The following is a 72089-nucleotide window of genomic DNA, read 5'->3' on the forward strand; positions in this document are numbered from 1 at the left end:
ATATAATAGTTAATTGTATACAATAAATTGATATCATATATAAATATATTTAATTAGTTACAAAGAGTTGATTGATGCATGAATATAATCAATGAAATATATATTAATTCATTTATTTTCAATACATATATACTAAATTTGTTGAATTTAAAAAGTCTCTCTTTTAATTAATAAAATATTAATTTATCGATAAATTAATATCTCTCTATATTAATAAAATTTCATAGTCCCAAGGTTATTAATTTATAGAGGTTTTACTTGTATATGTATGAAATCCATCAAAAAAATCTAGTCAAAAAGTACATTCCACAGTTATTTTGTTTAAAATCCGAACTGTTAATATTTAATAAATATTGTTAAGATTCAACTTTCTTAAATTTATCTTTAATTCATTAGATTAAAAATTACTGACTTAGATTTTTTTTATTATATTTCAGATTAAGTTTTATAAAATTTAGTCATAAATTTTGATGTTTTTGGTAACTTTTGGGAACAAAAAAAAGAGACTATTTATTTTAAGTTAAATAATATTAATTATAAGAGTTCAAAATTTCTATTTATTCATATAAGATAGTCACACATATTAAGCATACAAAAATACAAAAAAGTTATTTTGCCGCCTAAAAAGAATTAATTTGATAATTTTATAAATTTAAGGAACTAAAGTGAAAAAATTAAATTTAAATTACTCTCCGTAAAGTCAACATCTTGCTAGATTTTCTCCAAAAAATTGCGCAAGGGACTAAATTGTGATAAAAATTAAAGTTTAAAATGCTAAGTCAAGAAATTAACTTAAGGAATTAAAACTGATTCTAAAGACAATTTTTTTTTTTTTTTTGAGAAGATTCTAAATACAAATTTTAGGATCCAATTATACTATTTACTTTTTAATAAATTATGTCAAATCGCAGGTACCGTGACTTTAATCTACCCTTATATATTTGCTAGTCAAGTTCATGAATATATATATATATATATATATATATAAATAATTATATATACATATAGAGAAGAACAATGATTGACAAAATTATGTAATTTTGATCGAATACTAATTTCTGGTGATTTTAAATTTTTTTATTGATAAGAAAAAATTTTATGGTTAGAAACATCATCTACTTAAATATATTAAATAGTTACTTTGTATTTATCCAAAACCTTATTTCCAGGATTATAATTGAATTTTTAATTAATTAAGAAAAAAATTTATTAGTTAGAAATATTATCTATTTTAAATATCTTAAATATTTATTTTGTATTTACCCAAAACCTTATCTTCAACATCATAATAAAATTTAAATTCTAAACATCAGCTAGAAAACGTCAACTATTTTAAATATTTTGATATTTGTTCTGTATTTATCTGAAACTTTATCTTCAATATTATAATTGAATTTTTTAATTCACAAAAAAATTCTTATTTGTTAGAAATATTATATGTTTTAAATATATTAAATATTTATTTCACATTTATCCGAAATATTATCTTCAAAATAAAAATACTAATTGAATTGTAGTTTATCTTAAATAACATTAAGTTTTATTTGATATTAATTCACTGTGTATTTACGTGAGTTTGTTTTATGATTAAGTTTTATTCATTAACACTAAAAATATCTAAACCAAATAAAAGATATTAAAATATATTATTTGTGTATATCCAAATTAAAATTTTCAATTACCTAACCACAGTAATTTTCAACATATTTGTATTTTTCAAATTAAAATGCTCATATATTTACATTCATATATTTATGTCCCTTAAATTTTTATTTTTGTCTTTTGTTTTATATTTAGTGGTAATGGATACATATTTTATTCAATATTTATTTATAGAATTAGTTTTTATTTTTGTTTAAATATTTACCCTTTTGTATTTTTTATAAACCTTTATATATATATTATAATTTCATCCATTAAATTTTTATTTCATAAATAAATTTTTTTGTTCTTTTTTATATTTTTCATTTATTTTGTTTTTGTTGCAACAAAAAGGAATAAAATTATTTAGTGCTAATAGGTACATATATCATTTAATATTATTTTGTATACTCAAACTACCATTTTTTTTTTTTACTTCTGTTTAAATATTTCTTTCTTTATATGTTTTCTACACCATTTTTTTTTATATATTATAGTTTCATCCATAAACTTTTATTTCTATAGTTTAATTCTTTTGTTTTTTCCAGATTTCTTTTCTTTTTTGTTTCTGTTTTCCAAATAAAAGGAGCAAAATCATTTAGTACTTATAGGTACATATTTTATTTAATATTTATTTGATCTGGTATTTAATTTTATTTTCATTTAAAATTTTACATTTTTTTTATATCTTTTTATACACCTTTTTTTTTCTTACAAATTATAGTTTCATCCATTAAGTTTTTATTTTATGGTTTAATTGTGTTGTTCCTTTTCAAATTTATTTATTATTAGTATTTATTTATCTTCAGATGACGTTTTCAAGATGGAAGTAATCATCAAATATTATTTTATATATAATTTATTTCTCCAACTATCGAAATATGATTCAATTAAATTTATGATCATATATGCTTCTTAATTCTTGTATTTACATGTAAATATATGAATTTTCATGTATGTGTAATTTGAGTTACTTTTTGAAAGAAATATTTTATACCGATGACAGCCCTTTTATTCTTTCATGGCCAGTAATAGTATTGTTATATTTATGATTTAATTGAACTTAACAATTTTATTTTTCTCATTTCATGATAATTTACCCTTTATTTATTCAAACCGATGAATTATATTGAGATTTTAAAATTATTTTCTTAATCGTCCATCCTTCTTTATTTTTATTTTTTTTCTTTTCGCTGTCTTTCTTATAACTTACTAAAAGTATGTCTCTATACATTATTTTATTTTATTTTATATTTTACAAAGTAAGATCATTTTATTTATGTATTTTAGTATAGATTTTGATGGAATATAAATTATAGCAAACAATGCATTCAGCTAATTTTTTATTTTTTATATATTTTTTAATAGAGTTGGGCTTTTATAAAATAAGTATGTACATATTTAATAGAAGGGTAAATTACATTTTTGGTCCCATAAGTGGATCTATTTTCAATTTTAATATAAAAATCAGAAAAAAATCTATATTTATCCCAATTAACTTATTATTGATTTATTGTAGGTCAAATAATTTTTTTCATGATCAAATTACCCTTATACGTCTTAACGCTTTAATGTATATGAGGAGGTACATTTTCACTGTTATAAGGGTAATTTAGTTTGAAAAAAATTATTTGACCTGCAGTAAGTCAGTAATAAGTCAATCGAGAGTAAATATCATTTTTCATTCAATTTTTTTTTTATTAATATCAATAATTTCAGTGAATTTTGACTAACGAAGGGGCTTATTTGTTAGATGGGAACACCTCATGAGTGCTAGGTGTAATTTTTCAAATTATAGAGGGGTTACGTATAATTCCATGAGAGAAGTACAATTATCCAAAAAAAAAATATAATATATAGGGTATTTATAATAGTGTTTTGAGTATTATAATATCATAAGGTATATGTATTTTTTATGTGGCTTTTATATAAAAATTATTTTTATACACTTGTAAGTAAATAACTATACCTATATATTCATCACAGAGTTTCACAAAAATAATATTTTTGGTCCCATGCGCTTAACGGCCATTTGATCTTTTTTGTTAAACATTCATTGAAAAGATGCTATTGGCAAAATTGCTACTTTTTTAAAGTTATGCGACCAAAAATATAATTCCATAACCAATGAAATCAACAGTGGAAAAATCCTAAGTTACAGGAAGAACAATGCTATCTCCCATGTGTTAGTAATGATAATTTTATAATTAATTTAAAAAAAATTATTAAGATCTTATAAATAAGTTGAGAACTCCTTATTTTCTTTTTCTTTAAACCTCCTAACATCTAATTTTTCTAAAAATACTAAACAATTTGTAACATAATATATACCAAGAAGTCAGTGGTGATCTCCAAGAAGTTTGAATTGGTGTAGGATATTACTATTTATGGTACTACTTTTTCTAGTCAAAGGCAAACTACATGCATTTCTAATGAGACAGACAGACTGCAATATTTGTACAAGTCGGCAAATTTGTATCCAACAAGAATTTCAAGAAAGCCAAGCTCCTAGTCCTCGCATCAGTCTAATATACCAACGTGGGATTGTGAAACGACAAAATAATAAAACTAATAGTTGATTATATTTTTTTTATATGCACTTTTTTTAATTTTTAATTGTTATTAAATATTAAATAAAAAATTATGCACTTTTTTTAATTTTTAATTGTTATTAAATATTAAATAAAAAATAATATATTACTAAATTATAATTATAATTATAAAATATTAAAATTATAATTAGGGTAAATTACACTCACCTCCGCTAAGGTTTGAAATAATTATAAATACCTTCTCGTTGTTTGAAAAAATTACACATACCCTCATGATTTTAACATCGGTCTAACAACAAGCTCATTCTATTAGGTTTCCATCCAATTTTTATATTGATCTGACTAAAATGTCCTTTTGCATTATAAATTAAATTTTTTAAAATTTTCTAATTTTTTTTATGGACTAAGATTCCCTATGAAACATTTATTTTAACCATGCTATATATATTTTTTTATTACCTTTTTTAAGTACTTTTTAATTTTTTAAGAAATATCAACAAGGGTAAAAAAAGTAAAATGATAATGTTTTCACCGTGGAATACCTTGTACCTATGACTTTGGTCGTGCGTTCGAGTCGCTTGGAGGGTAGTTGGGAACCAGCACTAATCCTCCTTAGATTAGGAGGAAAAAGTTTTCACTTCACAGTCTAAGGGCTGCATAATTATTTTTTATTTTAGAGGGCTTTTTATAATTTTTTAAATAATAAGGGTATTCGTAATTATACTAAATATTAAGTAGAAATAATTAGAATTTAAATTATAAAATTAAAAGCAACAATTGGGCTAAGTTGTTGCTTGGAAGTGTTTCCTTAAAAAAAAATAAAAAATAAAAAATAAAAAATACAGGAGTTATCATGTCTGATGTATTTTATTAAAAGCAAATAAAAAAATATTGCAAGTCTCCATTTTTGGACTAGACTTGCAATTTTTTTAATAATATAATTATATAATAAGACCATGTTTCTCACTTGATATATACTCCAGCTGGTAAATGCTGGGCTTGAATTGAGTTTGGATTGGATTTATGATAAATCAGGTTCAAAATAGATTTAAATGTATATATTAAATACATATCAGATTGAAAATATATTGTATGTGTAGGAAAATTCGATAATAATTAAAATAAATTAAAAATTCAAAACTACTATATTTTACCTATTAAAAATGAAAATTTTTATTTTATTAAAAAATTTCTTTGTTAAGCAACATATCATAAAAAATTTATTTAATATATTAAAAAAGTAATATAACCTTAAATTTTACGTTTATTATATATATTGTTGAAATTATCGTATCTATTAAAATCAAACTTTGATGCGCTCCTCAGCTTTGCATTTACTCAACTCGTATTGGGATCTACAATGTAATAAAAATATATATTGGGTTTCGATTGGCTCACGTGGATCGCGACTTGGGCTTTTATTTCTTAAAAAAATAGTTTTTAATGACGAGTCGTGATTTTAAATCACGACTCATCATATTATTATTAATATATTAAAATAATTATATTAATATAATTTTTTTTATTAATAAAAAGTTAAATAACTCAGTTTTGTTCTCTTTATTTAGTCAAAAGGAGAAAAATATAACATGAAGTTGAAGACTTATAGTGCCTTTGAGGAGAATTTTGTGCTCAAATACCAAATGTTTAGCATGTAAATAAATGGGTAATGGGAAAGCACAACAAGAATTTATTACATTAAATATTGATCTATAATGCATCAACAATGTATAATTAATCTATATATATATATATATTATATGAAAGTATGATTTTCTCATGTTTTTTTTCTTATTGTGAAAAGATATTTATATTTTTAAGTAATATTTTGAATAATAATAAATTAGAATTAGTTTTAGGACATAAATTTCTGAAATTAATAATGAATGACATGCATCAATTAAAAATTCGGACTAAACAAAACAGCAACTTAGTAAGTATAGTGACTATATTTATGAATATGGAATACTATCGGATTACCTATCAAAATTTTCAACAGTGTGGATGGTGAGAAAATCACCGCAAGAGGCAATGTCCTCGAAAAAGAAAAAAAAAATACGCCGCTTCACTTTCTTCAAAGCTTGGGGGGCTCCATCACCACATGTAAGAATTATTTACAGGGAGTCTCTCTTGAAGATGACGTCGAAATCCTGAAAACAAATGAAAGAATTCAACGTAAAGAATGAATAAGCCCAGAATAACCTTTACTAGTAGAGAATGGAACAAATATTGATAAAAAGTACTTGATGGTGTACTTGTTGGAGTTCTCAATTTTCACTCTTTTGACACGGGTTCAAAACCCGTCGGACGCAATAAGATACGCCTCATTCCAACACTTGAAGATTCAAGCCGAGCTTGAGGTGGGCTCGAGTTGCACCACCAGCTGCGCCTACCAGCGCCCTAGCTCGAGGCACTGCCTGGGGGTGGTGCCCCCAGCTCAAGGCAGTGCCTTGAGCCCGACGTCCACGTGAACCAGAGGTCGTTTCACAGCGCACCAGCTCGAAGCAATGCTCGAGCTTGAGGTCAAAGGTGCACAGCACAAACGAGGTGCACACCTAGGTGCCCCGGCTTGAGGCAGAAGTCGCTCAAGGCGGTGCGCCTTGAGCTGGGCTCGCGGTGCACCACCTGGGCACCCCCAGCTCAAGCCCGGGTGCGCCTCCCAGCGCACCAGCTCGAGGCACTGTTTCGAGCCTGGGTATGGTGCATCAGCTCGAGGCAATGCCTCGAGCCCGAAGTCCACCCCCAGCTCGAGGCGGTGCCCCATGTATTAAACTCAATTTCGAAAAGTGTTTACTCTCGGACAAAATATCACACCGGCTAGTGCATATTCCATCCGAGAGTGGGGCGCTGTATGATGTATATTGGTAGAAAATGTTAACATATAAGGGTAAAAGAGTAATTTAACATATATGAGGCACACATTAAACAAATACAACCCACCACACCATATAACTTCCAACACTAATATAAATACCAAAATATTAATTTTTTAAGACAAGTACTATTCATTGATTTGACTATTTCTCTTGCTCCTTCGAAAATCACACTTCACTTGGTATGTATTTGTGTGGTTGGTCGAATTCTCAATTTTTATCCTTTAATAAAAAACCTCGACTACATCATCATCTAATAGCTAGAACGATGATACAAAGTAATTAAAAACAAAATCGAACTATATATATTTATTGTATAATATCTATACCTATACCTAGATATTGATTAATTAATGTTTGATGGGACAGACTGGTTAGCTAGGTTGATGCTATTAATAAAGAACAATTACTCAAAAAGTTCGTTACTACAAGATGTGGCTGAGAATTGTGCAAGGTTACAAAAATCTGGCAAATTCTGATTTTCATTCTATGCCTTCACCTATAGGAGGTGGCATTTTAACTCATTTTAAAATAAAAATTGAAAATTAAATATAATAATTGAAAAATACAAATTCAAGATAAATTTTTAAAAAATATTATATAATTTATAGAAAATTGACTAATTAGGATAAAATTGTATGGTTTTTTTTTGTTAATAGCTCCATCTTTTCAAAGATATGATACTTGTTCGTGGCCACATTTTTGGCATTATAGGTGCTTCCATCAAAGAAGAAGAATTGCTGAAAGAGCTAACTGAGAAAAAGTGGAGAAATTAAGAGGATTGCATTCAAGATAACTTGTGCCCACAGGTTATCAGAGATTAGCCAGCAGAAGTGCATCCAAGATAACTCGTGCCACGGGTTATCAGAAATTTGATTGACAGAAACGCATTAAATCTGATCCGTAACAATGGTTTACCAGACATGCACTGTTGTGAAAATTAGCAAGGTCCCAATTAGGATAATAATAGTGATGGTTGAATAATTTTAATTATTATTTTATTATATATATAATGAGATCAAAAAATTTAATCAATAATTACGATATCTTAAAATCTGGTTAATCGATTCACACCAAATTTAAATATATATAAGAGCGTGTCCATTAATTTGATGGTGTAATGACTAGGATATTAATTTGGGTACAGAAATTAAAAAATATGCCAAAAAAAATAAAAAAAATTAGAGACGGAAAATTTTGAAAGTTTAGAGGCTGATCAGAGACGAAAATTTGTAAGGTTTTAGATACGGAATAGAGACGAAACATTTTCTGCGTTTCAGAGACGGAAATTAACAAACAAATACTTTACCTTTAGAGATGGATTAGAGACAATTTTTTTTTATCGACGGAATCAGAGACGGATTGTCCACGGAAATCAGAGACGGATTACACTTAAATTTTCTTTTTGTTTGTCGACAGAATTAGCGACGGAATTCTCGGTCTCAGAATTAGAGATGGAATATTTCCGTCGCTAATAATTTAGCCACGGGGCTTTCAGCCACGGACTTCAGCGACGGAAATTTCCGTCTCTGATACCCTGTTTTTTTGTAGTGTATATAAGCATACATTGGCATGATTCATCTAGTCAAATAGATTTTTACTAATTATTAATCCATTATTATTACGAGTTTTAGAAATGAAGAATCCACTAATTTTTTTATAATAATAGATTTAATATAACTTGAAAGAGTATATCAGATTACTGTAATTTACCGTAATTTTTTTCACAGAAAGATTTTTTGTTCTCTTCTGATATTAGAAAAAAGTAAATTACATTTAACCCATTTAATTTATGTCAAAAATTAGTTCCTTTGATCAGTTTTTGCCAAAAATGTGAGCCCCAAATTTCTTTTTAGAGGGTAAAAGAATCATTTTTTTTCTCATTTTAGTATCTTAAATTTGTAAAGTTATCAAATTAGTCATATTCTTTGGGCAACAAAAGTATTGTAACTTCCTACTTAAAATTAATGCTAATTGTTGCACCCTTATTTATTAAGGGTTGCTTCTTAGTGGCGAAGAACACATTGAAATGAACTTAAAAATTAAGTTTGAGAATTGAGAGAAATGAACACATTGCGATTTTTTAGTGTTTTAGTTGCCGGAGTTTGTAAATATTATCGGAAGAAAGCATGTGCCTTCGACGTGCTCTTTTTATTTTGCGGAGTTTGTTCCCATTGAATAATTTCTGTCAGTATGGAAGTAAATTTTTGTGTTGTATTTTTTGCATATGATATTTTAATCCTTTGTCTTTATGGAGTAGTAAATAGGTTCTGTAATGTTTAAATTATTGCGATTTTGGTTCATTTAATTAACCAATGGGAATAAAAACTCCAAATTAGAAAAAGCAGTTGTTGGGTACATGTTTTTTTTCGGTAACATTTGCAAACTTCAATATCTGAAGGGCCCAAAATCGTGAAAAATTGCAGGACCTATTTGCTCTTCTAGAAAACTAAGAATTAAAATGCCAAAATGAAAAAGATATGGCCGGAAAGTTGCATTTAATCCTATATAAAATATGCATACATCTAATTGATATTCATTTGATTAATTAGTTATATTTTAATAACTATTGCAATTTCCTTTTTTATTAATACTTAAATAAAAATTCAATAAAACATACGAGTCAATTATATGAAAATATATCATTATTTTTCTTCAATAACTATGTCATTTAATTGGTAAATAAAGCTCAAATGTTGTTTTGATAGATTCAAATTTGGGACAACTTTTGAAACTAAATTTTCTACGTTATTTATTACTTTCATATTTTCATAAATGGTCTGGCTTTTGATTTGCAAATGTCAACGTTAGGTCTGGCTGGAAAATTTTAAATCCCCACCAAACATCTCTTAACGAAGTACTTAAACTTGAAATTCTATAAATAAATTCGAGCCGTCCATACTTATGAGTAATCCCATTTAATGTGGTTTATTGCAATATATCAATCTATTTTAGTTTAATTTTATTAATTGAATCGATATATTTTTAATTGTGTAACCGTCATTTTTATTTAAAAAAAAAAGAAAAAAAATTCTAAATCCCCAAATCAAGTTATTTTACCGGGTAATGATATAATTTTCACCAAATTTGTCCTAAATGTGTAAGTTTTTTTCTCTTTAATTATTGTCCATATTATCAATGTCAATTTTAAAAGGACTGGAAATACCATCCCTATAAGTATAGGACAAAAGTTGCAATTTTCCCCGTACAAGACCTTATAAAATTGCCTACGTTTTTAAATATTTCCTGCGGAAACATTGGGAGCTTATTTTTTCAGACAGAGTAACGTCTTCCCTTCCTCTTTGCAACCTCTTAATTAAAATGGAGGCCCTGTCTTCCTCCTTCCTTCCCAGATTTCCTGATTGCAACATTTCATCAGCTGTCGGGATTGAGAAGAAGCCTCAAACGAAAATCATTGCCATTTATTCCTTCACCAAATTTCACGAGTCTTTAATGAAGCTTATATCAAATTCTGCTGAAAGAATTAAGTTCAAGACTATGCACATGCACCCAATTTCGAAGAACAAGACGGAAAAGCAATCGTTACTTGCGAATATGTTCAAGTCAGTCGATGATTTTATATGCAACCACCTTGACTTACCCCTTCGTCCATCCATTGATCCCGAACATGTACTTTTCGGCAACTTTGCTCCGGTGGATGAACTTCCTCCGACTCCCTGTGAGGTGGTGGAAGGCTCCCTTCCGAGTTGCCTGGACGGAGTATACCTGCGCAACGGCCCCAATCCTCAGTTCATCCCCCGCGGCCCATACCACCTCTTCGACGGTGATGGGATGCTTCACATGATCAAGATCTCTAGAGGGAAAGCCACGTTTTGTAGTCGCTATGTCAAGACTTACAAATACATGGTTGAGTGTGATCTCGGCTATGCCGTCTTCCCAAGTGGCTTCTCCTCCTTCAATGGCCTCATGGCCTCGATGGCACGGGTTGGTCTAAGTGTTGCACGTGTACTTACTGGACAGTTCAATCCTGTAGTTAATGGCTTTGGCATGGCAAACACTAGTGTGGCCCTAATCAGTGGAAAATTATATGCTCTATGTGAATCTGATCTCCCCTATGAGATTGAAGTGACCTCAGATGGAGATATCAGAACTATTGGCCGCCATGATTTTGACAGCAGCGAGCCCTTTATAAGCATGACTGCGCACCCAAAAGTTGATCCAGACACAGGCGAAACCTTTGCTTTCAGATTCCACGTAGTTCCTCCATTCTTGACATTTTTCAGAATCGGTTCTGATGGAAGAAAAGGACCAGACGTTCCCATCTTCTCCATGAAGAGTACAGCTTTGATCCATGACTTTGCTGTAACAAAAAATTACGCCATATTTAATGATGGGCAGATGGTGATAAGCCCCCTGGAGCTTTTGAGAGGACGACCCCCAATGAGAATTGATCCTGTTAAAGTGCCGAGGCTGGGCATTATCCGGAGATGCGCTAAAGACGAGAGTGGAATGTGGTGGATTGATGTGCCTGGATTCAACATGTCACATTCAGTTAACGCATGGGAAGAAGACGACGGTGAGACCATAGTAGTGGTGGCCTCTAATCTTTCATCTGTTGAACTGGCCTTGGAGCGTCTGGATTTGGCGCAGCTGACGTTGGAGGAAATCAGGATAAGTGTCAAGGACAAGAAGGTGATCACGAGGCATCCCCTGTCTTCCAAAGTTCTTGACATGCCAATCATTAATCCAGCTTACGCAGGAAAGAAGAACAGGTATGACAATTCCATCTAATCTTTTAGCTAATCAATCACATGGTGCAAAATATTTATAATGTGACTGGTGTATAGTTTAGGGTGATTGATCTGACCAAACTTGGTCCAGACTAAAATTTCTTTAATTTTAGTCCTTTTTGGCCAACTTAGCAGGAAAATTACAGGTGACTTGCACATGATTTAATTAAGTCGTAGTTTTAGTCATGTAAATCAATTCATGCAATACCAAAGATGTCAATCCAACAATCTATATATAACAAAAAATGACAACCCTCCCAGAGTTACATGACTAATATTGCAATTTAATTGGGTTGTATACAAGTCGTATGCAATTTCCAGTCAAGTTTGGTCAGAAAAGGACTAAAATTGCCAAAATTTTTAAATTATGACTATAAATTGTAAAATCAATTCATGTAAGACGAAAAATGCCTACTCTCAAATTACTGGACAAAATTCCAATTTTCTCCTAATTCATGCATCAACTTAATCTTAACAAAAATATTCACTTGAGAAAATTTTCACTCAATGACTTTTTGTTCTTGAAAAAGTATATATATTTCGATATTACCAATCTAGTTTTACATGTATATATGAGGAAATTATTTTACTGATCAAATAAATTAGAAGAGTCTTAAGACATACTATAGACAAACCTTTTAAGCTTTAAGTCAAGAACGAGACATATTGAAGCATTGTCGTATAATTAATTTGATTCATAGGTATGCTTATGCCGCAGTAGTTGGCACGCCCATGCTGATGGTAGGGGTGGTGAAGTTAGATTTATCCCTATCGTCAGACGATTGCTTAGACTGCATAGTCGCTAGCCGCATGTACGAGCCAGGCTGCACCGGAAACGAACCCTTTTTCGTGCCAAATAATGCGGCTGCAGATGAGGACGATGGCTTCCTAGTTACATATGTACATGATGAGATCGCCAAAGAATCGAAGTTCTTGATCATGGACGCCAAGTCCCCCACCCTAGAGATCGTTGCCGCGGTTAAGTTACCCAGAAGAGTGCCCACTGGCTTCCATGGACTCTTTGTGAGTCAAAGTCACCTCGAGAAACTTTGCAGGGACGATTGATCTGCATAATTTTATATGCCTAGCATGAATTTTGGAGGAGTTCCATTGTACATTTACATATTCGTGTAATACTTGCATGTACATGGTTGTATGCAAGACAGCTCGGGGTGGCATTTTAAAGAATCTAAGGAGCATGTTCGTAATATTAACTATAATTCATAATTCAATAACTTTTAATGATTAGAGGATTTCGATCACCAAAATTTTAACTCGACGGAAATTGTATTTATATATACCCTACAGGCTCAGAGTTGGAATTTTAGTATTGTATTTATAAAGATTTAACAATTAAATACTCATAATTCATTAATTTTGTGAAATTATTTTTTCCCCATGTCATTAGCTTGAACTGCAAAAGAAAAAAAATCGCAAATTGTAAAATTACTGTGCATATACCACAAAGAAGTAGCAAGACAACACAAAATGTGGTTCCTTTTTTGTAGTTTAAGTTGATATTGAACTTGTTGCCCAGTTAATCAACAATATTTTGGTATCTTTTTGGTAAAGTCAGAATGTGAAAAACTTCAACCAAAATTGCACTTTTTATCCCATGCACTAGATAGAGTCTTTTCATTTTTGGTCCCCTACTTTACAAGATCGATAATTTAGTACCAAAATCTTAAAAATTTGACATTATTAATCCTGCACTATTAAATGTTAACGAAACCGTTAGTCAACAGTTGTTCTTGACCAATAAATGTTCAAATTCTGCTACAAAGCCCCCATATTTTAAAAATAGGATAAAAACTTTGAAAACAAATCTCTTTTTGGATTCAATTTGACTAAAATACCTTTTTTGATCTTAAAAAGTTACCCTTCTTAATTTCTTTTAGTTTGAGATTGTTCTTTGTGGTCTTTTGTTTGTTTTTCTCCCTTCTAAAACAATAAATAATTGCTTTTCTCAGTATATTTATTTAAATATTAAAATATCAAAAAAGTATATCAAATTTTTTATCTTTACAATTTAAAAAGTTAAATTAACATCACATAAAAAAAATTAATATTCTAAAGTTCATTTTCTAAATTTAGACATCTATCTGAATATTCTTTTAGTTACCATTATATTTATAATGTTAATTTAATTTTAAATTTTGTTTATAATAAATAATATAATATATTCAAAGTAAATAGTAAGTTAATTAGTTAAAAAATATATAATTTTTATAATTGATTAATATTTATACTCAGATAGATATTTAAATTTAGAAAATAAAACTTTAGTATATTAATTTTTTAGTTGATTAATTTAATTTTTTAATTTAAAATTTAAAACTTAAAAATTTGATATACATTTTTGGTATTTAAAATTTACATAAATATATTGAAGAAGACAATTATTCATTTTTTTTGGAGGAAGAAAATACAGAAAAAAAAAAGACCCCAAAAGACAATCTCAAAATAAAAGAAATAAAAATGAATAATTTTATAAGATCAAGAAAGGTATTTTAGTCGAATTGTGTACAAAAAGAGAGATTTTTTTTCAAAACATGGTGGTTTTTAGCTTTTTCTTTTTGGAAAATGTAAGGATAAAATAGAATTTTAACATTTATTGATAAAGTCAGCAACTGTTGACTAACGATTTCCGTGAATATTTAACGGGACAGTACAATAGTGTTAAAATTTTAGAATATTGAAACTAGAATGCCGATCCCGTAAAGCAGGGGACCCTATCTAGTGGAATCAAAAGTGCAATTTTACCTAAACTTTACATTTTTTTGTATATCCACGTTATTCCAAACTTTATTCTCAGATTACCATATTAATATATATATATCTTGACACTTAATTCCCATTGTTTATATGATGTTGTTAGCTTATACTGTTACAAATCAATCAAAATGGAATTATACTTATAAGTCGTTTACCAAGTGATGAACGTACTTATAAGTCTATTATGGATATTTAATATATATGTTAGTCCTTATGTAACTACAGTCTTGAAAATTGCCCCCACCCACCACCCGAAACATATATGGAATAAAATGCAATTTATTCATCATTTACTACGGGATGGTTGGATGCTTTGTGAACAGTAATTCTTGATTAAAAAATACTAATTTAGTCAATGTCCATAATTTTCGGCCAAATATTAAATTTTGGTGACCAAAGTTTTCTAATTGCTAAAATTGATGAAATTATCAATTATAATTTACCATCCCCATAGTTAGAAATTATTTAGCAGTAAATGCAACTTAATCTGAAATATAAAGTCTTGCTAGCTATTTCATTGACCAATGAACTATCAGCATTATTTACTTTGGCTTATGGTAATAAATATCATCAATTTTATTTTGGTTTATGGTAATAAAAAGCATCAATAGTTTCTAACAAGTGTAAGAGTTATGACCTTACGAATGATTCTCTGTGTTGTTAACATAAGGTTGAACGAAATTTTTTTTCCCCTAAGTTTGCATTAGAAAAAACAAATTACAATTAACTATAATATTAATAGCCCGTTAACTAAAAATAATGAAAAGTATCAACCTTTTATTATGAAAAAATTATTTATCATAGCTAAAAGTTATAGTAAAAATATTTATCATATTTTTTAGTGAACAAATGTTTTGGCGTCGAAAAGGTACTCTTACTGAATGATAGGATTGTAGACAAGATTTTTTGGAGTTCATCTAGTACTGTCAAAAGGATGCATTGGTCATTTTGGTTAAGCATTTGTCATCCAGTTGAGGAAGGAGGTCTAAAAGTGCCAAGTCTGGTGGACACTGTATCTACTTTTGCAGTCAAACTCGAGTGGTGGTTTTGCACAAGTCATTCTTTATGGGCGGATTTCTTCAGAAAGAAATATTGCAAGTCGTGCCCGGCTTCCACAAAAATTTACTCGATAGGGTCCCCTCAATGGCACCGATTGCAGAAGGCTAAAATTGTAGTAGAGAAAGGTATCTTTTACCCTTTTGACCATGGCGAATTATGCTTTTGGAACGATTTTGGTATGGGGAGGCTTCACTAGCAGAAATCGTTGCCATCCCTTTTCGCTTCACGAGCGAGTTTTTCATTATTATTGGAAGAACAGAGTGTGGGATATGGACAAGCTTCCACGAGTTTTGTTAGATGACATTTCTTAAAAAATGGATGTGATTCCCTTCAAATCTGACTAGCTAGATAGGGCATGGTGGAAGACGAATTCCACGGGCACTTTTACGATTAAGGTGGCATGGGAGCTAGTTCGAATTGGGGGAGTGAAACGACAACTTCTCAGGGATTTGTGGCACCGTAATATCACCCCTCAATGTCCATATTTTTGTGGAGGTTGTCGTACAATTCTGTTTCTGTGGATGAGTGGCTCCAAAAAAGGGGCTTCCAATAGTTTCAAAATGTATGTGTTGCAATTCCTGTGAAACGATTCAGCATGTATTTTTGAAAGGGGTTGGGGTGCGGGAGGTGTATCAGCACTTTGGGAACTATTTTTTAGTTTCACGACTCCAGAAGCTTGTCATGTCCGTATTATGCTCTAAGCATGGCAACTATCATCTTCTTCTGTACAAAGCGGCCATATCGAAAAACTGCTACCAATCCTTATTTTGTGGTTCACTTGGCATATGCGTAATGAAACCAAGTTTAAAAATGATCATTAGAAGTATTTCAGCACATCTTGCACTATTACATAATGCTAACAGAATGATGACAAATAACTGAAAGGGGATTTGGTAGTATTAGTGATTTAGGTTTCAACTTTCCAAAGCCCAAGCAAAAGCATCCTTGCTTGTTTGATGGAAGCAACCAAAAGAGAGGTGGTGGAAGCTTAATTGTGACGGCGCCCAAAGGGAAACCGGGCATTTTCAGGGCAGGCGAACTAATCAAGGACAATTGCGGCCATATGATTGTGCTTTAGGCTAACTATCTTGATGTGCAAATGAATACTTTTGCAGAGTTGTATGATGTTAAGCAAGCTCTTTAGTTGGCTCAGGAAGCAAAGTGCAATCAACTTTGGGTTACGATGGATGCGAAAGTGGTGCTCCAATGAAGAATGAGGGAGCTGGAGGCTTTAGCAGCTCCTTACCCACATTAGGATCTTGCGTTGTGGTATGAATGTTGTGTTTACCCATGATTTTAGGGAGGGAAATCGTCCAGCATGTAGTTTTTCAGAATGTGAAGTGTGGCCATTCTCAGAATTGGGAGAATTCTGTGGCCACTCTACATTTCTTCATTGCTCTGTAACCTGTAACACACACCATAACACACCCCCTCAAGATGGAGCTTGGGGGGCCAAGCCTAACTTGACAAAGAGACGAGCAAAGTCAGAAACAGAGGGAAACTTGGTGATTAAATCCGCAAGCTGATCACAGCCAGAAATATGCAACGGCAAGATGAAACCCAGCTCGAATTGCTCACGGATGAGATGGCAGTCGATGTCGTGGTATTTGGTACGCTCGTCGAACATCGAGTTCTCAGTGATGTGAATGGTAGCCTGATTGTCACACAAAAAAGAGACAGGGGTGCGAAAGGAGACTTGAAAGGCGCGAAGAAGATACAATAGCCAGAGAAGCTCACAAACGGCAGACCCCATGCTTCGATACTCAACCACGACAGAGGAGCGGGATACCATGGCTTGTTTTTTCATCTTGCAAAAGATGAGGGAGAAGCCCAAAAAAATGCAAAAGCAAGTGACAGAGCGACGAGAATCGGAGCAAGAGGCCCAAGAGGCATCAGTAAAAACGAAAGGCTGAAGCGAGTTGCTGGAGGAGAAAAACAGCCCCAGAGAGGAAGTCCACTTGAGATAACGCAGGATATACAAGGTTGCATCCCAATGAGAAGACCGCGGGTGTTGAAGGATTGAGACAGCTATTGTACGACGAAGGAGACATCCGGTTGAGTAAAACTGAGGTAAAGAAGACGACCGACCAAATGTCGATAAGCAGCAGGATTAACCAACAAGGAACCAACATCAACAGAGAGTTTGTGGCCCGGGGTAAAAGGTGTGGAGGTAGCTTTGGCATCCATCATGCGAATATCAACAAGAATATCAGACAATTATTTCTGTTGAGTGACAAGAAGACTATGCGTGGCGCGAGCCAAGTCGAGTCCCAAAAAATATTTAGCGAAGCCGAGGTCCTTAATAGTAAAAAGAGTGTGGAGATAATTTTTAGGAGCAGCTACCTCCTCTAAGAATTTCCTGTTAACAAAATATTGTCAACATAAACTAGGAACCCGAGAAAACAAGTAAAAGTAATTTTCAGAAATAGGCAATGATCATGTGGGCATTGAGAGTAGCCAAACGCCTACAATTTTTCAGTGAGCTCAATGTTCCATTACCGAGATGCCTATTTCAAATCGTAAGGGGAACGAGTTAGGGGACAAACTTGGCTTGGGGCAGCCAAGGTGTAACCATCCGGAGGAGTCATGTACACTTCCTCATCTAGGCGGCCATGGAGGAAGGCGTTATTCACTTCGAGCTGCCACAAAGGCAAGCCACGAGCCACAACAATGGCCAAGAAAACCCGCACCGTGACTAACTTAGCAACCGGCGAAAAACTGTCGAAATAATCTATACCTTCGACCTGGTTGTACCCCTTGGCAACGAGGCGGGCTTTATGGCGTTGGACACGTCCGTCGGGGTTGAGTTTCAATTTAAAAACCCAGTGGCATCCAATAGCCTTTTTTCCGGAGGGCAGCGAGCACAAAGTCCAAGTGTGGTTACGATCAAGCGCAGCAAGCTCATCATTCATAGTAGCTACCCACTTGGGATCCAAGTAAGCATCATGATAGCACCTGGGTTCCTGTACAAAAGACAAAGAAGCAACAAACGACATGTGTGCAGTACAATAATAAGAGGACAAACAAGTAGAAACAGAAGCGACATCACAACAACATACATAGTCATTAAGCCACATCGATTTCTGAGTAACTCGAAGGGAACGACGTGGGGAAGGGACTGAGGGAAGAAGAGGAGTAGACGGGGCAGTAGGCGGAGAAATGTCCAGAGGAAGTGTGGCTGAAGGAGGAATGGAGGGCGGAGAAAACTGGAAAGAGTTATCATACTCATCGACGGGAAGAGGTGTGGGATTGTTGACAGAAGTCTCAGAATCAGGGGTGGAATTAGGCAAGGCAAAGGGAAAAGTACTCTCATGGAAGACAACATCGCAGGAGCAAAACAAATGGTCAGTGCCTAAGTCGAGGACTTTGTAAGCTTTGTGAGGCTGACTGTAACCGAGGAAGACGCATTTGTGAACACGAACATCAAATTTCAGCTTGGAAGGTGAGGTGTTGGAAGCGAAGCAAAGGCACCCGAAGACTTTAAGGCTAGAGTAAGAAGGTTGCTTATGGAACAATACTTGGTAAGGAGTCTTCCATTGCAAAATGCGGGTAGGGAGTCTATTGATCAAGTAGGTCGCAGCTAAAAACAGATTCTCCCCAAAATCTGGAGGGAAGGTTGGTTTGGAAAGACAAAGCTCTAGCCACATTAAGTATGTGTCTATGTTTACGTTCCACCACGCCGTTTTGTTGAGGCGTGTATGGACAAGAACATTGGTGGATAATACCAAGAGATTGAAAGAGGGATTGATAAGAATGGTTGGTAAATTCCACCCCATTATTCGACCGAATCATCTTAACATTGGACCCAAACTGTGCATGAACCATTTTAAAAAATACTTCTAGTGTATGGCACACTTGAGCTTCGTAACGAAGAAGGAAAGTCCAAGTATCCCGGCAAAAATCGTCTACAGCTGTCAAGAAATAATTACAATCATCAAATGTGTGAGTTTGATAGGGACCCCAAAGATCGATATGTAGTAACTCAAAGGTTTGTGTGGATTTTATTTCTGAAGAAGGAAATGGTAAGCGACTCTGTTTTGCAAGAGGACATATGTCACATAGATCAACTGTATCACTAATATTAACAACAATAGGTAAATGCTTTAGAGCAACCAAAGAGGGTGTCCCAGCCGCCTATGCCATAATGTAGTATTACAAGTAGCTGCAATGTTACAAGAAGTATCAGTGATGGAGTTTAAGGATGTTATGACAGAAGGATCAAAAGATGATTTATCCAGTACATATAGGTTGTTGCAGAGCTTCCCTATGGCTATCACTTTCTTAGTCACCTGGTCTTGTAACACACAATAAGATGAGTGAAACTTCATTTCAAGGTTTGAGTGTGAGCAGAGTTTGGAGACAGATAACAGATTATGATGGAATTGAGGAACCAAAAACACGTCTGTGAGAGAAAGATTGGAATGTAAAGTCACAATGTATTTGTGTGTGACCGGTTGTGAAGTACCATCGGGAAGATACACAAACGTGGGTTAGGTGAAGGTAGACAAGACTGAAATATGTTTATGTGCACACATGTGGTTAGTTGCTCCTGTGTCGACTATCCAAAACCCGAAGTATTATCATGAATGCTAGAAAAGACACAACTCTTACCAGCAAAATTATCAAGTTGTGTGTGGCTGATTTGCATCGGATCATCAAGTGACCGTGTGTAAATCCCTTCTTCATAAGCCGTATCAGTTCTTGTAGCAAGGTGTCTTGGTTGTGTTCTTTAGATTGACTGCAGCCTTTTTCATCTGACTGTGCATTATAAGCCTCCACAGCACTTGTTTCTCTCTTCCTTTTCTCCATTAGTTCCTTATACCATTCGAGCGGTTCCATGGAGCTTAAAGCACATGTCCCTCGTGTGTTCCGGACGATCACGGTTGCTGCAGTGTAAGCTTCTTTTGTCTGTGTAGTTTCTTTGTTGCCTCGGTACGAACTCCTTCCTACCTCCTGCCCTCACCTGCATAGCCAAGTTGTCAACGTGTTCTGTCCCTTCCATGCTAACTTCCCGCTATTTCTCCACCCTTAAAATCATAGAGTACGCCTTTTTCACCATGGGGATTGATCCATGACGAGCAATTGATCACACAAGTGATCGAAGGTCTCACTTAACCCCATAAGGAATTGTATTAGTCGAGTAAAAACTGCTTGATCAACAGTTGCCTTGTAAGCTCCACAAGTGCAGCCACACATGCACTAAGGAACCGACATCAACACGTCCAATTCATCCCATATCATACGTAGCCGTGAGAAGTATTCCACCACTGACTTGTTTCCCTGCGTCAAGGACACAATCTCTTGCTGCAGCTGGTACAAGAGAGGTCCGTTGCACTCTCCATATCGCTCCTCTAAATCCAACCACAGAGTACGAGCTGATTTCGCATATATAAAACTTCCTACAATTTCTTTTGAGATGCAATTAAGTATCCAGGTCGTTACCATACTATCTACCCCTATCCATTGCTCAAAATGAGGATCTGTCACACACGGTTTTGTAGATGTACCACCTATAAATCCTAACTTCATCTTAGCTCGTAGAGCTCTTTTCACCACGTAACTCCAAGTCAGATAATTGCTCTTTGTGAGCATCGTGCTCACGAGAATCATACTTAGATGTTCTGAGCCGTGTAGTTGCAGTGTCTTCGGAATTGAATGTCTGCCATTCTCTCCTGTATCCATCTCCAATGGGGTTGAATGTCTGCTACCTCTAATCGCCTCTGTCATGTTGACTCAAGGTTGTAAAATCAAGGTTCATATCTAGAGACCTTCAAAAGAAGGCTCTGATACCAAGTAGTTTTTCAGAATGTGAAGTGTGTGTCGTGGCCATTCTTAGAATTGGGAGAGTTCTCTGGTTTGTTCTCATTAATTCAGAAAAGAAATTAGTTATAGAGGCTATATGTACAGAGGCTGTATAACAGAATGTAAACTAACACTAACAGGTTAACTGCTGCAAGAAGCGTAAATCTAACTAATGAGATAAAACATGCTTTACAAACCAAAACAAAACTGAACATAAAATTAGGTGACGAGGTAGCCAACACAGCTCCAGGTCAGCGCTAAGTTGGCAGTAGAGTCAGCATCATCTTCAAGCTGCATCTCTGTTCTGCTTTGCGTTTCTGCATTGCTCTGTAACCTGTAACACACACCATAACACAATAGACTATTTAGCTAACCATGCTTGCCAACAGGGCGCAGTAAGTGCTCGTGCGTGCGGAGGGAGAAATGGCACCTCATCCGTCTGGATGTTTTATTTCCTTGTTTTCATTTTAAAGCTAATTGATTTTAGAGTTTTGTACTTTCTGGCACCGCATATGGACTTGGGTATTTTAATAATAAGTTATGGGTAGGGGTCTTGTTGAAACCCCCACCACCGTATCAACAATTTTATTTATAAAAAGAAAAAGAAAAAAGAAAGCATTGGTTGCATATCATTTACTTTTATGTCCAAAAGTAAAATGAAACGGGTTCGTGGATGGGACGTGACATATACCAAATACGAAAAGTCAATAAATATTTATCAAGTATGAATTATTACAGAGGTACATATATATAGGCTCAAAATATCAAGTATGATATTTTTGTTTTTTATTATTTTTTAAGATAGTATTTTAGTTTTGTATTTTTTTTTAATTATTGCAATTTAAATCCTTTATTCGCTGGAGTTCATCGTCTCGCTGGAAAAATATATGTATATCTCACGTGACTTTTAATTCATAGTTTCATTTTTTTCTACCAGTTTTGTGCTTTAACTTTTTAGAGTGTATTTTAGTCCCGCATCTTCATAATTATTTTTTTTAATCTTTTTTTTCATTGAAGTTCATCTTTTTTGTCGGTGGATGTGAACTCTGTTGAAAAAAAAAAGTGAATTTAAAAAATTATAAAAATATAGGACCTAAATACTATATATCCTAAACAATTAAAAAATAAAATCGTCAAATAACTTAAATTATGGGATAAAAAATAAAGGTAATAAAAATATATATCAAGCTATCATATGTTCGGAACCCTCACCTGCTTGTTGTATAATTAAATAATTAGTCATTATGGATGACGACACCCAATTTTTCTTGTATAAATTGATCCAAACCAAAGAGAAAAACAGAGTGAGAGAAAGAGGAGTGGCGAAAATGGATTTGATAGCATCCTTCCTTCTACTCCTACTAACTCTCATTTGGGCATATTTCCATCTCCTGAACTCCAACTCCAGGAACAAGAGATCAGGCAAGCTTCCTCCGGGCCCTTACCCCTTTCCCATCATCGGAAGCATTCTCCAACTTGGCCAAAACCCCCACCAAAAGTTTACCGAACTCTCCAAAACTTATGGCCCTTTAATGTATCTCAAGCTGGGCAGCGTAGACACAATCGTTGTGTCATCGCCAGAAATCACCAAGGAAATACTACAAACGCATGATCAAGCTTTTCCCCTCAGGATGATCACAGCGGCAACCCGAGCACTTGACCACCACACGGAGTCCGTGGCCTTGCTGCCCATGGGCAGCCAGTGGAGAAAGCTGCGTAAAATATGCAAAGAACAGATGTTTTCGACCCAACCACTGTACGCCAGCCAGGGACTACGCCAAGAGAAGCTGCAGAAACTGCTCCAATACGTCCAAGAATGCTGTGTTAATGGCCGAGCTGTGGATATTGGACACGCTGCTTTTGTTACATCCCTTAACTTCATATCAAACACTCTTTTCTCACTTGATTTTGCTGATTATAACACGGGTTCGACTCAAGAACTCGAGGAAATAATCCACAGATTGATGACAGTGTTTGCCTGTCCTAATCTTGGAGATTATTTTGGGTTTCTGGGGTTGTTGGATCCGCAAGGAATCAAGCGAGAGGCGGAGTTTTGTATGGGGAAACTGCTTGCAAATTTTGATAGTATCATTGATCAAAGAGCGGAAGCTTCACGTAATTCTCAGGCAAGGAAAACTGATTTGCTGGAAGTGCTGTTGGAGATCAGCCAAGGAAATCAGGCGGAATTGACCCGCAACACCATGAAGCATTTACTGCTGGTTAGTACATTCTTTAAATTTTTTATTGCCCCAGACTATGGCAAGTGCTTGAGAAATACACTATAATCAAATAGCAGCATATGTGCAGCTTACCCTACAAAAAAGTGAACTTTTTCAATGTTATAAATGGCTACAATTAAAAGATTTTGATAAATCGAAATTATCTAATACGACTAAAGAAATTAGCATGAAAATTTAAATTTTAATTACAATTAATCAATATTTAACACAATTAGTTATATTTAAAATATTTGTCATGATTTTTAATTACGTATAATATTTTAATTTCACTTACAGAAAGAACGGCCAATAACTATTGCACACCACCGATAAATTTATACGCCCCTAGAATTTTTCATTTTGATAATAGTAATTAGTCATGATAAAAGGTACTCGTACTTGTTTTACTGATAACTTTGTTTGAGATAGGATTTTAAGACAAATACATGTTTGTCGGAACCGGACGCATTAGTTATACCGATATGTTATATTATACGTTATTCCGGTGGAAATGACCTCACATGAGACTGTTTTAGATCAATCAACAATTGTTGAGGGAGATTTTCCATAATAATTTAGGAATAATGTCGTGTCCAATCACACATCTTAATTAAGAACATATTTGTCTAACAATGCAATAAATATTTTTGTTAGAACGACGGAAACTTTGACCATGTTGGTTCTGTTATCCCACTTGTCCCCTAGCTAACATTATCACTAGCTAATTGAAAGCAAAGAATGATAAAAGTGATTTGGAAAATTTGGAAACAATTAGGGTTTGGCAATACTAGATAGGGTTGAATGCATTTTTCGTCACATATATCATAGGGTGTTTTCGTCTTTAATTTTTTTAAGACAGCATTATGGTTTTATATCTTTTTAGTTTTTACGATCTCAATTTTTTTTCTTTGCTGAATTTCATCTCCAATAACAAGAAGGGTGAACTTCGACCAAAAATTAAAATGCTACTCTAATAAATTAAAAGACAAAATTACTGACAAAAAATGAGCTAATAGAAATAATAGCTCTTATATTAAAAAGTTATTTGGGATGCATATATATTTTTCTGGCGAGAAGAGTGAACTCTAACAAAATAAAGGATGGAATAGCTAAAATTAAAAGATGTAGGACGAAAATACTAACCTAAAAAATTAAAGGACAAAACCGCTAAACGACCGGACTAGAAATTTGTATAACCATACTAAATATGTATTTTGAGTTTAAAAATAAAATTATAAAAGTTTATTATATATTATATATTTTTATTCGTAATTAAGACTTTCTTTATTGAATTTACTATCCTGAACGAATAAAAGAATAATTTTATAAGAAAACAATTAAGTTGGAAAATAGAAAGAAATAGAAGTGAAAAAAGATAGAGTGAGAAAGAGAGAGAACCAAACAAAAAAAAAATTGAAAACTTACTCGACAGCGATCATCTTTTTGGGTAAAATTTATGTAATAATTTTATTAAAATACATCAAAATAACTATTTAGAGTGCTAATATTTTATTAAATATCAGCATAAAGTATTTCAATGAGGATTTTGTTTAGGTTACTAATTTTGGATAAATAGTGAATTTGAAATTATGTCTAATAATAAATCATTTGAATTTGATCGAATAATTCTAGATTCAAAAAATTTTAAATTATTCGGTTCTAATTTTAAATAATGTTTTATTAAATATTGATGTCTTTCAAATGATTTTGATATGTAGTATTTAACATATTTTGTTCTAAATTTTTCTTTGATTAAATTTAAATTCATAAATAAAAATGTACAGTAACTTGTTCTAAGTAAATTTGTTGTTAGGATTTATTTGTTGCAGGAGCGGACACAACATCGGTCACAGTGGAGTGGGCAATGACAGAACTTCTGCGAAATCCCCAGGTAATGTCAAAACTCAAAATGGAGGTTCGAACTGTTGTTGGAGCAAACAAGCAGGTTGAAGAATCAGACATTTCAAAGCTCCCATATCTACAAGCCGTGATCAAAGAATCCACAAGATATCATCCTCCAGGCCCATTTCTGATGCGTCGCAAGGATGGAGATGATCTAGAAATCAAGAACTACGTCATACCCAAAAATTCCGTAATTCTCATTAATATATGGGCGATTGGTAGAGATCCAAGGATATGGCCGAACCCTGATTCATTTGAGCCTGAAAGATTTTTGAACAGAGAAGTTGATTTCAAAAGCCACGACTTTGAACTAACCCCGTTTGGGGCCGGCAGGAGAATTTGTCCAGGGCAGCCACTAGCATATAGGATGGTTCACCTAACCGTGGCCTCCTTGATTCAGAACTTTGATTGGGAATTTGAACCAGGAATTACACCACAAGATGTGGACTTAAATGAGAAGTTTGGCGTTTCACTGAAAAAGGCCATACCTCTCAAGGCTGTGCCGACCAAGCCATGATTATTGTTGTTGATTGTTGATTCATAGAACATGCAGGGATACCTATGATTAAAACTATTTATTTAAGTACTTTCTATAAAGTGTGGCAATGTCCAGCTTTATTGCGTTGATAAGTGATCCATATCACATGGATAGTCTACGATTGAAACTATTTATACAAGTATTTCAATAAAATGTGATAATGTATATCTAGCATTATGGATGGGGCCTTTACTTCTCAAAAGAAAGGAAAAATTATATTTTAGGTTTTGTAATTTTAGGTTATTAGTATTCTTCATTCTGTAATTTACTCTATTTATATATTTAGTTTTCTTTTCTTTTTTACGAATTTAGTCCTGAATATTTCACTCGGTCCGGCTGCATAAAAAATATCCTCCGCGTCCAATCCATATGTTGTTCATCACCCCAATATGAATCATTACTCTCGATATGGGCAGCTGGGGTTTGCTCCTCTGGCACTACAGGGACAGTCACAGCCTCAAAATACTCCTACACCCTCTCCTCGCCATGAGAAGTCCAATTCTAATATTTTGTCATAAATTATCGCATACACAAGTGATAACTGACATCGCCAGGTGTTCAGAACTTTGTGTTTTGCATTTTCGGCAAGGCTTTTAAAAAATGGCCTTTATTTTTACTTGCTAAAAAATTTACTTTAAAGGTTGATAATACTAATGTTAAGGCTTTCTTAAAATAAATTAGAACAAAGATAGAGAAAGCTCGTATTATCATACAGCAAGCTGAATGCCAACATTATTGTCATAATATTGTCGTTATAAAATCTCATGAAAATATTCTTGTAAATTACTTTTCTTGGACCACTAGAGGATGGACCATTGACGTATTGATTGCTGCACAAAGATGGAGGGGAAAACATGTTATCAATGTTGTTTATCGTAATCTTTTGGCATCCCTTGTGTACCACATTTGGCAAGAACAGAATCAACGGAAATATCAATAGCTGGATCGTGATGCATTATCCCTTGCTCGAATTATTCTTGATGAGATTAGACTCCGTATACTTAGTGTGAACTTTCTCATAGCATTAGTACTATTACTTTGTACAGAGTATGGTGGATACCATGGCATACTTAGCCTGCCATTTGATTTGTACACTCTGTACTTGACTTAATGAAATTTACCATTACCGACAAAAAAAACTATTCTTGTAGATTTTCTGACGAGGGATGAAGGCATCTGAAGCAAACTCTATCATGCTGAGGCTTAGGGACCTCCTAGAAAACCTTGAGGAGCTTGACAGAAAGTTCGGGCAGCTAGGGATAAATGCCCAAGTTGCAGAACAAATTCAAAGAGCTGATCTAGACACAATCCAGGTCACCATAAGGAGTTCCTTATTAGCATCCACAACGCTATGGAACGATTTAAGAGAATTAATTCGAAAGGCATCACTTTCGGCGATGACTCACGAGTTGAGGAAGAATGACCCTAGACATGCCTTTAGAGCACAAAGCTCTAGACCTGTAGTGTCGAATTCAAGTACTGATTGCACAAGGCCATCACCGGACTCTGGTGAAATGGCAACAATTGTGTCACAAGAAGTGCAAACTCCTGAATTCGCAAAGAGCTTATTTGAAAAGAAGAGGATGTTAATCTGGGAGAATAAACTGCAAGCAACTGAAGCAACAAGAATAAAGACGTGCAATATATTGCATGTTGGGCAATGGCATGACCATTTATGCCATTGCTGTAAAAAATAAGAGAAACCCCTATACGAGACAAAATTTTAGGTCATGCAAAAGCTAGAAAGGACGAGGCAATGACGAATACAGTGATATCATTTGAAAGAGATAAGAGGATGACAAATGCAATGACGTCATCAGAAAATAAGTTTGGAGTCCGAATTTGAAGTCCACGGACGCCTATGAATAGATGCAATGAAGTAGAGGGGGATCATCAGAAAACTTCTCCTACTCTTCAAAATATTAAAATTCTGAATCCTTTCAATCTTTTGTAGTGTTTTAATTTCTTAGTTTATGGGGGTTTTCCCAACAAGTCAAGACCTCTATCATATCAGAGGCTAAATAGTTGTCTCCTCCAACGGAGGAATAATATCTATGTAATATTCTATATATTTTTTCAATAAAACTAAGGCTTCTGTTCAACTTGTTTTCCAAAATTTTATTAAGTCCCTATATTGGAATCCCTTTTACGTCCTAAGGTAGGAAATGAAATGGGGTTGTGCTATTTGTTGCTGAAGGAGCCAAGTATCTACGAACCATCTGCAGCGGTAGTGTGGTTGAAGGAAGTCCGTAAAATCGAGAACTTAAAATACCCGAGAACAATACGGACGAAAAATGTACGAATTTATGAGGGCTTAATTTATTTCGGAAGCATGTTAGGCCAAAATTGGAGCATGTAGTGGACTAGGAGGGTTAACTCTTCGCTAGAAGGGCAAAATGGTCCTAAAATGGGCTGAACACGAACATTTGAAAGATACAGGACCAAAATTGCCACCGCAAAAGCTAGAGGACCAAATTTTCCAACCCCCTATACATACAGGACGAAAATTGCAATATTGCCTATTAATATAATTAATTACATTACTTTTGAATAGATAAATTATATTAAACTAAACATCCAAGATTCCATCAAGCTTCTTTGTTTGAGCCTATTGAATCAGGTCTATTCAATTTTGATATTTACTGTATTTAGTAAATTGGAGAATCAATGCACTAGTCAAGCATATTAGTAAAGTTGGAGAATCACAACATCAATCAAGTATGCAAGTTCATATATCTTGCAATCACAACTAAATAAGAGAGAAAAAGAAAAGAAATGGCACACAATAAAGAAAGCGTCAATCAAGAGGGAAAGTGTTCTTGGCTTTATACATCTATTACAGAAGTAATTTTTTACTGCTTCTATATTAGCAAAAGAGGCAGCAATTTGCTGCCGCTATCATCAGCAAAAGTGGCAGTCATTGCTGTCTCTTTTATCAGTAAATAGAGGTTAAAATCTAACAAGGAGGCGAACTTGTTTAGCAATAGATTTTCATTGACAAAATCATTTCAATTAATTAAAACAGTATAGACTCATCACTCACCTCAACATGACTAGTATGCAAAAAGCACCATACACATCTTATGAAAATGCATTAAGACATCTCATCCACTACCAATTACAAATAGGGCAAGCTCTAACCAACTAGCATTATACAAATCTGAATCTAGACAAACTTACCCTTATCCAGTTTTATAACTCCATCAGTTTCAATCAAGAGAAAAATCCCTTCACACATTCTCTAGTGTGCTAGAAATTTGTAAAATATAGACATAAAAGTTCAAAAATTATCACTTATGTAAGTTCGAATTAAAACTTTTGACAAGCAATGTTAACTTTGAAAATTTGAACAAGATACATAATAACAAAACTGAACCAAGCTAGGTCAACCATTTTTCCCTTGTATAGCATCAGTTATTCAAAGATTAAAGCATTAGAACTATGAACTATAAAGAAATTTGCATCGTTGTGAGAATCGACAGTTCGTCATTCAGCAAATGTAGAGCATACAAGTATAAATCTATGCTTGCAATTTCCACAATAGCAACCCCTTTTTTTCAGACATCAAACTATCGTATACTTATCATAAGCTAAGTTATGCTTACACAGATACTACGGTAAAGAATAGTTAGAATCAAAGATGCATGGTACATGTACCACAATTACTAAAACATGCTTGCTAATAACATTAGAATGAGCCTCCCTATGTAGCACAAATGTAGAACGGCTAACATGATTCCTGACATTTCAGCTCCTCAATGAACCGAAATTGTCCAATTGTGATAAAAATGAAGCATCATTATCATCAAATGAGATAAGAACCTTTGCTAGGTATTTAGTCCTCCAAGATGTTCTCTACCTGCTCAAACTAAAGCAAAGCTCTTAGTCACACAAGACCACATCCATGTAGTGACAATCAATATGTACATATGTCATTTCCAATAAGTTCATTTAAAAGAGAGTGCTGAAAACAACTTAAATATGCCAAGTGCATTCAAGGAAAATTAGAAAAAAACATGTAATACTACTTAAAAAATGGGATAGGAAATAAATGTTGTGCTGATACGTTATTAAAAGAAAAATCTCAAATAATCAGAAAATAAAGGCAAATCCACGTTTGTTTTCCTTCTGCAATACTTCTTTTGATTGAATGAAAAAATTACCTTGTAACGATAGATGAAGGTGAACAACAATACCCTCTACACCAGTAAAAATTAATTAATAAGAAAATTACAAATCAGGATTTTTCTCTTTTAGTCATGAATTCTAACTGAATCTAGTGAACAAACGTGAATAAGGAAAATCAAATAACTAAAATTCAAATGGTTTCGTATTTGTTCTAGAATAGAATCGACATAAATATACATAATAGATGCATCCACATATCTAAAGTTTGAGAGTTCCCCTCTTAGTCACATTGTATATACTTCAAGACACAAAGCAATGATGCAAAGAGTAAACAAGTTCTCGACCTGGCACATAGATTATGAACTATACTACAACAATCACATCGAGATCGAAAGTCCAACATCAAGAAATGACTCATTATGCATTTTCTTTTACCTACACAGATGAGAATGCAGATTCATTTTTCACCTTCTTTTTTAGAAAGTTAATTGCTTCTTGCTCTTTCCCACCAGCGCTTGTTACCTTTTAGAAAACAAAATAGAAAGAAATGTTTGTTTCTGATGGAATACAATCACTTGCAGCAGCTCAGTTGCAGCGGTCTGAAGCAGAGTTGCAGCAGTTTGAAGAAAATGAAGTTGAAGATGTTGCAGTTGAACTAATTGACACAAGGTGAAAAGCACATTTTGGTAGAAACGTTTTTTTTGTAGTTGTTAGCAGATGCTTACGTGTATATGTGACTCATTTATTCTTCTTGAAATTGGGCCATGTCATCTCCTGGTCAGTTAGTTAGTTAAGAAGCAGTTGTGTTAGTTCAATTGTTGTATTTACATACTGTTCATCGTCCTCATTCTTTGAACATACAGATTACAGAGAAATGAAAACTGACTCCATGGATCCCACTAATTTCTTCTCGTATTTCTTCCTCCGCTTCATTTTTAACATGGTATCAAAGCCTTCGCTATGAAGGACTCTGCATATTGAGATAGTTACATTGATTGATTGGAATAATGACACCGGAATATGGCGGATTCCTCCATGAATCTGAATAACAGAGCAGCTGCAGAGGGAAGCCTTATACATACACCCTTCAGAAAACTCGAGCCTAGTGCTCTCTTCTTCTCCGTTGGATGGTAAGAATTTCTTACCATGGAGCCGCTCAGTTTACGTAGCGCTCGGCACAAAAATGAAGCTCGGCTTCATTGACAGAACTTTTTACAGACCAACAATTGACTCAGCCACATTCGAACAATGGAGGCGTGTGGATTTGATGGTAATGTCAAGGATTTGGAATTTGATCTCGAAGGATATTGTTAAATCATTCATGTATGTATCGTCTTCGCATGAACTATGCCTTGAAATCTAAGGTAGATATGGGCGCAACAATGGCCCTATGATATATCAGATTCAGCGTGAGTTAGGCACGATTTCACAACGAGATTCGCCATTAACGACTTATTTGACTAAACTGAAGAAAATCTGGAATGAGCTAATGTGTTTGGCACCGGCACCGAAATGTACTTGTGGAGGTTGCAGTTGTGGTGTCAACAAAGGCATAGCAGAAAGGGACGAGAACACTCAGCTAATGCAATTTCTAATGGGATTACATGAGAGCTTCAACAATGAAAGGAGTCAGATCCTTATGGAGGATCCATTACCAGACCTTGAACGAGCTTTCTCTATGATTTTTGCAGTGGAGAAACAACGAGCAGTACGCACAGATTTGGGAGACAGTTCACGGTACATGGCTCATCAGTTAATGCTGAAAGATGGAAGAAAGGAACAGAGTGATAAATCTATCAGCAGAAAGAAGCTTTTTGTAGACAGAAAACGCTTAGTTTGTTCGCATTGTCGTAAGCCTGGGCACACACTTGACAGCTGTTTCAAATCCATGGGATACCGGAGTGGTATAAGACCATGCATGATGCAAAAAAGAAAGGAAATGGGAATTGCAATTTTGCAGCTACAGCAGTAGAAGAGAAAAGAAATAGCAGAGATGGCTCACCCACAAAGAACATGACAGAACTCATGAGTGATTTGATTAAGTTGCTGAAAGGGAATAATTTGCTTGCTGATCCTATTACCACTTATGTGAATTTTACGTGTCATGATGAAGAAAATTTCGCTGGTAATGTCCCTAACTCTCATGGAATTGATTTGGATTATTGGATTATTGACACCGGGGCTACCAACCACATATGTGGAAGCCTTGACCTCTTTCACTCTTATTCCAAACCTTTACAACCAAAAGCAATTCTTTTACCTGACAGAACAAAAAAAACTGGCCACATACATTGGCATTGTGCATTTGAATAAACATATCACTCTCACACAAGTTCTCTTCATTTCTTTGTTCTCTGTCAACTTACTATCTGTCAGTCATTTGTACCGTAACAATAATTACAGATTTCAATTCTCTAAAGATGCTTGTTCTCTGCAGGACCAGGCAACTGAACGAATCCTAGTTGAAGGAATATTGATCAAGAATCTTTATGTTGTCAAACAACTCATTTTTCTCTTTATTGTCTTGTTCTATTCGTTGTAATTCAGCTGCGAATTCTAAGTCTCGATGTAATGGTTTAGCGTGGCATTTTAGACTAGGTCATGCTCCTTTGAACATAATAAAATATATTCCTACCTTGCATTCAATTGATCTTGATTGTGATTCTCCTTGCGACGTATGCCACAAAGCTAAGCAAACTAGACTTCCTTTTCATCCTAGTTCATCCATTTCTGCAGCACCTTTCGACCTTGTCCATTTGGACGTGTGGGGGCCTTATAAAACATACACCATATCCAACTGTGCCTATGTGCTAACCATTCTTGATGACCATAGCCATTCCCTATGGACCTATCTCATTAACCACAAGTCACAGGTGTTTTCTACCCTCAAATCCTTCCTTGCCATGGTACAAAATCAATTCCACAAATCTGTCAAAGTTCTTCGATCCGATAATGGGTCTGAATTCCTCAATAAAAATTGCTAGAGTCTTTGTCATGAATTAGGCATTATCCACCAAACATCTTGCACATATACGCCGCAACAAAATGGGTGTGTTGAACGCAAACATAGACATATTTTGAATGTTGCTAGGGCCCTCCTTTTCCAAGCCTCTTTACCTTTGAAGTTTTGGGGTGATTCTATTCTCACCGCCACATATCTAATCAATCGAACACCTTCTCCAATTCTCCACTGGAAGTCTCCTTTCGAACGTCTACATAACTATCCTCCCACCTATGATCACCTTCGCACTTTCGGTTGTCTCTGCTACGTTACTGATGTCAGTCCCTCTAAATCAAAGTTTCATCCTAGAGCTATCAAATGCATCCTCTTAGGCTATGCCATGTCACAGAAAGCTTACAAATTATTTGATCTTGATAATGAAAATATCATGTTTTCAAGGGATGTTAAATTCTTTGAACACATCTTTCCTTTTTCAACCTCTGTTCCTACTCATGAAATGTGTCCACTACCTCTAGTTCCATCACATTCTGATATAATGCAACCTGCATCTTCCCATTCTTTTGATTTCTCACTTGTACCACCTAACATTCCTTCTGTTTCTGCATCTTCACCATCTTCTGTAGGTTCACCTGCTTCCAAACCTGTTGCTACATTACCTTTAAGACGATCTTCTAGAGTTAGCCAGCGACCTTCGTGGCTGAATGATTTCATCTGTTCTACACATAATCCTCATTCATTGCATTCTCCTGCACCCGCATATTTGTCGTTTGTAGCCTCGTTGTCAATTTTGCAGGAACCCAAGTCTTTTTCAGATGCAGTTCAACATCAGGAATGGCGTGAGGCTATGGATGCCGAGATATGAGCTTTGGAACAGAACCACACCTGGACAGTCACATCTTTGACATTTGGTAAACGTGCGATTAGATGTAAATGGGTGTTCAAAACTAAACTTCGGGCTGATGGTTCCGTGGAGAGATATAAAGCACGCTTGGTGGCAAAAGGTTTTAACCAAATCGAGGGCGTGGATTACACCGACAGTTTTTCTCCCGTTGCTAAGAATGTCATAGTTCGACTTTTTCTTGCGGTTGCCGCTGCTCATGGTTGGCCCATTCAACAACTGGACATTAACAATGCTTTTCTTCACGGCTATTTGGAAGAGGACATTTATATGATTCCGCCCGAAGGGTATTCTATTGCTCCTGGTCTTGTGTGTAAATTGGAGTGATCTTTGTATGGCCTCAAGCAGGCCTCCCGTCAATGGAACGTCGAATTCACTCACAAGCTTAAGGTCTACGGCTTCCTTCAATCGGCTCACGATCATTCTTTGTTCATCAAGCAGACAGTCTCAGGTCCCATGGCACTGTTAGTTTATGTTGACGACATTCTCATTTCTGGCCCTTCTATGTCTGATATTCAGCAGGTCAAGCAACATCTTCATGAGCTCTTCACGATTAAAGATATTGGTACAGCTCGTTATTTCCTTGGTTTGGAGATTGCCCGTAGTTCCGACGGTCTTTTTGTGGCGCAGAACAAATATGTCTTGGATATCATACAAGATACAGGGCTATGTCACGCCAAGTCTACTTCCACCCCTCTTCCTCATGGTTTGAAACTTGTGGCTTCTTCTGGTGCTCTGCTTTCCAATCCTGATGCTTACCGACGTCTTGTTGGATGCCTTCTTTACTTGGGATTTACTCGTCCCGACATTTCTCACTTAGTGCAGCAACTTAGTCAGTTCCTTAATCATCCTTGCGAGTCCCATTGGAAAGCTACCTTGCACGTCGTCCGTTATCTCAAGGGTTGTCCCTCCAAAGGTCTGTTTTTTCCTTCTCAAAATTCATTTGCTCTGAAGGCTTATTGTGATGCTGATTGGGCGTCTTGCCCGGACTCTCGCCGCTCCCTTACTGGCTTCTGCATTTTTTCGGGTGATGCTTTGGTCTCTTGGAAGACCAAGAAACAGTCCAGGGTCTCTCGTTCTACGGCTGAAGCGGAGTATCGCAATTTGGCTGCGACTGTGTGTGAACTACATTGCTTGTCCTTCATTCTAGCTGATCTCTATGTGCCTGTCGTTCTTCCCATTGATCTTTTTTGCGACAACAAAGCCGCCGTACACATTCTTGCGAACCCTGTTTTCCACGAGCGCACGAAGCATATTGAGTTGGTTGCCATTTGGTTCGTGATGCCTACAATGAGGGGTTTATTTCGCCTTCCTTTGTTCCTAGCTCCCTTCAATTGGCTGATGTCTTTACTAAAGTTTTGCCTTTGAAGTCGTTCTCTAACCAGATATCTAAGTTGGGCCTTGCTGTTTTCTCCCACAGTCCCACTTGTTGGGGGGCTGATGGAATACAATCACTTGCAGCAGCTTAGTTGCAGCGGTCTGAAGCAGAGTTGCAGCAGTTTGAAGAAGATGAAGTTGAAGATGTTGCAGTTGAACTAATTGACGCAGGGTGAAAAGCGCATTTTGGTAGAAACGTTTTGTTTGTAATTGTTAGCAGATGCTTACGTGTATATGTGACTCATTTATTCTTCTTGGAATTGGGCCATGTCATCTCCTAATCAGTTAGTTAGTTAAGAAGCAGTTGTGTTAGTTCAATTGCTGTATTTACATACTGTTCATCGTCCTCATTCTTTGAACATACAGATTACAGAGAAATGAAAACTGACTCCATGGATCCCACTCGTTTCTTCTCGTATTTCTTCCTCTGTTGCATTTTTAACAGTTTCAACCAAAATAGTACCAAACAGAAAACAATAATCATGTATTGCAGCCTTCGATCTGAAAGAAAACAATAGCAAAAAGTTTGTCAATTCTTTTAGCAATGCCATGAAGCTCCTTTCACTCGTCAACTTCTCAAGAGAACCTTTGTAGGATAAACATCAAAACTCAACAAGTCCTGTGAAAATCCAGTTCTTTTAAGTTGGCTTTATCCTTTTTTAGGTATGAGCCTCAAGAGCAAGACTAATAACTAGCTACTGTTAATTTTTTCAACCTATTCAAAAGTAATTAATTAAACAGCTAATAACTAACTACTATTAATCATTTAAATCGATGCAACCACATTTACATATCAAGAGGGGAGGAATCCATATTGATTACCGTTTTGCAGTCCAACTCATGTCATGGAACATACCCGCCCAAAAGTACTGAGGAAGAAAATTAACAATGGCATCTAACTCTCTACCAAGCTGTAAGGATTTATCAGGGAACAACTAGTTTATAGTTCTATATAGACATTTTGAGTGTTATTTACTTACTAAGAAAGGGGCAAAAATAATATTAAATTTTTACTTTTAGGATACAACCATTTCACAATAAAACAACTTAATCCAGCTTTAATATTAATCTTGCTTTTCCCTCTGCCTTCTGCATGCAATACTGTAGTAAAATAATGATTGAAAAACTCCACCTAAAAGAAAATGATCAAGAACCCATGTCCCCGTTCCAAAACATTACCATCCTATAAGCAGTTGTCTCCTCCTTTCTAGAATCAACTTATGGGTTACACTTGCCACAAAAGAAATCATAATTCATAAAATATTAATGGACTGATTGATTTCTCTAACTAAATTGTAATGTCAACAGGACCCAAAGTCCATCTATCGCCATATCTCCATCTTTTCTTTTTAAAGCCAGTTGATTTTAGAGTTTTGTACTTTTTGGCTCCAAATATGGACTTGGGCGTTTTAATACTAAGTTATGGGTAGGGATCTCGTCGAAACCCCACCACGGTATCAGCGATTTTATTTAAAACAAAAAAAAAAAAGCATTTGTTGCATATCATTTACTTTTAGGTCCAAAAGTAGAATGAAACAGGTTTGTGGATGGGCGTGACATATACCACATAGAAGAGTCAATAAATACTTATCAAGTATGAATTATTACAACGGTACATATATATAGGCTCAAAATATACTTTTGGTCCGTAAATAAGGTTATTTGATATTTTTGTTTTTTATTATTTTTCAAGATAGTATTTTAGTTATGTATTTTTTTTTATTTTTGCAGTTTAATCCTTTATACGTCGAAGTTCATCGGTCTTGCTGGAAAAATACTTGTGTATCTCATGTGACTTTTTAATATTGGGGTTACTGTTTATAGTTTCATTTTTTTTCTACCAGTTTTGTGATTTAATTTTTCAGAGTGTGTTTTAGTCCCGCATCTTCATAATTATTTGTTTTAGTCTCTTTTTTTTCCATCGGAGTTCATCCTTTTTGCCGGTGAATGTGAACTCTGTTGAAAAAAAGAAGTGAATTTCAAAAATTATAAAGATATAGGACCTAAATACTATCCTAAACAATTAAAAAACAAAATCGTCAAATAACTCAAATTATGGGATAAAAAATACATTTAATAAAAATATATATCAGGCTATCACGTGTTCGGAATCCTCACCTGCTTGTTTGTCTAATTAAACAATTAGTCATTATCGACAACGACAACCAATTTTTATTGTATAAATTGATCCAAACCAAAGAGAAAAACAGAGTGAGAGAAAGAGGAGCGGCGAAAATGGATTTGATAGCATCCTTCCTTCTACTCCTACTATCTCTCATTTGGGCATATTTCCATCTCCTGAACTCCAACTCCAGGGACAGGAGATCAGCCAAGCTTCCTCCGGGTCCTTACCCCTTTCCCATCATCGGAAGCATTCTCCAACTTGGCCAAAACCCCCACCAAAACTTTACCGAACTCTCCAAAACTTATGGCCCTTTAATGTATCTCAAGCTCGGCAGCGTAGACACAATCGTTGTGTCATCCCCAGAAATCACCAAGGAAATACTACAAACGCATGATCAAGCTTTTCCCCTCAGGATGACCACAGCCGCAACCCGAGCACTCGACCACCACACGGCGTCTGTGGCCTTCCTGCCCATGGGCAGCCAGTGGAGAAACCTGCGTAAAATATGTAAAGAACAGATGTTCTCGACCCAACCACTATACGCCAGCCAGGGACTACGCCAAGAGAAGCTGCAGAAACTGCTCCAATATGTCCAAGAATGCTGTGTTAATGGCCGAGCTGTGGATATTGGACAGGCTGCTTTTGTCACATCCCTTAACTTCATATCAAACACACTTTTCTCACTTGATTTTGCTGATTATAACACGGGTTCGTCTCAAGAACTCGAGGAAATAATCCACAGATTGATGAGAGTGTATTCCTGTCCTAATCTTGGAGATTATTTTGGGTTTCTGGGGTTGTTAGATCCGCAAGGAATCAAGCGGGAGGCGGAGTTTTGTATGGGGAAACTGCTTGCAAATTTTGATAGTATCATTGATCAAAGAGTGGAAGCTTCACGTAAGTCTCAGGCAAGGAAATCTGATTTGCTGGAAGTGCTGTTGGAGATCAGCGAAGGAAATCAGGTGGAGTTGACCCGCAAAACCATGAAGCATTTACTGCTGGTTAGTACAATCCTTAAATTTTTTATTGCCCCAGGTGCTTGAGAAATAGACACTATAAATCAAATAGCAGTATATATGCAGCTTACCCTACAAAAAAATGAAAAATATACGTAATCTCAAACATTTGATAAATATTTTTTAATGAACAAATTAATACTAGATATGGGAATTTTTTTAGTTTTATTGAGTAATCAACCATAGTATATTTCTAAAAAAAATTGTTTTCTTTTTTATTCTTTTACTAAAATTTGTTTTCTCTTGTCAAGTGCTTTGTGTTATCAACTCATGTTTTCAAAATCAGTATCAAAATGCACAAATTTTTATGATAAATTTACAAAGTTTGAATATTTTGTGCAATTTTAATAAGTATATCGATGTACTTCATTTACTTGTTTGTGGATAAGTGCCTAAAAAAGTCACATGTTTTTATTTTCACATAAATCATTAATTGATTTTTATTGTCATTTAAAGTAGTTTTTGTATTTTTGGGAACCCTTTGAAGTTTGAAGTGCATTCGATTTATTACTTTTGAACAAATGAAATTTTTTTTATTATCATTTAAAGCAGTTTTTGTGTTCTTAGGAACCCTTTGAAGTTTGAAGTGCATTCGATTTATTACTTTTGAATAAATGAATTTTTTTTTTCTTTAGAATTCCAAAAAAGTGTATAATTAACTTTTTTGTTGTGATAAATAATTGTATTGATAATACTTAAAGAAATACATGCATTACCTATATTGCTACTCGCCAAGATGTGGGAACAAATCTTTTAAGATGAAAGGTGTACAAGTAATTTAAAAATAAACAATGAGATTGGCATCTAGACAACCGCTTTACCGTGTAGTGTATGATATTTTATTTTTGAAGTTCAAAAATAAACTAATTTGTGGTTGCGTAGTAGTGATTTTCAACAAATTTTACTATGATACACCTGCAAAGTTTTGGATGTCGACATGGACCAATATGGTGTTTCTGTACAATTTGTGCAAAAATTTTAAATGTATGACAATCAAAAGATGAACTTTAGAGTAAGTTACAATAATATTTTCTGAAATTTGGTATCATTACGAATACCTTCACGTTGGTTGAAAAAAATACTAATACCCCATTGATTTTAACGGTCATCTAACAATTAACTCAATCAGTTAGATTTCCATCAAATTTTATTGTGAATGGACCAAAATATCCTTGTAGATTAAAAATTATAATTTTATTTATTTTTTAAAATTTTATGATTTTTTAATGGACTAAGTATATAGTTTTTTTCATGTCTTTATAAAAAATGTCTTTATATTATACTAATTCTCATTTCATTAGTCAACTTATGTAGTAGTATTTCTATTAGTATTTATATGAATTATGTAATATTTGTATTTAATTAATTGAATTTTGAATATGTATGTTGATGTGTATTAAGTCTTTTTCCTTTACTAGAGACATTGACACTTAATTCTATCTTATGCTCTGGCTAGATAATTTAATTGTAGTGCCTTGTAAACAAGTTGACCAACAATTTGTTTAATTTTTCACTCAATTAACATAAAAGATTATTATATCATTAAATCAATTATCTTCAATTATATATATAAATTGTTAATCAATTAATAACTAATAACAAATTACCAAACATTAGACAAAGAATACATTCTCAATGCTAATCAACACAACACCTTGTAATCTTGTAGCCTCAAATTTATCACTTGAATTAGATCCGGCTGCATCAAAAATCTTTTGTCAGGTGGGTTTTGTTAAATTTTTGTCAAAATAGATTTTAATTAGCTCAAATCGTGTATTTATAATCAATATATTTTGCTTCATGTTTATGGATTCTATCTTTTATTTTGAAATGTGTTGTATTATTTATTTTACGCCGCACATAACTTTATGGGACCAAAAATGTTTATTTTTAGGTTTAATGGTACCAAAATACTATGAAATATTGGAAAACTAATTTTTCCTTCTTTTTCTCAAACTCACTTGACTTTTCCCATCAAAATTGCGGGGTTGACGGCCGTTAAGGCCCATGTGCACGGCACATGGGCTCTGCCATTAAGTTGGTACCAAAAATGCTTAGTTTTTGGTTTCATGGTACCAAAATCCGATATTGCAAAATTTGTGATACCAAAAACAAAACTGACCTTTTTTAATGGTACCAAAACACGATTTTGCCCAAAATTTTTCTTTGATCAAATTCAAATTCATAATTCAAAATGTACAGTAACTTGTTCTAAGTAAATTTGTTGTTAGGATTTATTTGTTGCAGGAGCGGACACAACATCAGTCACAGTAGAGTGGGCAATGACAGAACTTCTATATATATAAATTCTTATATATTAAAGCCATAGTATATCATATATTTATAAATTATAAATATAATTTGTATTACATTTCAAAGCTCCCATATCTACAAGCCGTGATCAAAGAATCCGTAAGATATCATCCTCCAGGCCCATTTCTGATGCGTCGCAAGGACGGAGATGATCTAGAAATCAAGAACTACGTCATACCCAAAAATGCCGTAATTCTCATTAATTTATGGGCAATTGGTAGAGATCCAAGAATATGGCCGAACCCTGATTCATTTGAACCTGAAAGATTTTTGAATGGACAAGTTGATTTCAAAGGGCACGACTTTGAATTGATCCCGTTTGGGGCAGGCAGGAGAATCTGTCCGGGGCTGCCACTAGCATATAGGATGGTTCACCTAGGCCTCTTTGACTACGTCATACCCAAAAATGCCGTAATTCTCATTAATTTATGGGCAATTGGTAGAGATCCAAGAATATGGCCGAACCCTGATTCATTTGAACCTGAAAGATTTTTGAATGGACAAGTTGATTTCAAAGGGCACGACTTTGAATTGATCCCGTTTGGGGCAGGCAGGAGAATCTGTCCGGGGCTGCCACTAGCATATAGGATGGTTCACCTAACTGTGGCCTCTTTGATTCACAACTTTGATTGGGAACTTGAACCAGGAATCACACCACAAGATGTGGACTTAAATGAGAAGTTTGGCCTTTCACTGAAAAAGGCCATACCTCTCAAAGCTGTGCCGACCAAGCCATGATTGTTGCTGTTGATTGTTGATTCATAGAACATGCATGGATAGCCTATGATTATAGCCTATGATTAAAACTATTTATTTAAGTACTTTTAATGAAGTGTGGCAATGTATAGCTTTATTGCGTTGATAAGTGATCCATATCACATGGATAGTCAACGATTGAAGCTATTTATAGAAGTACTTCAATAAAATGTCATAATGTATATATAGAATTATGGATGGGGGGGCCTTTACTTCTCAAAAGAAAGGCAAACTTATATTTTAGGTCTTGTAATTTTTGGTTATTAGTATTTTTGGTTCTGTAACTTACTCTATTTTCATATTTAGTTCTTTTTTTCTTATTTACGAATTTAGTACTGAATATTTCACTTGGCCCGGCTGCATAAAAAATCATCATTTGCACCCAATCCATATGTTGTTAATCACCACAGTGTGAATCATTACCCCCGACATGGGCAGCTGGGGTTTGCTTCTCCGGCACTGAAGGGACAGTCACAGCCTCAAAGTAATCCTGCACCCTCTCCTCACCATGAGAAATCCAATTATAATATTATGGCATAAACTCTTGCATACACAAGTGATAACTAACATCGTCAGGTAGTTTTGAACTTTGTGTTTTTGAATTTTCGGAAAGGGCACCTAATTTTATCTCCATCCATATGTCCGCTGACCCTTTGCTCATTTTATGAAAATCTTACGCCCATCCTCAGACTCCAGTGTAAGACATACCCTCCCGGGAGGTTTTTATTATACATTTATCTCATCAATTCCCGTAACATGATGATATATACTATTGTATTCACACGTGTATATATATATATATAATTTTTTAATTTGACGACGTACAAATTTATAAATATTACATACACTATTTAGGAGAATACATACAATTAACATGATATAAGATTAATAAAAAATTATAAAACTAAAATAAGTAAATTACAATTAATTTAATTAAACACAATAAAATATTAAATTAGTCTATCTGGTCAACCAACTTAAGTGATGATTGAGATTGTCTGTGGTTAGTAAGAATTTCTACAAAAAATTAATGAAATAAAATTAAAACAACTTGTACATATATATAAGTTTTTGTGTAGCGGGTTTTGTAACAGCATTTGAAACTCATAAGATAACTGTTGAAAATTAGCCGTTAGAATATGAAGTCGTTATCTTGTAATACAATCATTTTTTATGTTTTTTCGCAGTTTTTTCCATTGCCATTGTAACGACTCCTTATTTCACCAAAAAGCCATTATAAAAACCATTGCAAATTAGTAACGACCTATAAATTGTAATGATTTAAGATACATGAAAATCTTATAACGGCTACGATTCTGACCATTACAAACTAAATACATTTTTATTACCCTCTCAATTACGTCAGCACATCCAATCCATTACAAAAATGTTACAAAGGTCGTGTGTATTGTAACGGCCATACGGCCGTTACTAAAAAGCCGTTACAAATCCCAGCTTTTGTAGTGAGACCGTATATGGTAAGCTTCTCCAATTGTACGCAATGGGAGATATTGGAACCATATCCATTAGGTGGCCATAAACTCTTTAGAACACCACATAACATTTTCTTCTCAGTGGTACTCATGGTGAATGATGAGGCAGGCAAATAATACTCCCCCAACAAGTCTTAGAATTGAATGTAAAGAACTCTGAATCTTCATAACTTGGAGATCCTTCCTTGCATTGATGTTGTCTTTTGTCTTATCTTTAACGCCCAACAAGGTAAAGAGTATATTTTCGCACATATTTTTTTCAATATGCATGACATCGAGATTGTACCGAACAAATTCCCCGACCAATATGGAAACTCAAAGAATATACTTCTTTTCTTCCAAAAGGTTTCTACTGAGCTATCAACTTTTCTCTTTTTACCTTTACAATCGGCACCTTTTGTACTCAGTCTCTTTCTCAAATCTTTTTTATATTCAGTAGGCACATTCTCCAACTGTTGTAGCAACCCAATCTCAGAGAGTGGCACTGGCTTCTAACAATTCCATTGTCCCATCAAATGATACTTTATCCCTGCGTAGTCGATGTCCTATGGGTTAGAAACGATGATGGCCACAGTAACTAAACTTATGACCATTTTTAAAATATTCGGAACGTGTATCTTTACCATTTAGGACAATCATAAACACCTTTTGTAGGACAACCTGATATATTACTATAGCCTGAAAAATACTAATAGTCATAGTAGTCCATCATGCAATTGGAACATCTCACCTCATGAAGCATCATAAGTTGGCACTCCTGTATGCCACAACTCCTTTACTAAAGACTGCAGAAACACATCTATTTTATTTTTCGATCCCTTCGAACCATTAATGATAACAGATAATATAAGTGAATTTCGCTTCATGCAAAATCGAGGTGGTAGATTGTATGTTATAAAAACAACCGGCCAAATGCTATAGCTAACATTTATCATCTATGTAGATTGAACCCATCTGTGGCTAGACCAAGTCTAACATTACGAATATTACAAGCAAAAGAGGGATATTTCTTATCAAATTCTTTCCATGCTTGGCAATTTGCTGGATGTCTGAGTACTCCATCCTCTCATAAGAGAAGTAGTTTTAGTTGACATAAAAAATTTCTAATGTATTTATTTGCTACTTTCTCAGCTTCATCTTTGAATCTTCTTTCATCTTATATTTCACACTAATCTAATTTTGCATCTTCATCTATAAACAACATGTAATTATTGGGACAAGCATCAATGACTCACAAGTGAAGCCTAATTCAGTTGTGATCTTGTTGGCTTCATTGTAGTTAGTAGGCAAATTCACAGTATCAGAAAATGTGTCACTCAACAATTCAAGTAATAAATTCACCAAGTGGTTAGACCAACAACAAAAAAATTTTATATGCAATAATCGAGAAGCAAAACTCAACTTTGTCTGCTTTTTACATTCAGGAAACAAGTCAGTCTCAACATCTCACAATAATCTAAAGAACCTCTTTGTTTCTGCATTAGCTCCGTTTAGATGCTGATCATTTTTCACATGGTCATCTTTATTTGGAATTTCTATTACATCTCGTAACATGTTGGCTATGTCATCCCCATGATCATTGGTGGAGAATTCATTATCTTCACTTAGATGTAATGGAATGTACATCTCACCGTGGAAAGTCCAACATGTATATATATGATCAAATCCATCCCTAACGCAATGTAACATCACATCTTCAAGGGTTTTGCTAAATTGATTTCAACATTTCGAACATGAACAACTGACTCTGGAACCATATTCCTTCCCCAAAAATTCAAATTCTAAGAATGTTGCAACTCCATGTACATATTCATCGGACACTACAAGAAAACAGCTTGATAGCAATGAAAAAAATTAACATCGAAGTAATTAACAAGTAAAATTCTCATTGCTAGATCCCATTATTTAATACAAGAATTTACTTGCTAATATTTAGCAATGAAAGTTTACTTGCTAGCAAATTTAGCAACGGATTGTTTATAATATATATTAAGTAGTATAGATTAGCAATAAATATTTTTACATGCTAATTAACTCGACGCTAACTTTAGCATCATATGGACAGTCTACGATTGAAACTATTTATACAAGTACTTCAATAAAATGTGATAATGTACATATAGCATTATGAATGGGGCCTTTACTTCTCAAAAGAAAGGCAAAATTATATTTTAGGTCTTGTAATTTTTGGTTATTAATATTTTTGGTTTTTTAAATTACTCTATTTATATATTTAGTTCTTTTTTTTTTTATGAATTTAGTTCTGAATTTTTCACTCAATCCAGCTGGATTAGTAGTTTTTATTTTTTAAATTACTCTATTTATATTGTTCATCACCCAATTGTGAATCATTACCCTCGATATGGGCAGCTGGGGTTTGCTCCTCCAGCACTAAAAGGACAATCACAGTCAAATAAATATTTAAAACTTATAAACTCTCAAGCATTTTATAAGACATTTTGATAAGCTTGTAAATTTAGTCAAATACCCTCTTAATTAAAGGACCACCATCACCACCCTTTAGAACATACAAGACTGAAATTTCGATTTACTTTCTACATCATTGTGGGGAAAATATTTTAATTTCCTTACTCAGCGACAACTGCAATTTCATAACACTAAAAAATACCGAATCAGCTCAACCCGGCCAAATTGGGGACTCTGGTGGTCTGACTTCTCAAAATATTTAAAACTAAATACCTAATGTTATTAAATTATCTCACCCATATTTAGGTGCACTAGAAAAATATAATATTTTATCATAATTAATTATTATAATCAAAAGAAAAAAAGTTGTGACAAATACAAATTAATTATAGCTTTGGAATAGTCATTAGGCCTTGTTTCTGCAAATGCGGCCAAAACATTAGTCCTGGTTTGGTGAATAAAGATTAATCGTGGTAAAAATTTAAATTTTTACTTTAATTTTGTTTAACCATGATCAATTGTACTGATTTAGCGTGATTTTAAAATTGTGATAATTTATAATGTAGCAAAAAAAACTCAATTTGTTTTTGTACGGCATACCTTTGTTGCTATCACAAAAATAAAAGACATTGTCAATTTATTGAATTTAATATTTTATGTTATTCTACATGTACTTATATATCTTAAAAATACTTTATAAGATACGTAGAAAATGTGTATAGTGTAATGGCGGAGTTAGGAAGACAGAGACAATGGGTAAGATGCAGTATGAAACATGACCAATTATTGGAAAATGGCAGATAATTAATTAATTATCAGATTGTGCCAAGAGACAAAGAACTTAAGAAATCAATTCTCCAGCATAAAAATTAATTTTAATTAGATCTTCATATCATGCTTATAATTAATAATCTGCCATGTGATGCTCGTAGATAAGTATGATCACCATTTTATGACTATTATATATACAATAAGTCACGCCTGGTGAGTATTATGACTTAACACTTTGACTCATGGAAAATTTTATTTTAGTAACAAATTTAAATTATGATGAGTATATAAAATTTATGATTATATAAATCTATTTAAAAATTATATCTAGCACCCCTGAGGTCTGCTTCCACATAACAAATAAGTCCCTCTGTCAATCAAAATTCACCGTATTTACTGATATTAACAAGAAAAATTGAAAAAAATATATATTTACCACGGATTGACTTATTACCGACTTATAGTAGGTCAAATATATCTTTTTATAATCAAATTACCCTTATATGTCTTCATCCGTTAATGCATGCGATGAGTTATATATCTTTACCATTGTAAGGGTAGTTTGGTCCAGAAAAAATTATTTGACTTATAGTAAGTCAGTTTTAAGTCAATCGAAGGTAAATATCTAGTTTCATTCAATTTTCTTGTTAAAATCAACAAATTTCATGAATTTTAACTATCCGACAAACTTATTTGTTAAATGAAAGCAAATTTCAAGGGCGATAGATGTAATATTTCAAATTACAGGAAGTCTACATGTAACTACATCAAACTTCAAAAGAAGAGAGCGTAATTATCCCTACTAATAATTAGGGTTAAATGCAAAATTAGTCCTCTAACTTTGGCTATTTCCCATTTTAGTCCTTTAACTTTTGAGATTTTATTTTAGTCCTTTATCTCTCAAAAAAATGCTCGATTTTGGTCCTCTGAGAGAATTTGAACGGATTTAGACCAAATTCTGGACCATTTTACCCCTGAACTACTTTCAAATGCGATTTTTAGTCCATTTTCATTATTCTTGCATTTCTATGCATATTTTTCACCCATGCTCGCCTAGAATGGTATCAGAGCCTAGGTTTATTGAAGAAATATATGATTATATTATATTTTGATAATATTTGTCCACTAATGGAGGAGACTTTTCAAGATAAAATGGAACCGAACGAAAGTTCGAGTTGCTTTGAAAACAGGAAATATTTCCAAATTCTGGAAATACAAAGAAGAGAATTTCTCATGGAAATTCTTGACAAATGTGATAATGGTCCCAAGAGGATTGATCCAAAATTTCTCATGCCGGAAGAAAAATAAGAGTGGCTGAGAAATTTTGAAGTTCGACAAGTACTACCAGGGAATGCAGTAAGACGTCTACACTCCACTGAAGTACATGGTAGAATCCCAGCCAAGAGAAACGGAATGGGTAAATTCCTACATAATTTCAGTTCAAAAAATTATGACTGATTGGAAAGAACTCGAGCCAGATACATCAAAGATCTCCCAAAATCTGAGGAAGATACAAAAGACGGTTCAAAACTATGGACATAGGTTAATACATATACCTATGAAAATAGAATCTTTAAGCCAAAAGGTGGACGAGATCCTTAAGATCCTTCCGGATCTACACAAGGGCCTTACAGATATGAGGATAGAAATTACAGATCTAAAGAAAAATCAGAGGGAGAACCCCGAAACATCTAGATCCAGACAGGAGCGTATCAGGGATGCCCTCGGAATAGTACCTCTTCTACACCAGAAGGGAAAGGCCACAGAGATTCCAAAGCCAAAGTCAAGAGAAGATCTGATCATTGCATCTATCAGATCTATAAAATAATGGAGGTAACAAGAGCGGATCTATCAGATCTACAAGAATTGGCAGAATCCTTTTCCCAACTCGGGATTGTGGATTTGGTCAATGTCCAAACAAATGAGATCACTCCAGCACTACCACCGCCGGAAGGAAGTACGTGTTCTAAGGATCCCCCACGGGATCAACCGATGAGGGAAAGTGTGGATTTCCACATTAATGCCACACCAACATTTGTGGGAACCAGGCTAAAGGAAAATCCAGGAAGAAATCCAAAAAAAGTGCCGGAGAATACACCTTGGGCAAGGACCATGCTCCAGCCCTTACATCCATATGGCGCTATACTAAACCTGGATATTATTGATTTCCGAAATACTGAGAAATTGATAGACGAATGGGTTGCAGCAATCAAGATAGCAGCAACTACCCTAGAGCTCGACAAAGAAAACTTTATAAAGCTGGTGGAGTTGAGCTTAGAGGGATCTGTAAAGATCGGATGGGATAATACCCCAGAAGATACCAAGGCCAGCATCCTTGCCGGAGATTCAAAAGGTGCGATTGCAGACCGGCTAGGAAGGCTTATCAAGATACACTTTATCGGAGATCGATACTTCGAAGGAAGCAGGGCAGAAAAAGCTAGAGAATATGCACAAGCTCTTTTCAGCCTTGAATTAAGAAGTATTTGCGCAGTAGATGAATATATCTATTGGTTCCGCAAGTATTTCTTCCAAAGTGGAGTAGCAACAGAAGTAGCAGCTCCAATGTTTTTCGCAAAAATATGCAGTCCATGGAGGGAAATGTTGATCCAATCATACAAAGTACCTGAAGGACAGCTAGATTCAGTAGCGCGAAGAATGTCTTTCCTTAAAGACAAGCTGAAGGATTGGTGTTAACAAGCATCCATCCAGAAGAATATGAAAAGACTGAGAGGTAAAATCAAACGAACCCCTCTCTGTTGTGATAACAATGATTTTCCAACTATTATAGGAGAATCAAGTGAGCCAGGAAAAAGATAGAAGCAGAATAGTGACTCCTACCCTAGGAGTTCCAGAAGAACCTTTTCCCGACGGAGATCATGGTGGTCTAAATCCAAAGCCAGAACGTACAAATCTGGACAAAGAATAGGACCAACAAGGGTTTCATCCTAAGGATCTAGACGAACAGAGGCAAGATCCACCGGAAGAACCCCTACAAGAAGAACTTTCAGATGGGCCCATACCCGACGAGCCAATGAAAGTTTTAAAGACTGCAATTGCTGGACTTGTGGAGCAAAAGGACATATATCTCCCTATTGCCCGCAGAAACATGGTGAATTAAGAAAATTTGAAGCCACGAATGATATACTAGATGCAGTTTACTATGGCGATTTGGTACCTATCTACCAATTCGAAGATCTTCCATCAGACGAAAGCATCTATGAAGAAGAAATAGAGACTGATTCGGATGGATCTTCAGCCGAGTCAGAATAACTACAACGAAGGAGATAGGCTTCAAACCTCCGAAAGCCTATCAGGATTCTTTTCCAGAATGACGGTGTCAAACAAAATCATGGAAAGAATCATGCGACAAGATTCCAACCTCAACCCATACGATGGTTTTAGGATTGGAGGGATTGGAAAAGTCCTGAACCAAATAGGACTGAACTAAAGGAAGCATCACATAATCTACAAAGTAAGTTCAGATGAGTTTGCTATACCTATGGAACTTACTGGTAATGTGATGGAAATGCAGTTAATTCCTAAAGAAGAAATTCTTGAAAAATTGAGTAAGCTTAGAGAAGAAGTAGCCATTTCTATGAAATGGATCCACATAGGAACTATTGAAGTAGTAATAAAAGCAACTTTTAAGGAAGGAATTGATTCATAAATACATTTATAAATAATGGATAGAAGAATCAATAACTTAAGAGATGGTTGTCTTGGAACAATGATAGGTAACTTGTATGCAGGAAAACTAATGTTTGATATTCATCCTAGAATTGCATACAACCTAGCCGACCAAGATTTTAGTAGAGTCTTAACCCTTCATCAAGATTTTAAAAGAAAAGATCTAATGAGAGAAGGAAATAGACCGTATTCTATAACTTATAGAATTGCATATGCCCTTTCCAATACGCATCATTCAGATTTGTTTCTTAGGAAAGAGTATATTGAGATTCCTAGAATTTTCAAGGAGTTCGCCAAGGTCATGACACCAGATCCTATTAGGATACCTAGAATAGGTGGTGTTGATATCATCATAGAAGATCACCCAGTTTTAGATAAAACACTTAGTTCTAAAACTGATTTCAGTAGTCGAATGTCCTTTTCGGAAGATAGGATTACAGGCTATAAAGGAAAGGAGAAAGAATTATTAAAAGCTTTAACTCCTCAAGAGATTAGGGTAGATAACGTAAAACTTAGATGCCCTGAAGGATGGAAAGAAATACAAGTTATATTTGACATCACTAAGAAAGAGAATTTTTTCCCTTGTGATGACTTATATCATTTGCAGCAACCTGTTGTTGGAAGATATGAAGGCATGTTAGAAATAGCGGGCCATGAAATTTTAGTTGCAGGTATTGCAGGAAGAGAAAATGGGAATATGACTTTGGGGTTAAGTTTCCTCGAAGATCATAAACCATGGGGAAGAAAAGGTAATGGAATGGAATTCAGTCTTGATGGTGTCACCATAAGGATTAAATGACGAGTCCCTTTTCTATATACATATCTGTTGGTATGTTGTATGATCAATACAAGACGGAGTATTTTTGCAGCTTATATTGATTCAGGATCAGGTATTTGTACGGCAAAACCTGGAGTTTTCTCTAAGGAAGCAAGGGAAACCTTACCCGTTATTGCAGGAAGGGATTTTTCACAAAAAATCCTGATACTCAATAAGGGAATACGAGAAGCCAAGATCATGATTGGAGGAGCATTTGGATCACCCTGGTTTAGGGTAAAAACACCTCCTATTTACTTTCATGATACAGGAGCCGATATCCTGCTAGGTAACAATTTTATTCAAACATTTGCAAGATATATGCAAGATAATCTGAGGAATCTATTAATCTTTACTACTAACTGTGGTAGTGAGATACAGGTGTTGCGAAGAGAAAAGGCATTTAACAGGATAATGCCAATAAATTTTCGCAGCAAACGTGGTGATTTTGATGCCAGATTAACTCATCCAAAAATGCAGGATAAGAGGAAATTTGGTAAGGTCCTTTTGTCTTTCAGGCAGCAGGGACTCATAGACAGCGATAGCTTCTATAAGGAATCCAGGGAGGAAATTCTGAACCTTAAAGAAGCACTACTGGGAATGAAAGCACTCGACATCAGCGAAGAAAGCAGGCATTCTCTTGAGAATGTCAAGAGGCTTATTTAGAGGAACTTCAGCGAAAATCCTCTGGCATGGTGGGATAGGAACAAGATCGAAGCTACTCTAAAGCTTAAGGAAGAATGCAAATATGAGTACGTTCGATACAAACCTATCCAGATGAATATGGAATATAAGAAAGATATGCAGATGATTATTAAAGATCATATCAATCTTGGACTCATCGAGCCCCGAATCTCTACCTACAGTAGCCCTGAATTTCTGGTAAGAAACCATGACGAGATCAAGAGAGGTAAACCCAGGTTGGTTATTAACTATCAAGGCATTAATAAGATTTTAAAGTTTGATGGTTATTACATTCCTAGTAGAGAACACTTAATTGATTGCATTAAAGGAGCAAAAGTGTTTTCTAAATTCGATCGCAAATCTGGTTTGTATCAGATTAAAATGGAGAGTGAATCAAAGAAATTTACTGCATTCTCCACACCACAGGGACAATACATCTGGAATGTGTTTCCAATGGGCTTAGCTAATGCACCCCAGATATTTCAAAGAAAAATAGATAATCTTTTTAAAGATTATTTTGAGTTCATGTTTGTCTATATTGACGACATAGTAATCGCATCCAAAATATGAAAGAGCATATTAAACATCTTGAAATATTTTCCGATGCATGCTATAAAAAAGGTTTAGTACTTTCTGAAAAGAAAGCTACTATTGCGGTCAGTAAGATTGAACTTTTAGGAATCCTTATTGACGAAGCAGGAATTGAGTTGCAGGACCATATTGTGGAGAAAATCCGCAATTTTTCAGATGTACTCAAAGACAAGAAGCAATTGCAAAGCTTTTTGGGAGTTGTTAATTTTGCAGGAATCTTCATTAAGGATCTTGCAAGATACAGAAAGGATTTCCGACCACTTCTGAAAGAAACGGAGAGTTCAAAGTGGAAATGGGAAGAAATCCACACCAAAAGGGTTCGTGAGCTGAAACAAGTTTGCAATAACCTTCCAAAGCTTGCTATACAGCAAGACGAGGATGAATTGGTAGTCTACACAGACGCCAACGATTTCAGATGGGTGGCAGTGCTCATGAAGAAGACAACTATAGAGGAAAAACCTTGTAGATATACCGGAGGGTTGTTCTCAGAACAACAAGCCAAAGTTTGGCACATAAACGAGAAAGAATTCTTTGCGGTTTGGAAGGCTTTCAAAAAATGGCCTTTATTTTTACTTGCTAAAGAATTTACTTTAAAAGTTGATAATACTAATGTCAAGACTTTCTTAAAAAATAAATTAGAATAAAAAATAGAGAAAGCTCGTATTATCAGATGGCAAGCAGATTGCCAATATTATTGTTATAATATTGTCGTTATAAAATCTCATGAAAATATTCTTGCAGATTTCCTGACAAGAGATGTAGGCATCTGAAGCAAACTCCATCATGTTGAGACTCAGGCACCTTCGGGAAAACCTCGAGGAGCTTGACAGAAAGTTCGGACAGCTAGCGGTGAACGCCCAAGTTGCCGGACAAATTCAAAGAGCTGATCTAGACACTGTCCAGGTTGCAATAGGAAGTTCCTTATTAGTATCCACTTTGCTATGAAACAACTTAAGAGAACCAATCCGGAAGGCGTCACCTTCGGGGATGACTCACGAGTTGAGGGAGCATGACCCAAAACATGCCTTTAGAGTACAGGGCTCTAGACCTGTAGTGTCAGATTCAAGTACCGATTGCACAAGGCCATCACCAGACTCTGGTGAAACGGCAACAATTGAATCACAGGAAGTGCAAACTCCTGTAGGTTCAAGTCAACCCAGCACCTCTGAGGTTAAAGAGGGAGAGATTAGCCTTAGGCCAATGACAGACACCTCTAAGGCTAATACTAACGAATTAATATCTTCTTCTGCTTGGCAGGATTATCAGCGTATGTGGGAAAAATTAATTTCCCGCAAAGGAGTCAACCCAGGCAAGACCATTATTGAAACATCCGGAAAATATAACAGAGTCTGGATGTTAGAAGAGTCTAAACTAGAAGATGTCAGAGAATGGTATGATTTTGGAGCTCTTGCTTCAGTTTATACTATGTCACCGAGTTTTCCAGAAATTTCAAAACTTCCAGAGTGGATTAGTGGGGCGATTTTTGATTCATGGCAAAACAACCCCCACTTGAAGAGAGGCGATGTTTTGGAGATAAAATTTATTTTAGTAGCTCCAGAAACTGCAGGAAAGGGGTCTCATCCAGCATTCCATTTTATTAAGCTGCAGAGGCCAGATATGGTAGCTTTCAACAAAATCAAAGCTGCCTCAGGAGAAGCTCCCTTGGTATCAGCTATTAGTGAAGATATTATCTCTACCAGGAGAGCTTGGGGGCTATGGGTCTGTCTCGCAGAGATGGACAAAGTCAAGTATCCATTCAAGATTTTCTCAAACAAAGTGAATGGATCATTCCTGTTAAATTCCATGACAGGAAAAAGCACAGAGTTTGCTGAAAGCTTATTCGAAAAGAAAAGGATGTTAATCTGGGAGAATAAGCTGCCGGCAATCGAAGCCACAAGGATGAAGACGTGCAACATGTTGCATGTTGGGCAATGGCATAACCATCTATGCCCTTGCTGCGAGAAACAAGAAAAGCCCCTGTTCGGGACAAAGATTCGGGTCACGAAAAATAAACCCGAACCGGACCAAAACAATTCAATTTTTATCAAGAGAGATAAAAGTTAAATGATGTAAATGGTCGAGAGGATAAAACTGTCGATAGAAGCCAACAGTCAACAAAACAAGAAAGATAGCTGGAAGTCACATGGCCGACAAACCATAATGACCAACAACTGGAAAGGACGGGGCGATGATGTATGCAATGACATCATTTGGAAAAGACAAGAAGATGACGAAAGCAATGAAGTCGTCAAAAATCAAGTTGAAGTCCGAGTTTGAAGTCCGCGGACGCCTATAAATAATGAGGCGATGACGCAGAAGGGGATCATCAGAAAAACTTCTCCTACTCTTCAAAGCATTATTCTGAGTGTTTTCCATATCTACTAGTATTTTAATCTTTCAGTTTATGGGGGTTACCCCAACGAGTCTAGTCCTCTGTCTTATGAGAGGCTAAATAGTTGTCTCCTCCAATGGAGGAATAATATCTATGTAATATTCTCGATATTTCTTCAATAAAGAAAGGCTTCTGTTCCACTTGTTTATCCAAAAATATTATTAAGTCTCTGTTTTTGAAATACCTTTTACACCCTAAGGTAGGAAACGAAATAGGTTTGTGCTGTTTTGTTACTGAAGGAGCCAAGTACCTGCGAACCATCAGCTGAGGTTGTGTGGTTGGAAGAAGTCCGTAAAATCGAGGACTTAGTTATATTTCAGAAGCATGATGGGCCAAACTAGGGCATGTGTATGGACTATATTCAGTTTTTATTAGAAGGGCAAAAGGGTCACTAATTTGGCTGAAGGACCAAAATGGAACATATCTGAAAGATAAAGGACCAAAATAGGAAACCGAAAAGATAAAGGACCAAATCGGGAAACTCCTAAAGCTACGGGACCAAAATTGCTTTAAACCCTAATAATTATACTGAACCTGAGCAGAGTTAATTTTCATTTACCTTAAATCTTGATGTACAATTCTGGATCAACTTTAAGAGCTTCCGAGATTTTATTATCGTTGTTAATTGGTAGTTTACAGGTGTTTACTATCATCATGAATATAAATATATTAAATATATTATTATTATTGTTATAAATAATATATTTATATATATAAATTCTTATATATTAAAGCCATAGTATATCATATATTTATAAATTATAAATATAATTTGTATTATATTTCAAAGCTCCCATATCTACAAGTCGTGATCAAAGAATCCACAAGATATCATCCTCCAGGCCCATTTCTGATGCGTCGCAAGGACGGAGATGATCTAGAAATCAAGAACTACGTCATACCCAAAAATGCCGTAATTCTCATTAATATATGGGCGATTGGTAGAGATCCAAGGATATGGCCGAACCCTGATTCATTTGAGCCTGAAAGATTTTTGAACAGAGAAGTTGATTTCAAAGGCCACGACTTTGAACTGACCCTGTTTGGGGCCGGCAGGAGAATTTTTCCGGGGCAGCCACTAGCATATAGGATGGTTCACCTAACTGTGGCCTCCTTGATTCACAACTTTGATTAGGAATTTGAACCAGGAATTACACCACAAGATGTGGACTTAAATGAGAAGTTCGGCGTTTCACTGAAAAAGGCCATACCTCTCAAGGCTGTGCCGACCAAGCCATGATTATTGTTGTTGATTGTTGATTCATAGAACATGCAGGGATAGCCTATGATTAGAACTATTTATTTAAGTACTTTTTATAAAGTGTGGCAATGTGTAGCTTTATTGCGTTGATAAGTGATCCATATCACATGGATAGTCTACGATTGAAACTATTTATACAAGTATTTCATTAAAATGTGATAATGTATATCTAGCATTATGGATGGGGCCTTTACTTCTCAAAAGAAAAGAAAAAATTATATTTTAGGTCTTGCAATTTTAGGTTATAAGTATTCTTCGTTTTGTAACTTACTCTATTTATATATTTAGTTTTTTTTTTCTTTTTTACGAATTTAGTCCTGAATATCTCACTCGGCCCGGCTGCATAAGAAACCATCCTCCGCATCCAATCCATATGTTGTTCATCACCCCAATATGAATCATTACTCTCAATATGGGCAGTTGGGGTTTGCTCCTCCGGCACTGGAGGGACAGTCACAGCCTCAAAATACTCCTACACCCTCTCCTCGCCATGAGAAGTCCAATTATAATATTTTGTCATAAATTATCGCATACACAAGTGATAACTCACATCGCCAGGTGTTCTGAACTTTGTGTTTTGCATTTCCGGCAAGGCTTTTAAAAAATGACCTTTATTTTTACATGCTAAATAATTTACTTTAAAGGTTGATAATACTAATGCTAAGGCATTCTTAAAATAAATTAGAACAAAGATAGAGAAAGCTCGTATTATCAGACGGCAAGCTAAATGCCAACATTATTGTCATAATATTGTCGTTATAAAATCTCATGAAAATATTCTTGTAAATTGCTTTTCTTTGGACCACTAGAGGATGGACCATTGATGTATTGATTGCTGCACAGAGATGGAGGGAGAAACATGTTATCAATGATGTTTATTGTAATCTTTTGGCATCCCTTGTGTACCACATTTGGCAAGTACAGAATCAACGAAAATATCAACAGCTGGATCGTGATGCATTATCCCTTGCTCGAATTATTTTTGATGAGATTAGACTCCGTATATTTAGTGTTGAACTTTCTTATAGCATTAGTACTATTGCTTTGTATAGAGTATGGTGGATACCATGGCATACTTAGCCTGCCATTTGATTTGTACACTCTATATTTTACTTAATGAAATTTACCATTACCGACAAAAGAAAAATATTCTTGTAGATTTTCTGACGAGAGATGAAGGCATCTAAAGCAAACTCCATCATGTTGAAGCTTAGGCACCTCCGAGAAAACCTCGAGGAGCTTGAAAGAAAGTTCGCGCAGCTAGAGATAAATGCCCAAGTTGCAAAACAAATTCAAAAAGCTGATCTAGACATAGTCCAGGTCACCATAAGGAGTTCCTTATTAGCATCCACCACGCTATAAAACGATTTACGAGAATCAATTCGGAAGGCATCACTTTCGGAGATGACTCACGAGTTGAGAAAGCATGACCCTAGGCATGCTTTTAGAGTACAAGATTCTAGACCTGCAGCGTCGAATTCAAGTACTGATTGCACAAGGCCATCACCAGACTGTAATGAATGGCAAAAATTATGTCACAGGAAGTGCAAACTCCTGAATTCGTAGAGAGCTTATTTGAAAAGAAGAGGATGTTAATATGGGAGAATAAGCTACAAGCAACTGAAGCAACAAGAATGAAGACGTGCATATATTGCATGTTGGGCAATGGCATGACTATTTATGCCATTGCTGTAAAAAATAAGAGAAACCCCTATTCGGGACAAAATTTTAGGTCACGCAAAATAAACCCGAACCGGACCAGAACAACGAAGAAAGAAAATTTTTTACTTCTTTTCATAAAAATTAAAAAATATAAAAGATCAAGGATAAGACTGTCAGCATAAAATGACAAAGACAAACAGTTAGCAAAACAGGAAAGCTAGTTGGAAATCACATGGACAGCAAGACATTATGACCAAAAGCTAGAAAAAACGAGGCAATGACGAACACAGTGACATCATTTGGAAGAGATAAAAGGATGACGAATGCAATGACTTCATCAAAAAATAAGTTTGGAGTCCGAATTTGAAGTCCACGGACGCCTATGAATAAGATACAATGAAGTAGAGGGGGATCATCAGAAAACTTCTACTTTTCAAAGTATTAAAATTTTGAATCCTTTCAATCTTTTGTTTTAATTTCTTAGTTTATAGGGGTTTTCCCAATAAGTCAAGTCCTCTATCATATCAGAGGCTAAACAGTTGTCTCCTCCAACGGAGGAATAATATCTATGTAATATTCTATATATTTTTTCAATAAAAACAAAGCTTCTGTTCAACTTGTTTTCCAAAATTTTATTAAGTCCCTATATTGGAACCCCTTTTATGTCCTAAGGTATGAAATGAAATGGGGTTGTATTGTTTGTTACTGAAGGAGCCAAGTACCTGCGAACCATCTGCAGCGGTAGTGTGGTTGGAGGAAGTCCGTAAAATCGACGACTTGGAATACCCAGGAACAAGACGGTCGAAAAATGTACAGGGTTTAATTCATTTCGAAAGCATGTTGGGCCAAAATTGGAGCATGTAGTGGACTAGGGTTAACTCTTCGCTAGACGGGCAAAATGGTCCTAAAATGGGCTGAAGGACCAAAATCACAAACATTTGAAAGATACTGGACCAAAATTGCCACCGCAAAAGCTAGATGCAAATTTTCCAACCCCTTATACATACAGGACGAAAATTGCAATATTGCCTATTAATAAAATTAATTACATTAATTTTGGATAGATAAATTATATTAAACTAAACATCCAAGATTCCATCAAGCTTGTTTGTTTGAGCCTATTGAATCAATTCTATTCAATTTTGATATTTAGTGTATTTAGTAAATTGGAGAATCAATGCACTAGTCAAGCATATTAGTAAAGTCGGAAGTCTACGATTGAAACTATATATAGAAGTATTTCATTAAAATGTGATAATGTACATCTAGCATTATGGATGGGGCCTTTACTTCTCAAAAGAAAAGGAAAAATTATATTTTAGGTCTTGCAATTTTAGGTTATTAGTATTCTTCGTTCTGTAACTTACTCTATTTATATATTTAGTTTTTTTTTTCTTTTTTACGAATTTAGTCCTGAATATTTCACTCGGCCCAACTGCATAAAAAACCATCCTCCGCGTCCAATCCATATGTTGTTCATCACCCCAATATGAATCATTACTCCCGATATGGGCAGTTGGGGTTTGCTCCTCCGGCACTGGAGGGACAGTCACAGCCTCAAAATACTCCTACACCCTCTCCTCGCCATGAGAAGTCCAATTATAATATTTTGTCATATATTATCGCATACACAAGTGATAACTGACATCGCAGCTAAATGCCAACATTATTGTCATAATATTGTCGTTATAATATCTCATGAAAATATTCTTGTAAATTGCTTTTCTTGGACCACTAGAGGATGGACCATTGACATATTGATTGCTGCACAGAGATGGAGGGGGGAACATGTTATCAATGTTGTTTATTGTAATCTTTTGGCATCCCTTGTGTACCACATTTGGCAAGTACAGAATCAACGAAAATATCAACAGTTGGATCGTGATGCATTATCCCTTGCTCGAATTATTCTTGATGAGATTAGACTCCGTATATTTAGTGTTGAACTTCCTTATAGCATCAGTACTATTGCTTTGTATAGAGTATGGTGGATACCATGGCATACTTAGCCTGTCATTTGATTTGTACACTCTATATTTTACTAAATGAAATACATTACCGACAAAAAAAAAATATTCTAGTAGATTTTCTGACGAGAGATGAAGGCATCTGAAGCAAACTCCATCATGTTGAGGCTTAGGCACCTTCGAGAAAACCTCGAGGAGCTTGACAGAAAGTTCGGGCAGCTAGGGATAAATGCCCAAGTTGCAAAACAAATTCAATAAGCTGATCTAGACACAGTCCAGGTCACCATAAGGATTTTCTTATTAGCATCCACCACGCTATGAAACGATTTACGAGAACCAATTCGGAAGGCATCACTTTCGGAGATGACTCACGAGTTGAGGAAGCATGACCCTAGACATGCCTTTAGAGTACAAGACTCTAGACTTGTAGCGTCGAATTCAAGTACTGATTGCACAAGGCCATCATCGGACTCTGGTGAATGGCAACAATTGTGGCACAGGAAGTGCAAACTCCTGAATTTGCAGAGAGCTTATTTGAAAAGAAGAAGATGTTAATATGGGAGAATAAGCTACAAGCAACTGAAGCAACAAGAATGAAGACGCAATATATTGCATGTTGGGCAATGGCATGACCATTTATGCTATTCCTGTAAAATATAAGAGAAACCCCTATTCGAGACAAAATTTTAGGTCACGCAAAATAAACCCGAACCGGACCACAACAACGAAGAAAGAAAATTTTTTACTTCTTTTCGTAAAAATTAAAAAATGTAAAAGATCAAGGATAAGATTGTCAGCATAAAACGACAAAGGCAAACAGTTAGCAAAACAGGAAAGCTAGCTGGAAATCACATGGCCAGCAAGATATTACGACCAAAAGCTAGAAAGGACGAGGCAATGACGAACACAGTGACATTTGGAAGAGATAAAAGGATGACGAATGCAATGACGTCATCAAAAGATAAGTTTGGAGTCCGAATTTGAAGTCCACGGACGCCTATGAATAAGATACAATGAAGTAGAGGGGGATCATCAGAAAACTTCTACTTTTCAAAGTATTAAAATTTTGAATCCTTTCAATCTTTTGTAGTGTTTTAATTTCTTAGTTTATAGGGGTTTTCCCAATAAGTCAAGTCCTCTATCATATCAGAGGCTAAACAGTTGTCTCCTCCAATGGAGGAATAATATTTATGTAATATTCTATATATTTTTTCAATAAAAACAAAGCTTCTGTTCAACTTGTTTTCTAAAATTTTATTAAGTCCCTATATTGGAACCCCTTTTATGTCCTAAGGTACGAAATGAAATGGGGTTGTATTGTTTGTTGTTGAAGGAGCCAAGTACCTGCGAACCATATGCAGTGGTAGTGTGGTTGGAGGAAGTCCGTAAAATCGAGGACTTGGAATACCCGGGAACAAGACGGTCGAAAAATGTACGAATTTATGATGGTTTAATTTATTTCGAAAGCATGTTGGGCCAAAATTGGAGCATGTAGTGGACTAGGGTTAACTCTTCGCTAGAAGGGCAAAATGGTCCTAAAATGGCTGAAGGACCGAAATCACAAACATTTGAAAGATACTGGACCAAAATTGCCACCACAAAAGCTAGAGGCAAATTTTCCGACCCCTTATACATACAGGATGAAAATTGCAATATTGCCTATTAATAAAATTAATTACATTAATTTTGGATAGATAAATTATATTAAACTAAACATCCAAGATTCCATCAAGCTTGTTTGTTTGAGCCTATTGAATCAGTTCTATTGAATTTTGATATTTAGTGTATTTAGTAAATTGGAGAATCAATGCACTAGTCAAGCATATTAGTAAAGTTGGAGAATCACAACTTCAATCAAGTATGCAAGTTCATAAATCTTGCAATCACAACTAAAAAAGAGAGAAAAAGAAAAAATAGAAATGGCACACAAAAAAGAAAGCGTCAATCAAGAGGGAAAGTGTTCCTGGCTCTATACATCTATTACAGAAGTAATTTTACTGCCTCTATATTAGCAAAAGAGGCAGCAATTTGCTGCCGCTATCATCACCAAAGAGGCAGTGATTGCTGTCTCTTTTATCAGTAAATAGAGGTTAAAATCTAACAAGGAGGCGAACTTGTTTAGCAATAGATTTTCATTGACAAAATCATTTTAATTAATTAAAACAGTATAGACTTATCACTCACCTCAACATGACCAGTATGCAAAAAACACCACACACATCTTATGAAAATTCATTATGACATCTAATCCACTACCAATTACAAATAGGGCAAGCTCTAACCAATTAGCATTATACAAATCTGAATCTAGACAAACTTACCCTTATCCAGTTTTATAACTCCATCAGTTTCAATCAAGAGAAAAATCCCTTCACACGTTCTCTAGTGTGCTAGAAAATTGTAAAATATAGACATAAAAGTTCAAAAAATTATCACTTATGTAAGTTCGAAGTAAAACTTTTGACAAGCAATATTAACTTTGAAAATTTGAACAAGATACATAATAATAAAACTGAACCAAGTTAGGTCAACCATTTTACCCTTGTATAGCATCAGTTATTCAAAGATTATAGCATATAGAACTATGAACTATAAATAAATTTGCATCGTTGTGAGAATCGACAGTTCGTCATTCAGCAAATGTAGAGCATACAAGTATAAAGCTATGCTTGCAATTTCCACAATAGCAACCCCTTTTTTTCAGACATCAAACTATCGTATACTTATCATAAGCTAACTTATGCTTACATAGATACTACGGTAAAGAATAGTCAGAATCAAAGATGCACGGTACATGTACCACAATTACTTGAACATGCTTGCTAATAACATCAGAATGAGCCTCCCGGCTAAATTGCATTTATTGCCCCATATATTAGGGGAGGTAGCATTTCAGGGACTCTAGTTAAGGGTGTAGCAAATACAATCCCAGATTTAATTTTTTATGCTATTAAAGGACTCCGACAATCGAATTTTGCAAATTTGTCGGAAATTGCCAACCTGGACATAAATTAGGGGTTTCAATTTGGGGCTTTTGCTGATGTGGCGGGGGGTTAAAAATTATTGCCAACTAAGCTGCTGATGTGGCTATGGTGTAGGATATTTAAGCCAATTTACTCGATGACTTGGAAAAGAACATAAAATAAAAAGAAAAAAAAATAAAAAAAAATTAGTGGGATTCCTTGTAAGCATGCCACCGAAATGCAGCACCCATCAACGGACTCCGACCTGCCTCCCCTCGCCGCCATTAAGGTTCGCTCCTCCTCCCCTCGCTTCCCTCCGCCAACCACCCCACTTTCTACTAAAACTCCCACCGCCAATGCCCAGCTCAAGATCGGCAACGAACTCCAACCTGCCTCCCCTCGCCGCCATCAAGGTCCGCTCCTCCTCCCGCACACAAAAATCGAGGGAGAAGGTAGGTTGTGGGAATAGATAGAAGGGCTGTATGTATATATTGATAGAGAGAGAGAGAGAGGGAAGTTGGGGTTCCAGAGTATGTGAAAAAGGAGGTCAGAGGAGTTGCATTTCAGGACTGGGGGGTGGTTACTTTTGGGGGTGAAAGACAATGAAATTTTCTCATGAAAATTTCATGATTTTTTGGAGAAAGAAGAAGAAGAACCAGGAAATGTAGAGAGAGAAAGGGAGGAGAGAAAGAGAGAGATGAAGATGATGGTGATGGTGAAGATGATGAATAGAATAGTTGGCAATAATTTTTTGTTTTCTTTATTCTTGTTTTTTTTTGCGCTTAGTTGGCTATAATTTTTTATCCCCCCTCCACATCAGCAAAAGCACCAAATTGAAACCCTAATTTGTGTTCAGGTAAGCAGTTTCCGGCGAATTTGCAAAATCTGGTTGCCGGAGTCCTTCAAAAGCAAAAAAAAATTTAATTCTGAGATTGTATTTGCTACACCCTTAACTAGAGTCCCTGAAATGCTACCCCCCTAATATACGGGGCAGTAAATGCAATTTAGCCTGAGCCTCCCTATGTAGCACAAATGTAAAACGGCTAACATGATTCCTGACATTTCAGCTCATCGATGAACCAAAATTATCCAAATGTGATAAAAATGAAGCACCATTATCGTCAAATGAGATAAAAACCTTTGCTAGGTATTTAGTCCTCCAAGATGTCCTCTACCTGCTCAAACTAAAGCAAAGCTCTTAGTCACAAAAGACCACATCCATGTAGTGTCAATCAATATGTATATATGTCATTTCCAATAAGTTCATTTAAAAGAGAGTGCTGAAAACAACTGAAATATTCCAAGTGCATTAAGGAAAACTAGAAAAAAACATGTAATACTGCTTAAAAAAATGGGATAGGGAATAAACGTTGTGTTGGTGTGTTATTAAAAGAAAAATCTCAAATAATAAGAAAATAAAGGCAAATCCACATTTGTTTTCCTTCTGTAATACTGTTTTTCATTGAATGCAAAAATTACCTTGTAACGATATATGAAGGTGAACAAGAATACCCTCTACACCAGTAAAAATTAATTAATAATAAAATTATAAATCAGGATTTTCCCTTTTAATCATGAATTCTAACTGAATCTAGTGAACAAACGTGAACAAGAAAAATCAAATAACTAAAATTCAAATGGTTTCATATTTGTTCTAGAATAGAATTGACATATATATATATAATAGATGCATCCGCATATCTAATGTTTGAGAGTTCTCCTATCAGTCACATTGTATATACTTCAAGAGCAACACAAAGCAATGATGCAAAGAGTAAACAAGTTATCGACCTGGCACATAGATTATGAACTATACTAAAACAATCACATCCGGATTCAAGAAATGACTCATTATGCATTTTCTTTTACCTGCACAATTGAGAATGCAGGATTATTTTTCATCTTCTTTTATAAAAAGTTAATTGCTTCTTGCTCTTTCCCGCGAGCGCTTGTTACCTTTCAGAAAACAAAATAGAATGAAATGTTCGTTTCAACCCAAAATAGTACCAAACAAAAAACAATAGTAATGTAATGCATCCTTCAATCTAAAAAAGAAAATAGCAAAAAAATTGTCCATTCTTCTAGCAATGCCATGAAGCTTCTTTCACTCGTCAACTTGTCAAGAGAACCACTGCAGGATAAACGTCAGAACCCAACAATTCCTGTGAAAATCCAGTTCTTTTAAGTTGGCTTTCCTTTTTTAGGTATGAACCTCAAGAGCAAGACTAATAACTAACTACTGTTAATTTTTTCAATCTATTCAAAAGTAATTTATTAAACAGCTAATAACTAGCTACTATTAATCTTTTCAACCGATGCAACCACATTTATATATTAAGGGGGGAGGAACCCATATTGATTACCGTTTTGTAGTCCTACTCATGTCATGGAACATACCCGCCCAAAAGTATTGAGGAAGAAAATTAACAATGGCATCTAACTCTCGACCAAGCTGTAAGAATTTATCAGGGAACAACTAGTTTATAGTTCATATAGACATTTTGAGTGTTATTTACTTACTAAGAAAGGGGCAAAAATAATATTAAATTTTTACTTTTAGGATACAACCATTTCACAATAAAACAACTTAATCCAGCTTTAATATTAATCTAGCTTTTTCCTCTGCCTTCTGCATGCAATACTGTAGTAAAATAATGATTGAAAAACTCCACCTAAAAGAAAATGATCAAGAACCCATGTCCCCGTTCCAAAACATTACCATCCTACAAGCAGTTGTCTCCTGCTTTCCAGAATCAACTTATGGGTTACACTTGCCACAAAAGAAATCATAATTCATAAAAGATTAATGGACTGATTGATATCTCTAACTAAGTTGTAGTGTCAACAGGACCCAAGGTCCATCTATCTCCATATCTCCATCTTTTCGTTTTAAAGCTAGTTGATTTTAGAGTTTTGTACTTTCTTGCTCCACATATAGACTTAGGCGTTTTAATACTAAGTTATGGGTAGGGATCTCGTCGAAACCCCACCACGGTATCAGCGATTTTATTAAAAAAAAAAGAAAAAAAAAGCATTGGTTGCATATCATTTACTTTTAGGTCCAAAAGTAAAATGAAATCGATTTGTGGATGGGGCGTGACATATACCACATAGAAGAGTCGATAAATACTTATCAAGTATGAATTATTACAGCCGTACATATATAGGCTCAAAATATACTTTTGGTCCGTAAATAAAGTTAGTTGATATTTTTGTTTTTTATTATTTTTTAAGATAGTATTTTAGTTTTGTATTTTTTTTTAATTTTTGCAATTTAAATCCTTTATTCGCCAAAGTTCATTGGTCTCGAGGGAAAAATACATGTGTATCTCATGGGACTTTTTAATATTGGGGTTAATGTTCATAGTTTCATTTTTTTCTACCAGTTTTGTGCTTTAACTTTTTAGAGTGTATTTTAGTCCTGCATCTTCATAATTATTTTTTTAGTCTTTTTTTTCCACTGAAGTTCTTCCTTTTTGTCGGTGGATGTGAACTCTGTTGAAAAAAAGAAGTGAATCTCGAAAATTATAAAGATATGGCACCTAAATATTATCCTAAACAATTAAAAAATGAAATCGTAAAATAACTTAAATTATGGCATAAAAAATACATTTAATCAGAATATATATTAGGCTAACACATGTTCTGTTAGGAAATGGATCGGGTTAAGATGGATAACAGATGGAATATGAAGGCGATAAAAGACACACGAATTTGTTAACCCAGTTTGGATATAAATCCTACGTCTGGGGGCGATATCAAGCCAGGAGAAAACACTCAAAGAGGAGGAAAATTGAGGAGTACAACACACACACACACTTGTATGCAAGTCTTCACCACACGTGAAAGACAACACTCACCCTCGTCTCAACTCTTTCTTTTCTCTCTACTCTATTCTACTCTACTCTACAAAACAATGCTAATAAGAGTAGTATATATATAGCCATGACTTATCCTTTTTCCAACTCAACTTAGGATTTCTATGTTGAATCGGGTCATCCTTCTCCAACTCAACTTTGAATCGGGTTATCCTTCTCCAACTCAACTTGGGATTTCTAAGTTGAATCAGGTTATCATTTTCTTCTTCAAATCAATCTTCACAACTTAACAATCTCCCACTTGAAGATTGATTAGCTTTTCTCCACTTCTTTCTTGGTACCGCCGGGTTTGTCTACTCTAGTCATCAAGGCCAGTCGAAGCCGTACACAGCTTCAACTTCTCCATCGCAACCGCCTTGGTCAGCATGTCCGCAGGATTCTTTTCTCCTTGGATCTTCTCCAGCTGCAGTGCCTTCTTCTCCAGAAGTTGTCGGATGAAATGGTACTTGATCTCGATGTGCTTTGTTCCCGAATGGAATGCGGGATTCTTTGCCAGATGGATCACACTCTGGCTATCGCTATGAAGAATCACATCTGCCTGAGGTTTCCCTAATTCACCCAAGAAGTGTTGCACCCAAATGAGCTCCTTAGCCGCCTCAGTAACTGCCACGTACTCAGCTTCCGTCGTGGACAGTGTGACAACCTTCTGCAACTTTGAGACCCAGGATACGGCTGTACCGCCATATGTGAACACGTACCCTGTAGTGCTCCTCCTTTTGTCATAGTCACTCCCTGCAAAATCAGCGTCAACAAACCCAAACAAGGTAAGCTTGCCCTTACCAAACACCAATGCTCGGTCCTTAGTACCCCTTGGGTACCTAAGAATCCATTTCACAGCTTCCCAGTGCATCACTCCTGGATTGCTCATAAAACGGCTAACTACTCCCACTGCATGTGCTATATCCGGTCGAGTACAGATCATAGCATACATCAGGCTCCCAATTGTTGAGGCATACGGTGTGACTCTCATCTTTGCACGTTCAGAGTCAGTCTGGGGCGAATCACTGTTGGATAGTTTGAACTGATTTCCCAATGGCATTCCAACCGGTTTTGCTTTTTCCATCTTGAATCTGCATAATACCTTCTCAATATAATCAGATTGAGATAACCACAATTTACCAGTACCTTTGTCCCTTGTGATTTTCATGCCCAATATCTGTCTTGCTTCGCCAAGATCTTTCATGTCAAACTTCCTCGATAACTGATCCTTGAGCCTATTGATCTCCTTGACATTTGATCCTGCTATCAACATGTCATCAACATACAGGAGTAGAATGATAAAAAACTCATCGAACCTCTTCACGTAGCAGCAATGATCAGCATTGCATCTAGAGAAACCTATCTCTAGCATGAAGTTGTCAAACTTCCTGTACCACTGCCGCGGAGCCTGTTTCAATCCATACAGGCTTTTCTTCAGATGACACACCTGCTGATCATCTCCATTATACCCCTCTGGTTGTACCATGTATATCTCCTCCTCAAGATCCCCATGTAGGAAGGCTGTCTTCACATCCATTTGTTGTAACTCCAAGTTCTCTACCGCTACCATGCTCAACACAAGACGAATAGTAGTTAACTTGACAACAGGTGTAAAAACATTAGTAAAGTCAATACCGTATCTTTGTTCGAATCCCTTTACTACGAGTCTTGCCTTGTACCGCTTCTTCCCGTCTGATTCTTCCTTAACCCGATAGACCCATCTGTTCTGTAGGGCCTTCTTTCCTTTTGGGAGCTGACACAATTCCCATGTGTTGTTTTTCTTCAACGAGTTCATCTCGTCGTTCATCGCAAGCTTCCACTTGCTCTTGTGGACATCATTGACTGCCTCTGCGTAACATTCGGGTTCTCCACAATCAGACAAAAGCAAATAATAAAGAGAGGGGGAGTACCTATCTGGGGCCCTTCTCAGCCTCGGTTCTCGACCCAGTGCCAAGGTGTGCTACTTTCAGTAATTAGTTCCTCCGATACTGGTTCTGGCTCTATCTCCGTCTGTTCGGTTTCGTCCGTCTGAACTCCCACTGAATCCGTATCTGCTGGTCTCATGATCCCGGAATTTGAAATGTCGAGATCAACAAATTCCCTTATCGACTTAGCATCCAGCTTAGTCCGATCATCGTTCAAAATATAGGCTGAACAACCAAACGTACGTAAGAAAGAAAGATCCACTTTCTTACCACTCCATACCTCTTCTGGTATCCTGTTGTTCAACGGGACAGAAGGCCCTCGATTGATCAAGAAAGCAGCCGTGTTGACTGCATCTGCCCAAAACATCTTTGGTAGTCCGCTCTTCAATCGCATGCATCTCGCACGCTCATTCAGTGTTCTGTTCATCCTCTCAGCAACGCCATTTTGCTGAGGTGTCCCCGGGATTGTTTTCTGCATTCGGATTCCATGGTCGGCGCAGTAATTCTTGATACCTTCACTGTTGTACTCGCCACCGTTATCCGATCTGAGACATTTCACTTGTAGACTTGTCTCATTTTCCACTAGTGCCCTCCATCTCCTGAATGTATCAAAGGCATCAGATTTTCTTTTTAAGAAATACACCCATACCTTTCTAGTGGAGTCATCGACGAATGTCATGTAGTACGTTGATCCACCAAGAGATGACACTGGTGCTGGCCCCACAAATCGATGTGAACAAGCTCCAACTTTTTTTTCCTCGGAGTTCTTCCTGTGGTCAAGAAGCTCACCCGCTTCTGCTTTCCGAACACGCAGTGTTCACAATGACCCACCTCCACCGATTTTAACTCGGGCAACCGTCCTTTCGACTTCAGCACGTTCATTCCTTTCTCGCCATGTGGCCCCAAGCGATTGTGCCACATGTTAGCCTGCGATACAGTTCCTGCAAAGGGGATGTTTGAACTGGATCCTCCCGCCATGTAGAGCGTTCCCGATTTTAGTCCTCGTGCCAAAGTCATTGCTCCCCGACTGATCTTCCACTTCGCGTCTCCACACGTCGTGTGGAATCCATCACTATCCAGCTGTCCGACTGAGATCAAGTTCCTTTTCAGTCCTGGTATGTGTCTCACATCATGTAGGGTCCAGCATGACCCATTCGTTGATTTGATCCGCACATCTCCCTTTCCTACAATCTTGAGGGGTTTGTTATCTGCAAGATAAACTAAGCCAAAATCACCTGAGGTGTATGGCTCCATGATGTCTTTGTTGTTGCATGAGTGGAATGAGGCCCTTGAATCCACAACCCAATCATCGGAAGAACTGCTCACACTCAACAAGAGTGCATCCGTGATCTCTTCCGTCGCGGCATTCGCTGTCCGACCCTCCTTTTCCTTCTTTGGCGCCGACATTCGCTTTTCATGTGTCCGGGCTTCTCGCAGTTCCAGCACACCATCTCCTTCTTGCCCTTGTTCTTCCCCCTGGACCTTGACCTTCCACGGTATTTACCCCGTGTGTCAGGTCTCCCTCTGGACTCTGTATGTAGTGCAGAGCCAGATGATCCACCCGTTTGCTTTCTACGGGTTTCCTCGTTCAACATCATGTCCCTGATGTTGTCGAACTTCATCTTCTCCTTCCCAGACGAAGTGCTTACCGAAGTAACAACCACATCCCAACTGTCAGGTAAAGATGAAAGCAAAATTAACATTTTTACCTCATCCTCAAACACGATATCCACAGACGCCAGCTGTGTCGTGAGTTGGTTGAAGTCATTGAGGTGATCGGCCACCGACTTCCTCTCCTCCATCTGCAACCTGAATAGTTCATCAGCATAACCTTGTTCATTGCTGAGGGTTCCTCGTACATATCGGCAAGAGTCTGTAGGACTTCCTTCGTGCTCTTTGCTCCCTTCACATGATAGGCGACATTCCGAGAGAGCGACAGGATTATTGCGCTCATCGCCTTTCGATCGAGCACCTTCCATTCTTCATCACTCGTCTTCTCGGACTTTTCTGCAAGTGGTTCGTACAGGTCCTTCCCGTACAGGTAGGCCTCCATCTGCATACGCCAAAACCCAAAGTCGGAACCATTGAACTGTTCGACTGGAAACTTTCCCTCCATCTTAACTCCTTGAACCAGGCTCTTGATACCAGTTGTTAGGAAATGCATCGGGTTAAGATGGATAACAGATGGAATATGAAGGCGATAAAAGACACACGAATTTGTTAACCCAGTTTGGATATAAATCCTACGTCTGGGGGCGATACCAAGCCAGGAGAAAACACTCAAAGAGGAGGAAAATTGAGGAGTACAACACACACACACTTGTATGCAAGTCTTCACCACACGTGAAAAACAACACTCACCCTCGTCTCAACTCTTTCTTCTCTCTCTACTCTATTCTACTCTACTCTACAAAACAATGCTAATAAGAGTAGTATATATATAGCCATGACTTATCCTTTTTCCAACTCAACTTGGGATTTCTAATTTGAATCGGGTTATCCTTCTCCAACTCAACTTTGAATCGGGTTATCCTTCTCCAACTCAACTTTGAATCGGGTTATCCTTCTCCAACTCAACTTGGGATTTGTAAGTTGAATCAGGTTATCATTTTCTTCTTCAAATCAATCTTCACAACTTAACATGTTCCGAACCCTCACCTGATTGTTTGTCTAATTAAACAATTAGTCATTATGGACAACGACAACCAATTTTTCTTGTATAAATTGATGCAAACCAAAGAGAAAAACAGAGTGAGAGAAAGAGGAGCGGCGAAAATGGATTTGATAGCATCCTTCCTTCTACTCCTACTATCTCTCATTTGGGCATATTTCCATCTCCTGAACTCCAACTCCAGGGACAGGAGATCAGCCAAGCTTCCTCCGGGTCCTTACCCCTTTCCCATCATCGGAAGCATTCTCCAACTTGGCCAAAACCCCCACCAAAACTTTACCGAACTCTCCAAAACTTATGGCCCTTTAATGTATCTCAAGCTCGGCAGCGTAGACACAATCGTTGTGTCATCCCCAGAAATCACCAAGGAAATACTACAAACGCATGATCAAGCTTTTCCCCTCAGGATGACCACAGCCGCAACCCGAGCACTCGACCACCACACGGCGTCTGTGGCCTTCCTGCCCATGGGCAGCCAGTGGAGAAACCTGCGTAAAATATGTAAAGAACAGATGTTCTCGACCCAACCACTATACGCCAGCCAGGGACTACGCCAAGAGAAGCTGCAGAAACTGCTCCAATATGTCCAAGAATGCTGTGTTAATGGCCGAGCTGTGGATATTGGACAGGCTGCTTTTGTCACATCCCTTAACTTCATATCAAACACACTTTTCTCACTTGATTTTGCTGATTATAACACGGGTTCGTCTCAAGAACTCGAGGAAATAATCCACAGATTGATGAGAGTGTATTCCTGTCCTAATCTTGGAGATTATTTTGGGTTTCTGGGGTTGTTAGATCCGCAAGGAATCAAGCGGGAGGCGGAGTTTTGTATGGGGAAACTGCTTGCAAATTTTGATAGTATCATTGATCAAAGAGTGGAAGCTTCACGTAAGTCTCAGGCAAGGAAATCTGATTTGCTGGAAGTGCTGTTGGAGATCAGCGAAGGAAATCAGGTGGAGTTGACCCGCAAAACCATGAAGCATTTACTGCTGGTTAGTACAATCCTTAAATTTTTTATTGCCCCAGGTGCTTGAGAAATAGACACTATAAATCAAATAGCAGTATATATGCAGCTTACCCTACAAAAAAATGAACTTTTTCAACGTTATAAATGGCTACTATTAAAAAATTTTGGTAAATCGAAATTATCTAATACGACTAAAGAAATTAGCATGAAAATTTAAATTTAAATTATAATTAATCAATATTTAACACAATCAGTAGTTAAAATATT

At 35.7% G+C, this 72089-nt stretch overlaps 6 protein-coding genes and 1 pseudogene across 6 annotated transcripts in view; 6 read left to right on the plus strand and 1 right to left on the minus strand.

Annotated features, from left to right (window-relative positions):
- LOC105155499 (probable carotenoid cleavage dioxygenase 4, chloroplastic) lies at positions 10410–12882 on the plus strand. Its single transcript, XM_011071376.2, has 2 exons — positions 10410–11799; positions 12519–12882. Exons 1-2 carry the CDS (start codon positions 10520–10522, stop codon positions 12880–12882), a joined length of 1644 nt encoding a protein of 547 aa, XP_011069678.2. The 5' UTR covers positions 10410–10519.
- On the minus strand, positions 20851–21378 carry LOC105155500. Its single transcript, XM_011071378.1, has one exon. The coding sequence runs from the start codon at positions 21376–21378 to the stop codon at positions 20851–20853; it is 528 nt and encodes a 175-aa protein (XP_011069680.1).
- Positions 22752–26291, plus strand: LOC105155501 (ferruginol synthase-like). The gene is made up of 2 exons (XM_011071379.2): positions 22752–23672; positions 25486–26291. Exons 1-2 carry the CDS (start codon positions 22782–22784, stop codon positions 26089–26091), a joined length of 1497 nt encoding a protein of 498 aa, XP_011069681.1. The 5' UTR covers positions 22752–22781; the 3' UTR covers positions 26092–26291.
- Positions 34557–35639, plus strand: LOC110011574 (uncharacterized mitochondrial protein AtMg00810-like). The gene is made up of 2 exons (XM_020691929.1): positions 34557–35374; positions 35471–35639. The coding sequence occupies exons 1-2, from the start codon at positions 34557–34559 to the stop codon at positions 35637–35639; spliced, it is 987 nt and encodes a 328-aa protein (XP_020547588.1).
- LOC105155492 lies at positions 37679–41711 on the plus strand (annotated as a pseudogene).
- LOC110011575 (geraniol 8-hydroxylase-like) lies at positions 55400–55786 on the plus strand. Its single transcript, XM_020691930.1, has 2 exons — positions 55400–55639; positions 55682–55786. Exons 1-2 carry the CDS (start codon positions 55400–55402, stop codon positions 55784–55786), a joined length of 345 nt encoding a protein of 114 aa, XP_020547589.1.
- Positions 70918–72089, plus strand: part of LOC110011331 (ferruginol synthase-like) — a 4110-nt gene continuing 2938 nt past the window's right edge. Inside the window, exon 1 of the mRNA XM_020691308.1 lies at positions 70918–71847. Within this exon, the coding sequence (XP_020546967.1) occupies positions 70957–71847 (891 nt within the window). The 5' untranslated portion in view covers positions 70918–70956. The remainder of the gene's footprint in view (positions 71848–72089) is intronic.

Source organism: Sesamum indicum, linkage group LG2 (genome assembly GCF_000512975.1).
Source record: "Sesamum indicum cultivar Zhongzhi No. 13 linkage group LG2, S_indicum_v1.0, whole genome shotgun sequence".
Taxonomy (NCBI): Eukaryota; Viridiplantae; Streptophyta; class Magnoliopsida; order Lamiales; family Pedaliaceae; genus Sesamum; species Sesamum indicum.

Coding starts and splice junctions, on each gene's coding strand:
- LOC105155501 (XM_011071379.2), top strand. CDS start 22,782: ATGGATTTGATAGCATCCTTCCTTCTACTCCTACTAACTCTCATTTGG. Junction 23,673..25,485: donor CCATGAAGCATTTACTGCTG/GTTAGTACATTC, acceptor ATTTGTTGTTAG/GATTTATTTGTTGCAGGAGC.
- LOC105155499 (XM_011071376.2), top strand. CDS start 10,520: ATGAAGCTTATATCAAATTCTGCTGAAAGAATTAAGTTCAAGACTATG. Junction 11,800..12,518: donor TACGCAGGAAAGAAGAACAG/GTATGACAATTC, acceptor TTTGATTCATAG/GTATGCTTATGCCGCAGTAG.
- LOC105155500 (XM_011071378.1), bottom strand. CDS start 21,378: ATGACAGAGGCGATTAGAGGTAGCAGACATTCAACCCCATTGGAGATG.
- LOC110011575 (XM_020691930.1), top strand. CDS start 55,400: ATGCGTCGCAAGGACGGAGATGATCTAGAAATCAAGAACTACGTCATA. Junction 55,640..55,681: donor AGCCACTAGCATATAGGATG/GTTCACCTAACT, acceptor AACTTTGATTAG/GAATTTGAACCAGGAATTAC.
- LOC110011574 (XM_020691929.1), top strand. CDS start 34,557: ATGGCACTGTTAGTTTATGTTGACGACATTCTCATTTCTGGCCCTTCT. Junction 35,375..35,470: donor ATTGAGTTGGTTGCCATTTG/GTTCGTGATGCC, acceptor TTGCCTTTGAAG/TCGTTCTCTAACCAGATATC.